Source organism: Mizuhopecten yessoensis, unplaced genomic scaffold (assembly GCF_002113885.1).
Source record: "Mizuhopecten yessoensis strain PY_sf001 unplaced genomic scaffold, ASM211388v2 scaffold11179, whole genome shotgun sequence".
Taxonomy (NCBI): Eukaryota; Metazoa; Mollusca; class Bivalvia; order Pectinida; family Pectinidae; genus Mizuhopecten; species Mizuhopecten yessoensis.
Window position 1 is genome coordinate 248,689 of NW_018408919.1, and position 64,845 is coordinate 313,533.

General features: G+C 34.2%; 2 protein-coding genes and 1 long non-coding RNA gene across 3 annotated transcripts; 1 reads left to right on the top strand and 2 right to left on the bottom strand.

Annotated features, from left to right (window-relative positions):
• The first annotated feature begins 954 nt into the window (after positions 1-954).
• On the top strand, positions 955-14,347 carry LOC110440311. Its single transcript, XM_021483296.1, has 9 exons — positions 955-1,135; positions 3,284-3,449; positions 4,619-4,719; positions 6,833-6,961; positions 7,291-7,467; positions 8,753-8,871; positions 10,108-10,231; positions 10,680-10,688; positions 11,011-14,347. The coding sequence occupies exons 1-9, from the start codon at positions 1,051-1,053 to the stop codon at positions 11,631-11,633; spliced, it is 1,533 nt and encodes a 510-aa protein (XP_021338971.1). The 5' UTR covers positions 955-1,050; the 3' UTR covers positions 11,634-14,347.
• Positions 14,348-15,461: 1,114 nt separating this feature from the next.
• On the bottom strand, positions 15,462-31,834 carry LOC110440310. Its single transcript, XR_002461733.1, has 3 exons — positions 31,738-31,834; positions 19,330-19,485; positions 15,462-17,669 (listed from the first exon to the last, which is right to left on the bottom strand). It is a non-coding gene; the product is annotated as an uncharacterized LOC110440310 (long non-coding RNA).
• A 19,006-nt stretch (positions 31,835-50,840) lies between these two features.
• LOC110440323 lies at positions 50,841-54,486 on the bottom strand. Its single transcript, XM_021483315.1, has 4 exons — positions 54,402-54,486; positions 52,835-53,447; positions 52,296-52,575; positions 50,841-50,875 (listed from the first exon to the last, which is right to left on the bottom strand). Exons 2-4 carry the CDS (start codon positions 53,423-53,425, stop codon positions 50,841-50,843), a joined length of 906 nt encoding a protein of 301 aa, XP_021338990.1. The 5' UTR covers positions 53,426-53,447; positions 54,402-54,486.
• Positions 54,487-64,845: the final 10,359 nt, after the last annotated feature.

Here is a 64,845-nt window from a genome sequence, read left to right on the forward strand (position 1 = left end):
AGTATGGATATCTTTATCGTAATAAAACAGTACTTTAAATTTGAATTTCAATCCGTTAAGTAAGTATTCCGGACCAGATATGTACTATATACCGGGGAACTTTTGCCCAGTAAAATGTTCGCCCTTTGCCATGAAAGCAATGTTCACCTAGAGTTAATTTCACCCTTCACATATATTTACTATGTTTATTATGATTTCCTTATATTCGCTGTAATGATAAATTCGCCCTCACTACGGAGGTCGAAAATTAATCTGCAGCGAAAATGTCCCGGTATACAGTATATATCTATCATTTGGTCCAAAACATTAGAAGACTTCTAAACATAAACTTAATTCAAAAAAAGAAAATCTCAGTTGAAAATCTATCAGCTGAAATTTATCGTTGGCGATAGTTTTGAACACTATATATTCTATTAATCTATTATCTATGAATACTTATTTGCGCGTTGATATCTTCGCGCTTATATACTCAACGTGGGAATACGCGAACATTTCCATCCCACGAAAAATCCATTTTTACAATAATCCTTAGTTAAAAGGCTAGTCATGTAATTGTAATGGTTAGAGAGCTTACATTAATAGCTGGGTGTATACATGTATACATGGTCGTTGGAATTGATAAAGAAATACATGTACCAGAAGATTAAGGTAAACGGATAAGCATCACCGTTCATTAATCTTGTAATGTTCTATAGCGAAACACATACCAAACTTTTTCCAAAATTACTGTATTAAGTCTATGTGATGTTTCTGGTGTTTTTTTTAATTGAAATCATTAATTATGTTTTTGATGTTTTATTCAACTGCGTGGGATAATAAATATAAAGAAAAGCAGGCATCATACTTATTTCGAAAAATAAGATAAACCCATCGGTGGCCCCTGTCTACCACGAGTTGGTCATAAGCTAATCCCAATCTCCATAGTCACAGCCAGAGCTGTGTCGTTCACTCGTTGCACCCATGTAAAGAGAGGAATCTCTGTACAATTTTGCATCTATTACAGCAAATTTCATGACGTAATCTGATGGGAGGCTGAGCTATGCTACATATATGGCGGTCCCTAGGGAGCTAAGCCGACTGGGTCGGTCAGTAGGGATCATTCTGTTATTGACCACTGTTTGTCTCCCTTTCACAGGTAAATCTTTATAATTACTTTTTTATTTCTTTTGTTATTTAAATTATTTGGTTCAATTTCAAGTGAAATGGATTATAAATTTACAATACGCTGACATTTGTTATTGTTTGAGATATAGTGATAAAGGTTTAGTAAAAATCATTTCTCCTTGGTTGTTACATCTTAATTATAATTATGTCTAACCGCGATCGGCGATGATCAATCATAGTATGCTTGTATCAATAAAATATTTACTTATTGTCCTAGGTAAATAACCTTGTATGCATTTTAAATATGAATCAAACTTCAAAGTTTTCTTTTCAGTACGAAATTCAAAAACGGTATTGCCTTTAATCGTTTTGTTGTAGTCTTACATTAAATAGAAACATACAAACCATATTTCATTAGTAAAACCATTCGAAAGAGTTTATATTTAATCAAAAAGCAATCATGTCAGAAAAAATGTCGGGAATGGACGAGACGATTATTGGTAGTTTCTTTTGTTCCAAAAAATGTAAGATGTCTTGATATGGACATGTGTCTTGTTTTAAACGATTTTTCGAAGTCGCGTTAACCACTTCATAAATGAGAGTATACTTAAATATTTTAGCTAGAGAGGTTAAACTTTTAAAACCATACAGATTCTAGACTACTCCTGACATATCACAAGTACATATAATGCATCTGGTACACCTCCGCCTTCAGTAAATAGTCCCTTCCATTATCATAAATATAATCATTAACTGGTCATGGTAACGCCACTAGGAAATAATTACTTGAAAACTATTGGTGTTTTGAACAATAACCTTTGTAATATGTGTAACACAGAAATTGAAACTATAGAACATATTTTTTGGGAATGTCCTCATTCTTTCAGACTTTGGCAAGATTTGAAAAACAAAATATACCTCAACTTAGATAAATTAATTGATTTTAGATTAGAAACAGTATTATTTGGAGAGACAGAGAATGTTGGTTTGATTGAGTTTCTAGCATTCCGATATAACATCGAAAAAAAATCAGCCTCAAAAAATATACACAATGAAAAATTTGATCAAATATGGTTTGAATGGAAAGATATTTTTTAACAGATTGAAAAAACAAGTTAACACAATCCATACATCTTTGTATCTTTGTTTATATATTTGATACTCTTTCTCTTGAAATGATTATTTAAATTTCATCTTGATTCTTTGGTGAAATATTGTAATCTGATGAAAATAGAACTGCAGATATCCGGTATGTTATGGTGTGAGTGGATGTGTGTGCTGTTTTTTTGTTTATTTTTGTGGACATAAAAACCTGTATAAAAACCGGTTATAAAATGTTATTTGAAAATTGATGCCAGTATATGTCCATATCAATGTGAATGACCACAAACATTTGTCATAGAAATATTCATACACATGTGTGTATATATATATGTACATCTGACACTGTTTGCACAGTGTATTTATTACTGTTTCTTAACTGCTCGAAATTATGCGTGCATTATGATACATCCGATTCAATGTATGCAAGTCTGTCTCAATGTATACATGTATGTATGTACTGTCTGTCTGTCTGTCTGCCTGTCTGCCTGTCGGGGTAGTCGTCAGTCTGTCTGTGTGTCTGTATCATGTATGTGTGTATGAGTATATATGTAGATGTATTTGTATGTGTATTATGTTTTTTGTGTATACTAGACGTGCTATGTTTATCCTTGCTTGTAATATTATGTTCTATATGGAATTTGTTAGGGTGTGAAAGAAGTATGTTTTGTGTTTTTGTCCTGTACTCTATTCGCAAATATTTTATTTTCCCATTGCCTTTCCTATTTATTTATTTATTGTTTTGACTGATGGATGTTGTTTCATATTGTTCAGGGGCCGACTCCAGGGCTCCCCAACCATGGCATCCCCTATCAAAATATGTATATATATATATATCTGCTTGGAAAAAACGCGACTAGGAAAATTGCACATCACTTTTGATTCTCTGATGTACTTTCCAGAATCATAATTCTTCATGCAAATGTAACTTGTAATGTATACAAGTCTGCTAATCAATACTCACCAAGCTTTCATGTTAGTTGTTCAAAAATCCTCATTGAATTTATTAATGTTTAAAATGATATTGCTCTTCTTCTATAGTTATGTTACATGAGGCTAACTTGATATGTGTTTATAGGTGCTACCTGTACCTATCCAAGCGTCTTCGATGGTGTATGGTATTCCAGTGATTTTGGAGAAGTCACCTTTAGCTCCAGTGCCTTTACCACAAAGTATGGTGTCTCAACGTTCGGCATCCAATCGTTTACGTGTACTGAGAGCACCGACAACCACTACCTCGGAGTGTTAGTATCAATATATTCATGTCTTTGGAAAATGTCTGAACAAGGGGTCGTGTGCATTTGATGTTTACCTTATATAGACTACTAAGGACATGATGGTTTCGTAATGTGGTTTAGGGATGCAAACGTACCGAAGCCAATGACAAAGATGCCATTTCAACCTTATCAACACTTTGAAACCATAACATGTGCAATATTAGGCAATCCTTCATTTTGTAAATTATGCGACTTAAACCTGTCTTAGGTTTCTTACAACTCTTAAAATGGCATAACTTTAATGTTTAAATGATAATATCAAGCGTTACTGCAAGTTGCAGATTGCCTATCAATTTGTAAAATTTCATTGAATCCATCAAAAATTAAGATAACAAAAAATAAAATTACAGAAAATATTTCTATATATTTTATATTATCATTTTTGTTTGAATTTTCTCAATATTGTATTATTTTTAGAAAATTAATAACTTTTAGTCACTAGTTCCCGAGGCTGTAATTGTATAAACAGAACCTTAATAAAAAGACCATGAAGTAGTTTGCATGTAGTATGCAAAACACATTTAATCATGTTCACTGATATATATATATGGAATCTAGATTCAATTAAAAGATTGATTTAAGAATATGAGTAACGCTCCTGAGATTCAGTTTGCTTTCCTTGTAATGTCTTATTGGTTGACCTTCTCTGTAATATGGTTTATAAAGTTGTTTGGTTTAAATATTTTTTCTCTAATCTAACATTGCTTTGTCTCCCGTTCAAACCATTTTTCTTCTTTTCTATCCTAAGGTATTACAAACTTGTTAATGAAATAATTCAGAATAAGACAGAATAGACACGATCATTTTGAAAACTTAAATAACAAATAAATTTTGGATGTAATTGAGAATTACGTGTTGGTGCGTATTGAGCTATTAATACATATATGAAAAGCGTCTGAGATAAGGACAATATTCATACGCCATCCGTGTGCTTTTGTTTGCGGACTGAAGGGGTGAAGAAAATAACATGTTTCTACATTGAGGGCTTGATTGAGAAATCTGAACCACTGGGTAAGATTCCATTATTTGCAAAAGCATATCACAAAGGAAAACAGTGCCTGGTAACGCAATTTCACTTCAGCTATTAAAACATATTTCCACTGCTGCCTTTTACAGCGATCTCATCTGTTTTCCAGCTCTAATAGCTTCACCTACCTCGGGGTATCCCTGCAGATCGCCCTGTGTCTGGACATGTTCTCACAGGACTCGGAAAAAGTCGTCTACTACACAGCTCTACGTATGTATTCGTGTTCTACTCCATCTTTTATTCAATCTCAAACTATTCATTATCTTATATGCCGATGATACTGTCCTGTTTTCAGAAACACCAGATGGTTTACAGTTAGCTTTAAATGAATTTGAACAATACTGTAATACTTGGAAGTTAACTATCAATTCAGGAAAAACTAAAATTGTCATCTTTTCAAAAAGAAAATGTGCAAGAACTCCCCATTTTACATTATGTAACGTAGAATTAGAAATACTGGAAGGGTATACCTATCTAGGATTATTCTTTAATTTTAGTTGTAGCTTCTTTAAAGCAAGGAAAAAAATTGTTGAACAAGCACAGAAATCAGTGTTTGCTGTCTATAAGAAATTGAGAAACATATCTTTACCAGTTGATCTACAATTGAAGATATTTGATTCATTAATTATGCCAGTTCTTCTGTATTCATCAGAAATATGGGGTTTTGAAAACACAAATATTATAGAAAAAATCCATCTTCAATTTTGTAAATATATACTAAATGTAAGAAAAAGTACACCAAATTTCATTGTTTATGGTGAGCTTGGAAGATACCCACTAGACATCGAAATTAAATGTAGAATAATAGTATTCTGGCATAAGTTGATTACCTCTAGTAAGTTATCAAGTACTATTTATAAGCTTATGTATACATTACATGAAAATGGAACTATGTTATTTAAATGGCTCGCATATGTTAAAGATATTTTTTCTCAAACTGGCCTGAACTATGTGTGGTACTATCAATCTACATGTTCTTTTTCAAAAGACGAAATTAAGAGGCTTGTGAAAAGTAGACTGAAGGATCAATTTATACAGAAATGGTTTGATAATATTCTTAACTCCTCTAGAGGACAAACATATTCAATATTAAAGACAAAGTTTGAACAAGAAAAATATTTAATTAAACTTAATACAAATGATAGGAAAATAATGTGTAAATTCCGTTCTTGCAATATGCATTTACCCATAGAAAAAGGAAGATGGTTAGGTATTCCTCGTCAAGAAAGAACCTGTACATTATGTAATTTGTACATTGGAGATGAATTTCATTACTTATTTATATGTGAAAGTGTTTTAGTTAAATGTCTAAGAGAGAAATATATACCAAAATATTATTTCACTTATCCAAGTCAATTAAAAATGCAAGGATTGTTTAATATATTTAATGTAAAAATTTACACAAAACTTTGTAAATTCATAGAAAAGCTTGAAAAAATATTAACTTAATTTCTGTACTATTTGTGTACTTCTATATGTATCTATGCTATGTACAATGTTGTAATTGTGTACATCACACGCCATGTATCATACTTACTATATGTATGTGACCTCTTGTTACACACGTAAGTGTGTCGGAGTGAATAAATAAAACTTAAACTTGAAATTGGAGTCTTCTAAACTTTAATTACCGATACAGATATCTTTAAAATTACGCAAAGAACCAATGTTGGGATATCGGGCGTTCAGGGTTTTTTTCATCAGCGATACCCCAATGACAAATTCAGAAGGCATAGAAGTGCGTGTTTTGTTTTTTTTTTAAACCGGAAAAAACACAACACCCCACAACAAGCAAATACACAAAGCAAAACAAATCTAAAAAGAATGGAAAATAGTATCACAGTTGTAAGCGTTGGACTCTTGTTATACTACCATCTTAAACAATGTTAAATTTGAAAAAAAACACTGTTCGTTGACTGAAATTGTTGACTAGGGTTAAAGGTATTACAAAGAAAACACTTTTCGTAGCTATGTCCTACTTAATATAAAGTGAATCAACATCAAACAACAACAGTGAACATATCTAAAAGCATGCTTTTCACCAAGGTGGTTAGGGTTCGATTCCCCAGTCGGACGTGAAAAGGTATGGGGTCACCTGCCCGATCACACGGGTTCTCTTCAGGTACTCCGGTTTCCTCCCACATTAAGACCACTTGCGCGCCAACATTTGGGGCAAAAAGATTTAATAATTGTCTGTTAAATAAATAAAAAATATGTATAACAAAACATTGGTTTTACTGGGATAGTTTTAGAAAATGACCAAAACCGAACATTTATCATACAATATCTTAAAACTATTGTAGCACCATGAATCTGTTTGTAGCTGTATTAGCCAATACAACCAACGACAGATTGGTACTGAAAGTCAGTGGGTATGCATTTTCTATCAGCAACGACTGTGACTTTTCGTCGACACGTAACGTCAGACAGCTTGGGGTGTTCGTCAAAAATGGTAAGTATGGGTTATAACAAGCTTGTTTTGTCAATTTTTCAAGTTTAAATTGATAAAAATAATGTTGCCAAAAACAGGAGTATCAAGGACATGACGTTTTTTGTATTGTGAATATGTTTCAGTAAGCGAATCTGCCAATCTGTATAAATGCAGGTTTTAGCGCCATCCGTATTAACTACATTTAACAACGCCATGGTGTTTATATCTTTACTTTTACAATTAATTGCCTATAAATAATTTAAAGATATAGATATATAAAGTATCATTAGATAAATATGATGAAAAATTCTTCGGATTCGCCCATTCACATCTTATTTATTTATTTATAGGAAGTTTATCCGTTGCAAAAATCAACTGTCCGAATTCTCTGCTCGGAAGGTTTAACTACACTTTCGACACAGGATCTGGAAACCTCTGCACCAGCTCAACAGAACTGGATGTTTGTGATGACGTCACGGAAATGACTTACAATTACAGTGCATGCTCAGTTGTACAAGGATATTCACGTGAGTGAAGTTATACGCACATACTATTGACGTACCTATTTTAGCGCACTCAAATTTTAGCGCATTATCGAATTTTAAAAGATTAGCGCATTTATGAATTGGCGCAACAAGAAAATATGCAATAAAGAACAATAGAAATGAACTGCAATTGGCGCGTTCATAATTAAGCGCAGTATTTCAAGCGCGGAAAGCGCTAAAATAAGGCTGCCGCTAAAATATGTACGTTTCGTTTATTTAGTTTCTAAAAGTATGACAGTAAAATGCCTTAAGCAGAGTTGAAGACTCATTCAGAAACCTTCTTTTCAGAATTGTCTTAGCCAATATGACAAGTCTAACAAGAACATATTGATATACTTAATTGGCGAGTGTCGCGTATAGAAGTAGTGCAGAGTATATGTTACTACTGAGAAGGAAAATATACGATAGTAATAGTGAAAAAGTCAGTAAGATACAAAAACGACGTATAAGGACAGGGGGATATCTTTAATTTTAAGGTCTGAGGTTTAAATGCGATCAAAATTATTCTCAAAATTCTTGTTTCTCAAGTTCAGATGTGTTTCTTCCAATCCATCCAAGATTCTCAATAACAGACGATCTTTAAACTTGCCTCATTTCTTTCATACCGCTTCTAACAATCGCAGTTTTACACAATGTTTGACTAATAAAAGTAAGGTGTTTAGGGGTTTCGGGAAAAGTTAAGCAAAATAAATAAATGATCCTACGGTAAACCAATGTTGTTAAGACCGACAACAGCAAAGAAAGCTGTTTATGAGCCATAGTAGATATTACCACAAACGTCTATAGTGTAAACCATTTTTTTCTTCATTTTCTAAGAATGCATAGTTGTCAACCCTCCCTCATTAGGAGGGGAAATCCCTCATTTTGACCGAAATTTACCAATTTCCCTCAAAACTCCCTCAATCAATTCCAAACTCACACAAACTCAAAATCTACATCCTGTGGTCAAATGATCCGCTAGTTACTGCAGGGTATGTGTAATGATCATAACAGGTGAGTCTGAATCAAAAGAATGTTTTTGGAGTTATTTTGACACAGAAAAGGGGGAAGAGAAATCGAGCGAAGCAGTATCAGTTGCATTTCAAGCACTTTCTCTCTCATTGGAAATGTGGAATGAGGAAGACCTCCCTCATTTGAGGTTTCAGAGGTTGATACTTATGATGAATATTATAGTATCTCTATATAAAGGGTGGTAAAATCCAGTGATACAAGAGAGGAAACCATGGTCGACCTGATTGATATAAAAACGCGTTTCATTGTATTTTAGAGGAGGGAAAACTCACGTGCGTTTACTACGAGGAGTCCGGTGATGAGGTATTTACTCTCGCCATCAACACAGATACCACCGACCCGGACGAGAGCACCTATTATAGATTCACCTGTTATGTAAGTAGGCAATGTTCGTCTTAATTACTTGATTTTCTTTCTGTTCAGATGTTGATTCAACCTATTTAAGCACAACCTATCATGAAGTTTAACACAAGAAATGCTTACGTAGTGTACGGGATATGCATCGTCTCATGGCATTCTAACCGTGAACTTTCCCTTTCCTGATAATGACATCCCGGCTTCCCCTACCCCAGGTGTTTACATGTCGCAGTTGATTTGGTACTCAAGAGCTTGCTTCGAATATTATGACTTCCGTAATGGCGTCGACTGCTGACTTACGATCTTACAACACAGGGTTTGCAAAGATGCAGGTCGATGGGGACTATGGACAAGTCGTATGGTCGCCATCAGGATCTCGCACGAAGATATGCTATGTTTTTGTGGGATATGATGGTCGATGTTTTTTTATTATGCTCATTCGATAGCTTTGTGGTTTGTTGTCACTATCCGAGTTCATGATGCGAGGACGTGACATCGATTGGATTTTACTTATTTGTATGACGGATGTCGTCGATGAAGCAGAAGACGTTTACACTTCCGGAACACCTGGTCTTATCATCCCTGTATCATCCATGTTTTGCCCTGGTTTGATCGAATGTTAGTTCGAATATTCGGTATTCTCTTGTTGTTTTTCATGAACAGGTTTTAATCAGCGAGCTGTTGAAGGCCGAAAGGTTGGCAAATGTGAGATGAAATATTTCTTATTTGAGAAATTTAGCCACTTTAGATATTTACGACACTTGACCTACATGTACACGTTATAATGTTTTCGTTCATTTGTGTACTCTTTATGAAATAGGTAATGTAATTTATTTATGTCTATTTTGAAACATCTTAAAAATTAATAATTTAGGGGGGGGGGGGGGGGGGGGGGGGAGAGAGTATTATTAAAAATCCAAGAACAAGACGAAAATTTACAAACAAACTGAGTTGCCTCCCTTCCGTCCACATATAAATGGTATGTTTTATTAACAAATGATATTAGACATTAACAAATGTTTCACAGTCACCATTACAAGTAATTTTCACTTTAGGAAAGTGTGACAAAAACTACTCAATCACTACTGTATGGTGCAAAAGGCGAATTCTCAATCTTCTGGATAACATTATATTGAAGTTTAGCGCTCGGCAAATCACGTGCATCAATTTAAAAATCTTACCCTTGGGCTAAGATTTCACTGTGTATTTCACATTGGGTGATATAAGTCCATGTTTTCTCTTTTTTATTGCTAGGCAGCATCATTATCAGCCAATGACTCCCGTGTCTACATGACACAGTATCCACGGGGCTGTCACTACTTACAAACTTCCACCAGTGTCGATTCAGCAGGAGCTACTCTTGAGCTCGTCTCCAGTGGTAAGTACACATAAATCTATGACGTAGGTACGCATAATCCTGTGACGTTAGCACGAAGTTAATTAATTAATCGACTTTCAACATTACCATTTGTGATATATCTTGTATCTTCGTAAGAATAGATGGTCCTACCGGAGAGGAGATTTTGTGAATTTGTGAATTTCTTCTTCTTTTAAAAAATACTGTTACTGATAATAATCAAGCAAGGGATAGCTAATAATTCTAGTTAACTGCGGTAAAAATTAGCGAAGAATTCACTGAACTGTTATACGTATTGTCAGCATTCTCATTTCTATATGTTGACGCAAAATAAGCAGTAATATAATATTTCCTTTTTAATATGTGAATTAATCTAATTCCTCAGTAATACATCAAATATATATATATATATATATATATATATATATATCTGTACATGCTTAACTTATATTCTATCTGTTTATTACAGAAACCTGTGGTAAGTTCTTTATTACTGTACATACCTTCCTCAAATATTGATTCAAATAAACTCACTAAAATGAGTGCTTTCGTTTTACTATCTAAAAGAAAATCAAGGTACCAGTAACTTGAACTTTCATAAAAAATTGCTGTTGTTTATGTTGAAACAAACTTAATCACAGTAAAATAATAAGACATTGTATAAAATAACAAATCCATTTTTCGAAACAAAAATGCAATTATTTTGAACATCATACATCGTACAATAAAACAGCTTCCCATTTTCTAATATATGTTACATTGTTGTTGTTTAAATTTTCGTTGATTTTTCCACCAATCAGTTCCGGTGACGTCATCAACTGAAGATGAGTCTATACAGAGCGCAGGGACTATTGTCGCCGTCGTTCTGGTGTCATTCATTATCCTCGCGTGTATCGCCTCTGCCATTGCTGTCGGATGCTACAAGAAATGGAAGGTTAAGTACGTGACACCAGGGGTGGAGCCAATCAAATCTCCACCAATGAACACGTTTGACAGAGTAAATTCTGCTTTTAGTAGAGACGGTATGTTTGCAACCAATTCGCCCTACCCTACGGTCAGTGAAATTGCGATTTGTCGTTTTGGCCCGTCTCCAATACAGGATGATGATGGGGGTATCACTTTGTGTGCCACGACCCCCGGGCTATTAGAAGCAGAGAGGATTACTATAGCCCCCGCCACCCCGGGGCTGAATGACGAGTACATGGACATCAATGAGGTGGATCAAAATGTCAAACAATTTGAACCTTATCCGGAAGTAAATGTCACAAACCAAGAACTGGAACCGGAACTAAAGAGTCTGCACGAGGCAGAGAAAGACCCGGATCAAGTTAGTCTGCCGGTGTATAGTGAAGTAGGGGGCGAAACTCCGGAGCCGACACGAATAGCGGAAGTGGACGGGGAAGGGACAGACGTTGCCCTATAAAAAAATACGTTCATGAAATTGACGATGAAAATTCAGATTGATTAATGGTATCTGCACGATTGACTTCACGAAAAATATGATATTCAAGCAGTTCAAACTTTACAATATCAAGACGTTTTCTGATACTAACGAAACCATGGGAATGAAATATGTTATGGGTAGAACGTTTATTATGTACATTATATTACAATATTAGATATGTTTTTATATCCCTATACCCGGTATTTCATTTCTGTTAAGTTTAGAAATGAAGATTTGGAGAACGCTGCGTTTTATCTGCCAATATCAATTATGAAAAAGAAGCATGCCAATGTAAACAAACACCAAATAACAATACGTACTGACAAAAAGTTACAATCAGTTTTTTAATACTCAACTGTGAACTTAATTATGAGGAGTAAATATAGCTTTTTGATGCTACACATGAAGATGTTTTAAACAATGTTAAACTTATTTACCAGATCATTTGAACATTTTTTATTATTTGTAATCATATTTTAAAAGTGCTTTACGTAGGTTTAACATATGTTTCTCATTGAATTTAAACCCTTAAATTTTCCATAGTATCTATTTCATATGTACTGAAATTGGCTTCATCCAGACAAATTCGGAAAACTCACTCTCCGAGGGCTTTCTTAAGGATCCCCTGCTAAAGCCAGAAACTGTAGCTACACATTGGAAACCGCTTTTACATGCAATATTATAGTATTATAAATCTTTCTGAAAAGAAACCCAAACACTGCAGGACTTTTATGAGAAATATTAAAGATGAAGTAAACATAATTAATGTCTGGGTGTTTAAGAATGCAGCAAGGCTACACCGGCATTCGAACCCTGGATTTCAGACTATTGCTCTAACCGATTGAGCTACGTGGTCAACAGAAGTTACCTGTCCCAACTCTGCTTACAGATATATCCTAGCGGAGGTTAAGGGGAGGTTACTGTATATAACAAAAAAACACAGTGGAGTGTAGTCTCGTTCAACCAGACGCTTGATCACTTCTCTTTCCGGCTTAGCGCTTGCACAGACAACAAGAATCAGGTTGAACGAGACTGAGCGCAGTGGGACAAGGATCCTACAGAAGCCTTATAAACGATAACTTTTGCTGAATCTCAAACTCAAATGTGTTTTAACCATTAACATTCCGCGGTATACAAATCTAAATGCTTTATATCTGTTTCAAATTGTCATTGTATTATTGGTTTATTGTTAATAAATTATATTCCTATATTTATATTATCTGACTTCATGAAGTTTGTATGATGGTATTTTTCAGCATTAATTAGTTTCACGGCCCATTGGCAATTTAAGTCATTGGAAGTACACACAAAATGGACATTGAAATATACAGAAACACACCAAACTATAACTTAAATGTTAAAAGATAAAAGACAAAAAAAAAAAAGAAGCAAAAGAATGAGTTATATTATATACTTTCAACGCACGATTCAAGAAATTTGTCCCTCAGTGGCGTCTCATTGTGACGATATAACCTTTTTTAAAGTTCATTATGAAAATTTTGCAGACCACAACCTATCAACATGAGAACGGCTGCTTCTTTTAAACTGAATTGGATCAACGATAATGCGAAACTTGTAGCTTTTTAAAAAAGTTCAAGTGGTATAAAAAACCAAAGCATGGAAATAAACTAATGTGAGTTTATCCGTAAGAATTAAAAGAAACCCTGTACCACTGCCAAAACTGTTCATATCAATTGGAACCTGCTTTTTCCGGCATGATGATGAATCATATTTGGAGTAAAAACTGCACCTTGCGGGATATTTATGAAAAACTAAAAAGATAAAATAAATATACAAAAAAAAAAAGTTTTATTAATAAATCAACAAATGCTTATTTAACCAGCTGGGCTACCTAGTCAACAGAAAATTCTTGGTCTAGTTGCGCTACAGTATATTCAAAACGAAATTAAGGGGAGGCTACTGTATGTACAAAAACTACAGTGGAAGTCTCCAGTGTTTTGTCTGCATTGGGACAGGTATCCTTAATGTGGTTTAGATGCTTACATGGCCTGATAAAATTTCGAACGCCATTTCTGCAAATTTTTCGCCGTTCTCTTTTATTTGATTACTTGTACGAAGCTCATTTATATGAAAATGATTCTCTAAAGACATTCGAACTAGTTAACTCTTATTAACTACAATGTCTCCCCTCTTAATGAATCACAAAACAAGGGGAAAAGAACGAAAGCGTCTATTTCTGTACAGAGTATGTGGTAACCTAATGAAAACATATCAAAATTTCTTTTGAGACACACGTTTGCTTTTATTGACGGACAATTTCTTTGGAAAATGAGGAAATACTTCACGTTTGAGTTAGTTATTATAACAAATTAGACCCCTTCATATATGGTGAATTGCTCGCTTATGATAACACATTTAATAATAGGACTGCAAGTAGTAGGAGACTGGGGTTGCAAATGCCCAATCCCCACCAGCCCACTTTGCAATTAACCAAGCCCAACCCCCAACCTCACAGACTCCATTTTTTTATTTAGATAATATCCAAATATAGATTGGCTTACAACGGCGGACAATGATATATACTGTTCGCGGGCCACGTTTATAAAGCAAATGGCACTGTTTACATATTTGTGTAACATTATAAATATAAATAGATGACCGTTCTAAAAATATGTAAATTAAGCATGACGACATAATAAAATTATTTACCTGATGAACCAATAAATGGACGAAAGCGCTAAGTACTCTGTCTTTTGCTTGTTTATTTCATTTTGACCGATCATAAAGACACTATCTTCGCCATTATCGATTGATGAGCTTGTCCCACTAAAGGCACCGTTTCCATCGCATTACGGCTATAGAATGTATTGAACTAATTGATTATCTTTGTCGTCTTCTCTCTGACCTTTCAGGTAGATCTTAATCAAAATCATTTGGTAAAAGCATTGTTAGTACACAAATATAATATAAAATCTTATACATTTCTTCATGAATTGTTTCTTATTTGAAAGCCAGCTTAATACATGTTTTGTCTGCATTTTGAATAATAGCCAGCAAGTTAAAGGTTTAATTTGTATAAAGACATTGCATGCCGGGAAATAATGAAAATAAGAAAACATATAAGATGACAAAAGTTGAAGAGTTCCCCAAAAATACCTCTGGGTCTTAATAAGCCTATGGACAGCCTGTTTGGTCTGCTGATAGAAGATACATTTTGCCATTTATTGTATTCAAATGCCGTATAAAGAAAAATACGAAGGATAAAGAGTAAATATTGATGAAAATCTAAATTGCGCCAACGAGCACGTGACCATAGGACTATGATAAGGCCCAACTACCTGAAGTTCTTTCATCGCCAAGCGGATATGTTCAAAAGCTCGAGACGGCAATAATAAGCTGAGTGTGGGATTCAGTGAAATTAATCAGGCGCGATAAGGCTATCTTTTTATAGAAAAACGCATGCTACCATCCTCTTAGAGATGCAAAATGATTAACATTGATATTTAACATCATTATAAGTTAAGACAGATATGGTTGTATAAGAGAAGTACTGAAGTAGTACACGTATAATGAGCCTTTTGTTTGTCTCTTAACAGATACTTTTATACAAATTACATTTCTAGGTTTATTAACCAAAAGTCATCTGCAGATTCGGGAAAGGAATAGACCAAAACATTAAGAAAGATAGAGTTACCGGTAACACAAAATATTTCTTGCGAATAATCTATACCTATTCGTCTTAATATATAATTGTCTGATGATTAATCAGTATGAATACGAAAATTATTAACACAATAATATTTAATAATAGTTTCAAAATATAACAAACCATACAATTATTGATCCTAATGACATTTAATGACAATTGCATAGAAATTTATTACAATAACACATGTTTTTTAAAACAAGACTACATATGTCATATTTTATCAACAAGATGTGCAATTCAATATATCTATATACATACTCATATCAGAACTACCAGGAAATGGTATGGTCATGTTTAGACCAACGTGGATGTGGTACAATTAAGAATTAATCTTTTAATACGAGCACTCTCCAATATTGTTTAATGGCTATTTAAATGGTGTGTTATTTAAAGTAACAACATTTAATGATTATTAAACGAATTTAAATGGCTAGTATATATTCAATTGACATACACATAAAGGAAGTCTGAAATAAAACACTTTTTAACCACAAACCCATGAAATATGCGCACTTCCGTTCATGTCGATCACTACTTTACACTTATGAAATACATCCAGGTGTAACGTACTATGAATCAAGACAAGAAATGTGTCACTGTTTCTCACGTGTCACGTCCTCGATATTCCAGGGGTTATGTTCACTTTCGACATCCGCACCCCTGAAATCGTCATAGCAAAATCGTGGATGAGACGAGAAGACTAGTTTGATCCTTTGATGTACATCAAAAGAATCTGTATGTCGCATAATAGTAAAAATAATTGCTTTAAGGTGAGTGTTGATCCTCTGCAATCTTCAAAGGACAGATATCATCCTTAGATATTGGTCAAATGTTTTAAGACCAATCAAATGGCTAGTCGCGTGCCCTTAAATTTGCTTTGACATATTCCAGGGGTGCAGAGAGCAAAAATGAGCAAAGCCCTTGGAGTATCGAGGATGCACGTGCCATTTCACAGTATAATTCCATTGCCCCCGACGGAACGACTGTTTCACGTTTCCCTCTATTAAATCCGCTGCAAAAAGCGTAGGAAATCTACAATATCACATATTTGTTATCGCATAACACAAATAAGTTCATGGACATTATATTTGCACGTGACACAATGGTTACTTTCTTATTTGAACTAGCTCAAAGTAACAATATGGCAGGGGTTTATTGCTTTAAGTATTCTCCATATTGTCTATATGTAGATTACGAATATAAGCTCCGGATATTTTGAACGTGTTAATTTCTCACATGTCACAAGTGCAGATCTTTGCATACCGAATATATCCAACTATTCCAAATTGTAAATTGAAACTTATAATAGCATTCCACAGTGTTGTGAAGATTGTTATCCAGGAAAAGTGAATACATTTTTAGATTATCCTATTACATTGACGTTTAAACCAATAAACTATTTTTAAACGGGAAGGTGATACACGGGGGATGTATCAACTCAAACATCCTTGATCAGCTAAAATTAGGCCACAGATACCAAATAACTCCTGTCTTTTGGAGGCATGTGAATTGTCGGTCCTGATGTTCCCGGATTAACAAATCAAGTAAAGTGTATAGTGTCTTTTCTTAACCAAATATCCGTTTTTGGGTACCAATCCGATCAAGCCCAAGAAGAATATATTCTGAAACACACTTCTATTGCATCACACAAACTATGACAATGATATCATTTCAACAAGCAACCAGAGATTATTTGGATAAAGGAAATCGAACACTGACAAATACTGGCATTTGTATATTTACTGAAATATTCAATGTCTAATATACAACTAACGTCTGGTTGCTATGGAAACGTGACTTGGATGACGCTTTCACAGTGTACCTAACTCATTTCAAACATTCGTGCTGAGGAAGTAATTCCAAACATCACTTTGTTTTGTATACGTCAAACCCGAGAGATATCACAAGTCTTTAAACCTATGTTCTCCCACATATATTGGATCCATTGAGTTTAAATAGCCTTCCATTGTTGCTCAATTATGCTAATCCTCTGACCAAAGCGCGTTGAATGTTTTGCTATGACGTCATGAACGGGTCACCCCTTGGTCAAACACTACCATCCGGACTCGGAGAGACGGTGAGATAAGATAAAGTCGTGTCCTTTTCACTGCTTGTGTCCTCCATTTCGAACTCGGTATTGACAGTACCGCTAGCTCCACTAATTCCCTGCCGTCTTACACGCAGTTTTTTCTTAAACGTCTGTTCCTTTTTCTGCATGTGTGTGGTGTACTCCCTGTAGAAGAGGTAGATGACTCCGACAAGGAGAGTGGTGCCTACCAAGATGCTGAACGAAATGAGGAAATAGTTGGCGGGTCCAAGACGTACTGGCCCCGGAACAGTCTGACCTGGATGGAAATAATAACGGAGGTAGAATTTAATAACAGGAAGTGTTATGTAACAAAAACCTTTCACTTGAAAAATGTAAATTGAAGTTGCATTTTGATGGCGTGTATTATATCGGCATCCGATAGAAAGGATATGAAAAAACCTGGAAGTTCTATTATAACGTAAATGTAAAGTCAAAGACTAAAATATGAATAAATAAACGGAAGTGATGTAACAGATATAACATTTGTGATAATGAGGTTGTTGTAAATGATATAATACTAGAACAATCAACATTTTTCATTTACTTCAGCGGTCATAGTACTACAAAAATGAACCTAGGATACACATTGGTTTCTATCTATTAATTTGGTCATTTATAGAGGTTGTCAAAAATGAACTTCACTCCACCATACAGCTGTTTCGTCCTTCTTTCACTCATCGTTGATGCTGAGGGCCAAAAAGTTGGAATTCAACTTGGTTTGAGCTAATGTTGCAACAAAAGGAGAGGTGCTAAAAGATTTTTCCATGTATCTTTCTTTTTATCAATTATGAACTTTTCTTGAGGTAAATTAGAGATATGGACCAGAGAAAGTGTTGCTGACAGAGACGAAGTCTCGGTAAGTATAACTTTTTCAGGTTCATATACTACCACATAATCACCGACATAAGAGTCGTGAATTATCATATTAGATGCTAAATAAAGTTTTACTTATTACACCAGATGAAACATATGAAAACTATCAGGAGAAAATACTGCATTTGGCAGAGAATATTGTGACGTTACAATTGAAATGACGTCATTGAAACTAGAAAATGTCTGTAAGACATAAATGCCCCCGCTCAAGGATTGGACGGGACGCGACAGGACGGGACGGGACGGGACGGGACACGACGCGACGGGACGGGACAGACATGGGCAACACTAGTACTATATCCCCCCATGTTATGGCGGGGGCACAAATTTAAATAAAATCAAAACAGTAACACCGAGTCAATTTCACAAATCACTGACCTCCACGTGATTATGAGGACCAATGAGGATGAAGGAAAGATTTGTTTTAGTGTCATCTAATATAATTATGTCAGTATGAACCAACAATAGCATGCATATTCAGCTTTGAGCCCTCTATCTAAAACATAAAACTGCATTGTTCTAACTGTTAACACATATCAGTTGATACTAGTGTTTACATAGAGTGTCCATAAATAGATTAGATCTACTTCAGCGCTAACTTCACTCGAGATTACAACAGATTGGAATGTTGTTGAGATAAAAAATCGAAACTTACAAACAGGGTTTGAGTTAGGGGTCTGTTTACGAAACACTACATGGCTACACGTGTATTAGGTAAACTTACCCAGTGGGTTTAAATTGAACTATGCTGGCGTGTCAGTTCAATAAAACAATGCAAGGTAATCATATACCCAGTCACATAAAATAATTTAACATTCAAAATATAATTCATTGAAACCTGTTGCTGTCGAATTTGATACCTGAATATTCCGACATTCTGTGTATTCTAGCATAATGCTCTGACCCTACTTCTACCAAAAAATATTAGTTAATTCATTCCTAAATCCTGTTCAATTAATTTGATCAACAGAGTGTCAGAAAAATCTAGGTTTCACAAAATATAAAAACTGCTATTAGGTAAACATGTTAATGTGTATACGTACTCATAGTAGACCAGAATTTCAGCATAAAGATAAGTCCTGTGACGTCATCGGAAGTTGTTGAGAGGCGGATGTAAACGGCACTGCTACTTGTCGTTATGACACCACGTGACAGATAGCCTTTACACCAAACACGTATAGTCTCATGATTCGTCAAACCTGGCAAGGACAAAAAATAACAATGTGAAGTGAGGTCACCACGTGACGGATAGCCTCTACACTAAACACAAATAGTCTCCTGACTATTCAAACCTGGCAAGGACAAAGGATAACAATGTTAAGTGAGGTCACCACGTGACAGATAGCCTCTAAACTAAACACATATAGTCTCCTGACTATTCAAACCTGGAAAGGACAAAAAATAACAATGTGAAGTGAGGTATCCACGTGACAGATACTGTAGCCTCTACACCAAACACATATAGTCTCCTGACTATTTAAACCTGGCATGGACAAAAAATAACAATGTGAAGTGAGGTCTCCACATGACAGATAGCCTCTACACCAAACACATATAGTCTCCTGACTATTCAAACCTGGCAAGGTCAAAAATAACAATATGAAGTGCATCACAATACTCTACTGTAAACAATACACTATCAGGCACGGTGCAGTGTGATTTACAGTAAACATGAATCAATATTAAACTGATTTGAACCATACAGCTTAGCATGTAAAGGATCGTATTCATTTTACTTAAATGGTTAAACGCGTAGATAATTGAATCAAATTGAATATGGAAACAAAGTTGTCAATACATGCGTATTTTTAGACACTAAGGATACTCAATGTGATGGTATGTCGTTGATAGGATTTTGAAGAGTGCGGTGATTCTTGTACACTTGTTTAGATTTTTCGAGAAATACCAAAAATCAATTTCTTTCTCTCTTACTTGGTAAAAAGTGTCTGTGTATAGTGTTGAAGAAAAACGAATATGACGTCTTGAAAATTATAAATAGGAGCTTGAATTTTGATATAGAAACGTAAGCGCAAAATTTATCAAGGTATATTCTGTTTAATAAGGTGTTAATCTTGGGGAAAATCAAATGAAAGATCCATTTTCATCAAATACATTCTCTTATTACACATATAAATTGGAGAATAATGTTTTTTCACATGTGATAAAAGTGGAATCGAATCAATAGAAACCTCTTATCAATTGGTATATACAAAAATTCTGAAGTCACGTGACAAGGAAACGAAAATCAAACTGGTGAATGATGTAGGGTCGAATAGCCCTAAAACATAAAACATAAAATAGCATTTCACTATCACTCGTAAAAACACTGTCAGATATCTGCCAAATTTGTTATATCATGTTTAGACATCATTTTTTATATTTTAACTAAAATGTGCTCATAGTCGTCATTTTCACTTTACGACATGAAGTATCTGGTTAATTTTAGATTATAAATGTTGTTTAATCAGAAAATATAGTTCTAACTGTAGCTATTGCGGCTTCCACATAATATCACAAGTATCATGAAACAACATATCATTTACTTTAATGATTTTCGTTTTACTTGTGTTAGCCAAGGGTTTGTTTGGTTTGCTTGTGTTTTACGTTCTATTAACATATATGGGCATTTAAGGACGTGCCAGGTTTTGTTGGTATAATAAAGCCGGAGTACCCGGGAAAAACCACTGACTATACGGACAGTACCTGGGAACTGCTCCACGTATAGTAGGTCTCGAACCCTTGACCAAGTGGTGGAGGGCTAGTGATAGCAGAATGTCAGACGCCTTAACCACTTTGCCACCGCGGCCCCTCGGAGAGTTGTAAAATGGTGACGTCATAAAACGTTCTTATAGGCACCTTTTCTTTTTGCTGTGTTCTACATAATAATGCTGATCATGTTAGATAACCATTTTTAATCTTTTGATCTGTTTGGTTTGGTTTTATTTTGTTTTGTTTAACGTCCTATTAACAGCTAAGGCTTTTTAAGGACGTGCCTCCATGTGTGTTGTGTTTGCATGCGTGCGTGAGTGAGTGTGCTGGAGACAAGGTTATAGCGCTATCTCACTGAAATATCATGCCGAAGGCGCCAAGCACAGCATTCCGCCCGGTCCAATTATACTGACAACGAGTGAACCAGTTGTTGTCATTCCCCTTTATGCTGAACGTTAAGCAGGGAATACCAACTACCATTTTAAGGCCTTGATTAGCAGCACCACTGATGGGTCCTTCATAGCCAAAATGGCCATGTGTTACGGTAAAATATTAACTGTACTTTACTTTCACTATCTACTGTCAAATATGTTCTCCCTTTTTCGATATTCTAGTGATTATTTACATATCACGCATTTAGGAGAAATATCTAGCATCATGCATAACTGATAGATATTTTGCAATCAATTGTTGTTTGCAATTATACATTCTAAAGAAATGATTAATTTACAATACTCATCGATCTTTCACGTAATGGTAATTGTGCTATAGCCCTGTGGCTGATGAGTCTTTTTAACGTTACTGATATGGGTTCGATAGCGGCCGAGTAAAGTAAAGGAAATATATACTTAGATTTGTTCTTGTTTGATGTTGTTACCTGAAATATCTACATAGCTTTGCTTTTGTTTGATGTCGTTACCTGTAGCCATTGTGCATTGTGAACATATTCACTCTTTGCCAATATGAATTGATTATAATTGTGTAAGCCTACACGTAGATTTTTATCATGTATTATTAGCCATGTCGGTACAACGTCTCATACAATACACGTATTTAACATGTACCTATTCACTGTGTCTAATGAAAAGGCAACTCTGATTTCTGTTCAGGTTACACTGCTTTAACTATTATTTCGTGCGTATTTAATCAATGTAAAATAAGTTGACATGCCTTTATTGTGAAAATATTAACACCTTTTCCATTATCACATCTGAAAGGTGTTTGATGTCCCCGTGTGGAGTTGAATACAATCAGTCGAGACATTTGATATGACTTTGTTAGTCTATGTACCTTGTCGGTATCTGGAGAAACGACCCTAAGCATTGCAAAATAAAACGATTATGTCATTCATGAGTATAGTTATTGGTATGTTTCACAATGCAGACATAAGCAAAAGACGCAACAAGGCCAGTGCGGAAAATGTTAATCCTCATATCCGCGATACATTGTTTCACCTCTAGATAAACTCAATTTGGACAAAGTTTCTTCCGTTGAACCGCTAGCTCAGTTGGTAAGCGGGGTAGCATTACATTCTAAGGTCCAGAGTTCGAATCCAGGGACCAGTTGTTCATAAAGTGATTATCTTAATCAGTGATTAGTGCATTTTTGTGTGTGTATTTTTAGAACACAACCATTAATTGAATTAAAATCTTTCCAGATAGCAAAGATTTAAGCACAGTTAACTTACATGCAAAATGACGAGTTTTTACCTTGTATATTGACCGAATTAATAGATGTTGAAAATTGGTCGTTAAACAGTGATTAAGCTTACCACCCTTTGAACCACTGAACCCTGATCCTTACATTCGGAACACTGTTGTTGGTCCTTACATTCGGAACACTGTTGTTGGTCCTTACATTCGGAACACTGTTGTTGGTTCTCTTCGTTTATTTTATCTTATCATTTTCTTTAAAGTCCCGCAAGGAATGGTTTTATTCAAAAAATATATAAATAAAAGTGTATCAAAACAAAAATCATGCCGAAAAAACCCAGTTTCCATTGCAAAGTTACATTTTTGTCATTGGTACATGGACCCTTACGAAAAACGATAGCTTTACAAGTTGTATATTGTTTGAGTTATAATATCGTCCCTTCAGTTGCGTAGTGTTGTAATATATATTCACCGGTACGTTTGAGTATAGATCTGCTGTGTCCGTGAAATGCATCTTTGTCCAATATTACTGAGGTAGCCGTCTGCTATAGATGCCGTATCCTACGCTTGATTTGAAGTTTACAGTGGTGTCGTTTACCTTACTTGATAAACAACAGGATGTGCATTAAGAACTAGAGACTTAAAGATGGCCACGGGCCCTGTAGGGTCAGTGGCGTATCCATTTGACCAATCTTCAACTTAGAATGACAACCGAGTAAAACGTTTAATGGGAGAATTAATCAATGTATCTCATAAAGTGATGGCATTATCAATAACGAGTCTATTGGTGGATGGTATTGTTAGCTTTTCTGAGAGCTCATCTGAATTTGAGAATGAAGCTGTTATGAAATAATGTTTGAGTATATAATGTTAAAAATGCACAAATACCGCCGATTTGATAAGATTTATCAAAATTTCAATGAAATTCAACCCATGGAAACATCTTCATTTGTATACACACGACAAAGAGGCGGGCTTTAGAAGCTGACAGTTCTTTAGATAAATGGACACTTAAATGGTTGTAATCAAAAGTGCATTTAGAAAGTGCATAGCATACTGCAATATATATATTGGGGAATGTTGTGAATTACACATTGCATTTCACACAGTATGAATACATTCTGTTTTGTGAGATATACATACAGGGGTTATTAGGTTATTAGGTATCGAAGCATGTAAAGACTCAAAGGTAAGGGTAATATACCGTTTTTAAATTTTAACTTGTTATCATTATTGAGCAGGACAGCATAGGCATACTAGATAACGACAGGATGTTGGCTGGTAACACAGTGCTACTTACATGGAGTTATACTTTGTACATAAAAGTAGTAATAGATTGTGTATAAATGTAGTTTTTAATCTACCTATATATCAATGTATTTATGCTTTGCACTTATTAGTTATACTTTGTAAATAAAAGTAGTTATACTTTGTATATAGGAGTATTTATACTTTGTATATAGGAGTAGTTACACTTTGTATATAGGAGTAGTTATACTTTGTATATTGGACTAGTAACACTTTATATATAGGAGTAGTTATACATTGTACATATGAGTCGTTCTACTTTGTATATAGGAGTAGTTATACTTTGTACATATGAGTAGTTATACTTTGTATATAGGAGTAGTTATACTTTGTACATATGAGTCGTTATACTTTGTATATTGGAGTAGTTATACTTTGTACATAGGAGTAGTTATACTTTGTATATAGGAGTAGTTATACTTTGTACATATGAGTAGTTATACTTTCTATATATGAGTCATTATACTTTGTACATATGAGACGTTATACTTTGTATATAAGAGTAGTAATACTTTGTACATATGAGTCGTTATACTTTGTATATAGGAGTAGTTATACTATGTACATATGAGTAGTTATACTTTGTACATTGGACTAGTAACACTTTATATATAGGAGTAGTAAAACTTTGTACATATTAGTCGTTATACTTTGTATATAGGAGTAGTTATACTTTGTACATATGAGTCGTTATACTTTGTATATAAGAGTAGTAATACTTTGTATATAGGAGTAGTTATACTTTGTACATATGAGTAGTTATATTTTGTATATAGGAGTAGTTATACTTTGTATATAGGAGTAGTTATACTTTGTACATAGGAGTAGTTATACTTTGTACATTGGACTAGTAACACTTTATATATAGGAGTAGTTATACTTTGTACATATTAGTCGTTATACTTTGTATATAGAAGTAGTTATACTTTGTATATAGCAGTAGTTATACTTTGTACATATGAGTAGTTATAATTTGTACATATGAGTCGTTATTCTTTGTATATATGAGTAGTTATACTTTGTATATAAGAGAAGTAATACTTTGTACATATCAGTAGTAATACTTTATATATAGGAGTAGTTATACTCTGTACATATGAGTCGTTAAACTTTGTATATAGGAGTAGTTATACTTTGAATATAGGAGTAGTTATACTTTGAATATAGGAGTAGTTATACTTTGAATATAGGAGTAGTTATACTTTGTACATATGAGTCGTTATACTTTGTACATAGGAGTATTTATACTTTGTATATAGGAGTAGTTATACTTTATATATAGCAGTAGTTATACTTTGTATATATGAGTAGTTATACTTTGTACATATGAGTCGTTATACTTTTTATATAGGAGTAGGTATACTTTGTATATAGCAGTAGTGATACTTTGTACATATGAGTAGTTATACTTTGTGTATAGGAGTAGTTATACTTTGAATATAGGAGTAGTTATACTTTGTACATATGAGTCGTTATACTTTGCATATAGGAGTAGTTATACTTTGTATATAGGAGTAGTGATACTTTGGACATATCAGTAGTAATACTTTGTATATAGGAGTAGTTATACTTTGTCCATATGAGTCGTTATACTTTGTACATAGGAGTCGTTATACTTTGTATATAGGAGTAGTTATACTTTATATATAGCAGTAGTTATACTTTGTATATATGAGTAGTTATACAAAGAATAACTACTCCTATATACTTTGTATATAGGAGTAGTTATACTTTATATATAGCAGTAGTTATACTTTGTATATATGAGTAGTTATACTTTGTCCATATGAGTCGTTATACTTTGTACATAGGAGTCGTTATACTTTGTATATAGGAGTAGTTATACTTTATATATAGCAGTAGTTATACTTTGTATATAGGAGTAGTTATACTTTGAATATAGGAGTAGTTATACTTTGTACATATGAGTAGTTATACTTTGAATATAGGAGTAGTTATACTTTGTACATATCAGTCGTTATACTTTGTATATAGGAGTAGTTATACTTTATATATAGCAGTAGTTATACTTTGTATATATGAGTAGTTATACAAAGAATAACTACTCCTATATACTTTGTATATAGGAGTAGTTATACTTTGAATATAGGAGTAGTTATACTTTGAATATAGGAGTAGTTATACTTTGAATATAGGAGTAGTTATACTTTGTACATATGAGTCGTTATACTTTTTATATAGGAGTAGGTATACTTTGTATATAGCAGTAGTGATACTTTGTACATATGAGTAGTTATACTTTGTATATAGGAGCAGTTATACTTTGTATATAGCAGTAGTTATACTAGTAGTTATACTTTGTACATATGAGTAGTTATATTTTGTATATAGGAGTAGTTATACTTTGTACATTGGACTAGTAAGACTTTATATATAGGAGTAGTTATACTTTGTACATAAGAGTAGTTATACTTTGTACATTGGACTAGTAATACTTTATATATAGGAGTAGTTATACTCTGTACATATGAGTCGTTAAACTTTGTATATAGGAGTAGTTATACTTTGTACATAAGAGTAGTTATACTTTGTATATATGAGTAGTTATACTTTGTATATAGAAGTAGTTATTCTTTGTATATAGGAGAAGTTATACTTTGTACATAGGACTAGTAACACTTTATATATAGGAGTAGTTATACTTTGTACATAGGAGTAGTTATACTTTGTTTATATGAGTAGTTATACTTTGTATATAGGAGCAGTTATACTTTGTATATAGCAGTAGTTATACTTTGTTTATAAGAGTAGTTATACTTTGTACATATCAGTAGTAATACTTTATATATAGGAGTAGTTATACTCTGTACATATGAGTCGTTAAACTTTGTATATAGGAGTAGTTATACTTTGTATATAGGAGTAGTTATACTTTGTATATATGAGTAGTTATACTTTGTATATAAGAGTAGTAATACTTTGTACATATCAGTAGTAATACTTTGTACATAGGAGTAGTAATACTTTGTATATAGGAGTAGTTCTACTTTGTACATAGGAGTAGTTATCCTTTGTATATATGAGTAGTTATACTTTGTCCATATGAGTCGTTATACTTTGTACATAGGAGTAGTTATCCTTTGTATATATGAGTAGTTATACTTTGTAATTATGAGTAGTTATACTTTGTATATTGCAGGAGTTATACTTTGTATATAGGAGTAGTTATACCTTGTACATATGAGTAGTTATACTTTGTATATATGAGTAGTTATACAAAGAATAACTACTCCTATATATAAAGTTTAACGACTCATATGTACAAAGAATAACTACTCCTATATACTTTGTATATAGGAGTAGTTATACTTTGTACATAGGAGTAGTTAAATTTTGTATATAGGAGTAGTTATACTTTGTACATATGAGTAGTTATACTTTGTACATATGAGTAGTTATAATTTGTACATATGAGTCGTTATTCTTTGTATATATGAGTAGTTATACTTTGTACATATGAGTAGTTATACTTTGTACATAGGAGTAGTTATACTTTGTATATAGGGATAGTAATACTTTAGATAATACTGTATTTATACTTTGCATATATAAGTTATACTTTGTACATAAAAGAATTTAAACTTCGTACATAAAAGTAGTTATACTTTGTTCATAGATGTAGTTTTACTTTGCACTTTCTAATCAAACTTACATAAAGGTAGTTATACATTGTACATAGAAGTAGTTATTCTTTGTGTACTTAAGTATTATACGTTGTTCATAGAAGTAGTTATGCTTGTACTGTTACTCTGGTCACACTATCATAGATTTTTATGACATTTAAGCATAGCTATATGTTTTACAAAAGCTTCACACTAGCTATAAATTGTTGGAAGATAGAAGACTGATTTTTACATTTTTATTCAACGTCATAAATAGTTCTAACATTGGTCATTGTATTTAATCTAAACGTTGACATAAAAATATCAGCGTTCCCAATAAAGGTATTATCATATTAGTGTCAGAAGATAAAAAGCTTACACTGGAAGCGAACGAAAAGTTTTGCTGTATACATTTCATCAATCTAAATATTTACACCTCCGCCTAATCTTAGAGTTCAATATGAGCTATTGACATAGGCATTCACAAACAAGCTGATGGGTCGGGTTACCTTGCTTAATTACTGGAGGTTATTTGCCAGAGGACAGCCTTCGCTGTATTCCATATTGTCGAATTGAATTGGCAATGAATTTATCACATTTAATTATCAAGTTTTTTTATTAATTGGCTCAGATCTTTGAAAGGAATCTAAAGAATACTCCATAGAATATTTTCCATTCAAATTAATGATTTCATTAAATATTGACAATAGCCAAGAAGTCGTCCGCAAAGTCTGAATAGACTTTAGTAATATAGAGGTTCCCTATGGGAATGAAACGTAGGATGAAGTCACCCTGACAGAAAAAAGTGAATTTGTCTTAAAGGATTGCAATAAGAAAATATTAAGTATCCCGAAATGTTCTTACACGATCAATGTTTTGTTTGCTTGTTCAGGGTTTTGAGTACTCATACAATCTTTCAATGCATATCAAAGTAGGAACAGAAGCTGCAGGTATATTTTATACAACAAAAAATGAAATAATATTTTCTAAACAAGGCCTTTTATCATGTTTTCGTTGTAAATTGTAATTTATATATAAATACAGTATAGATTATACAAAAATATTTAACTGTTTGGGAAGTTTTTGTGTGATGTCTATAACATTACTATGTGCATTATAACAGTAAAATCTCGTTATACTGCCACCGTTTGTCCAGATAAATTTTGGCGTTATAAAGGGGTTTGGCAATAAATTGAGGAAAATGCATAAAGGGATTCTTGAGAAAACAAGAAAAATGGAAATTGAACTATATTAACGTTAAACGAGTTGTCAAAAGGACGAAGGGCATTATATCGAGGTTTTCATGTTCATGCAATACAATAACTTTGCATATGATTGACATATATTACCTACAGATTTATTGTGTAACATCTATGGATAAGAATGTAGTTAAAGCAAATAAAAATGTTTACACTAGGGAATAGCGTAAACAAATCATTCTCCTTGAATTCTGACGGCTCATGAAGGAGTGAAAAATTGTCAGACATATCTGGATCCCTGTCTAAGGTATCTTTAGACTCTGTATGATTAGATGAGGAAGATAACTGACCTACTTAAGCTGACTAACAAGTGCCATCAGGGTCAGGTGGTCATGAAGAGAAAGATTATCATATTGAAGTTAAAGCATGTTGTTGATTACATTTCAATGACATGGCAAGATATTCAGATGTAGTCACAAACATATTATATATTACATGCAGGAAAACGACTTATGGTGAAGCGCCATGCTATTTATGTTTGGAATACAGATTTATTGGCCGATGTGTCGCGTCATCATTTCATCCTCTCGTAATTAATCGTTATTGGATTCGCCCTTAACCGTGAAGCCGCGGGTATCTAGCTTGGGATTGAAGATATACGAACAAGTTAATCAGCTGTGAAATATTGGTATTGTACACTTTCACAGCAGCGACACGTCCGCTTTACAGAAAATAAATTTATTCCAGTCTTGAGGGATATCGTGAATGTAATAAAAGAGTAAAATGTTAAACGGACGTTGTTGGAATGCTAATAAATGAAGACGAAGTGTTGACATTGTACAGCAAAGGCGTGGTTTTTAAACTCCCGTTACTGCATTAGTTATTGACATATATAGGACAGGTTCTGTGTAATGGCACATACGCAAAATATGTTTACATTGTATGATTAATATAGGGTAAGATTGGTCTTGCTAGCTATCACATGATGTATTGTGTTTTATTTTATATCCCTTTAAAAAACAACTGGTGTAATGTTGGCTTTTTCTTTCTGAAATAAACTAGTTATAATAGTTAACTTTTTTTTTTAAATCGATATAACAATTTTGAACTATTCTTACGACGAACAAAGCTATTAAATATATTTAAGACAATTTGAAAACGTGAAATTGACAAGCATCAATCATATTTATAGCAATTCATAATGAATTTGAGTTAGGAAATGAATGTCACAGAAAAATACTTATCTAGCGAAATTAAGGTGAGTCACGGGTACCGAATCATAACATAATGAACATAATGAAAAACAACGATTTGAAATTTCCCCTTTATAGTCACGTTGACAACTTTTCATTACATAATTCAAATATTGATAATATAATGTGCATGCTTATAAGAATTTGAATTGTCCAAACGTAGTAAGTTGATACTAATATTAGTGACAGTAAGGAAAAACAAATTTCTTCCTTTACGACATGACCAAATCTCAGACCCCTGACCCCGATACCTTAATACAAACATGATTTTGACAATTTTGAAAGAAACCAAGAAACCAGTGACAAAATAACCCTTTCACCCCTAGGCAACTTTAGTAAACTCTACCATACAGTTATCTGAGTCCATTATGGTCTACAGTGGTGAAAGGGTAAAACTTATCATACTTATGATACTTATCATAAGTATTAAGTCTCATAAGTATTTATAAATAAACGTTCAGACATGCATTGGTGTTTACTTTCTAATCATTTTTATATTACGACACTCAACAATCAAACACTTATGGTTTTGTTTACTCTCTCAAACAATTGTAAACAGAAATCGGCGAGCAGTATGATTTATAGATACCGTAACTGAAACAGCTGACATGCCGATTTGGCATGAACGGTACACAATATGTATAAAAAGTTAAAAGTTAAAAAGTGGGTTTGTTTTTAATAAACATATTAACTTCAATTAGATTCATCAGTTTGGAAATATGTGATATCAAAGTTTTACTTTTTACACAAACACATCGCTCACTCAGTCATAGCTTGACAAAGGGACTAGTCGGTCTAGAAATGTTGTGACAGGTTTAATACATGTACGTACATTGTTTGTGTAAAAAGTAAAACTTTGATATCAAATATATTAACTTATCTATCTAGTAAATAATAATACTAGATAGGTATGTGTACACATATGCGTTAAAATGAGTTTTAATTGTAAAATCTCATTTCACTGTCACCATTATAAAGGAGTTAAGCGCAATATTTGCTGTAATATATTATCGATATATTTGGGGTTTTGTATCACTATTAATGATAGAAAAGCAGGTACTTATACTAATACTATGATTGGATTAAAGGAAAGAGTGACACATTACCGAGACCAATCATGGACCCCATACTGTGCAGTCCGACACTTTTACCTTAAGCCAAACTAATCCTTTCCCATACAGAGCTAGTGAGCAAAAATTGTACGTGGTAATCGTTCACAATATCCTCCCCTTTTACCAAATTACTCAACCCAGCAGACGACATAATTTACAATCCAGATTCGAATAAATCCCATAGTTAAGAAAATAAGGGTTGGTCATTGTACCAGTTTATAACAGACAGTAGTAACAAAAGAAACGGGCGCCTGCAATTAGGAAAGCAACGGGAACCCCATATTTCGTACGACGGTATCACTGAGCTGAAGAGACACCCTACCCCTCCCCCTGTTTTCCCCTCCAAGTGGTAACTTTGACATATAGTTCAATACTCCCCTCTGATGACATGTACGATGTTGTTATCAATATTATTAATAATAACAAATGATAAAAAAAAAAATCCCCAAATTTTACAACGACGTCGGTAAAGGATGTTTGAAAAATGTATTAAGTATCAAAGCAGTCCTGTTCTATGTCAGTTAAGTCCTAATATTCATATAATGATTACCTGAATAAAATAATACAATAATATGTGTAAAAGTATTATACTTACATTACCACGAAATAAGACTGGCATCACCGATATATTAAACCGTAGTGCTAGCTTCATGTCTGCCGAGTAATGAAAGTATACAGCCCCATTCACTCGCTATTTACTTTATATATAGAGTATGTAAATTATAATGTACACCTTAGGAAGGTTGTATCACCCGTTACACCTGAGCAGTCTCACCTGAGAATCTGACGCGGTGTACCTGTATGCACCTTTGCGGGGTAGCAATAGCCATTCCTTCTCACTTGTACTACGTCACGAATTCGGGGAGGTTTCGATGATGTAAGAAATTCTATTGTTTTAGTGCTAGTACAACTTACCTGGCACCCCACAACATTCACGTTGTTACCAAGGACAGATTCTTAACAACAGATATTGAGGCAGTACATAATACTATGATGTAGATAGAACAACTTTTTTTTGTCGTAGAAGTGATGATCGGTGTTAAAAACCAAGAGTATGTTAACACCTACCTTCCGTCGAGACGATCGAATATCCATCGCTTAGTGTGATTAATTATGGCAATGTAACGGGATGGCATTGGTATTCCATTTTAACCTTGGCCTCAATGATTACACATTTACACGCGTATCACCGGGTGAACAGGTTTGATGACGTAATTAACTTAATGTGACATGCCATGTTTTCTAATATTGAAATTAAGCACCTAAAACAACATACCAGCCTACGTACAGTGGTTACATCCCGAGAGAATGGTTTCAGATTTCCAATTATAACGAATAGTTCTAATAATTAAATAACACAATAACAGGAAACGCCCATATAAAATGTTGACATTGGTATGTAGCTGAGTCCTCAGACGCAAGGAGACAATACTATTTGTTTACTTTTAGTAAAATTAGCCCCTTCTTGAAAGACAGGGTTAAACTGTGATAACAACAAAGAGTCATAAGTGCTCGACTATGATAGTACGTACATGCCCTCGATTGTTTATCGAACAGTAAAGCATACAGAGTCTGCGATTTATTGGGATATAAACGACCCAGGCAGTGTAGTGTAAAGTTTTGTTAGCTTGATGATATGTCATGTATTCATATTTTTATGAAAGTTTCTATTTATATTAAAATGTACCTCTATATATTTAACTTTTTAAAGTTGCTTATATACAGAGAGACCTTGTTTTTTATTCACACACTTAATAACTAAAAAAAAATGTTAAGAACATGTGGAGGTTAAAAATTAAAACATAGATTCTACTGTTAAAGCTAACAATGCTATACAAAATTTGTTTATGCTTGATTCTATGTAAACTGGTACGATGTTAGTATAGGAATAATTTTCGTATCAAATTGCATGAAGATCAATCAGGGTAATATTTTTCTCCCGGGTTCAAAAATCTTACAGAATAAACATCAATATTGTCCATCGGTCATGCTTTTTATGTCAACTTTCCGATCTATTTTAATACAACAAAAACCTATGAAAGGCTTAGCATCAACATGTTTCCTAATACAACATTAACGCATACAGTCAAACCTGTATTGAGCAACTTAAGATGTCTACTGAGAGGTATCGTACAACAGTTTATCCAAATCTGTTCACTTAACACAGTTGTTCTATTTAGGATAGAAACAGTATGTTTTCATCCGGTACGATCTCATCCTACCATTAGTGACCATCGAAAGACATAATGTTTGCGAAAATGGTAATCAATATGACAATGTGAGTATATATAGATATGATTTATGTCTGCATTTCCACTGCCATTGATTATATATTATACAAACAGTATCCTTTATTGACTGGAAGTTTTTACATTGGTCACACATGATTTACCCATTACAGAATTTTAAGGGAATAGAATGAAATCTTTTGTGATAAAACAGTATCTTTGATTGGCTTGAAGTATTAAAAAACCAGTAACAAATATGATTGATTAATTATTGAATGTATGGTAATGGGGTGAATCAATTTGTACTGGAGTAGGAATAAAACAATTGTATAATATGCAAGGACCCAATTTGAAATCAAAGTCAATACATGGGACACAATAAGAACTGAGGAAACTCTAAAAAAAAACAAAAGGAGAGGCAGCAACAGGAACTTAGGAGACTCCAAAACAAAGGGGAGACAATAACAGGAACTGAAGAGACGCCAAAACAAAAGGAGAGACAATAACAGGAACTGAGGAGCGCCAAAACAAAAGGAGAGGCAACAACAGGAACCGAGGAGACGCCAAAACAAAATGAGAGGCAGCAACAGGAACTGAAAAGACGCCAAAACAAAATGAGAGGCAACAACAGGAACTTGGAAGACGCAAAACAAAAGGAGAGGCAGCAACAGGAACTGAGGAGACATCAAAACAAAAGGATATATAACAACAGGAACTGAGAAGATATCAAAACAAAAGAAAATGCAAAAACAGGAACTGAGGAGACACTAAATCAAATGGAAAGAAAACAACCAGAGCTGACGAGACAATAGAACAAAAGAAAAGACAACAAAAGGAATTGAGAACACAATAAAACAAAGGGAGAGACAACAGTAGAAACTGAGGAGACATAAAAAAAAGGAAAGACAACTACAAAAACTGAGGAGACACCAAAACAAACGGAAAGAAAACATCAAGAAAAATAGGTCAGACTTTACAACATCTTATTTTGAGATAGAAAATTATTGAATACCGTACATCGGACATGAATAAATATGACACGCGCCACTTAAGCTTTATATCACTTGACTAGGTATAATTATTATTGAAATACGTTTTACCCTGGACAATACCTAACTATTTAATAGTTTGAATCATCCCATTTTCTTTGTGAACACTATTCATTTGAGGTCAACTCTGTCAAAATTGATCACCGGTCTATTTATCACTTCTGGTTTAATTATACTTGTTTATTATTAATATTTTAATGTCCAATGGTTTTTTCTCTCATGCGCTTTTTTCTTTAGATAATGATGGCATTTAAAAATTAGAATAACACAAAAATTCGAGGATATGGAATAAAAAAAAATGCATTCCAAAGTTAAGATACGAAAAAACATATAATTAAAATAAAACAGATAAAGAAATGATATCAATGTAACTATAGGCCTAGAATAACTGTTATGATATGATTAATAAAATATAAAAGCTCTCAAATCTTCAATATGATTTGTTGACATAAATGATAAGGTATATGTTGCTGAATTTACGTCTCGGGTTGATGCTGTATCACTTAAATACATAACTATTAATTCAATCTGTGACTGAATCAGCTCCAATGACATAAAAACGGTTGTTAAACTTAACTCGAAGAAAAGTTTCTAAAATGTCAACTTATCTCAAGAAAGTTCACCTGTTTTATAATCCATTTTTAATATCTAACAAGAGATACATGTGTTATTACATAAATCATTAAAAGGCGATGTCTATGAAAGCGCTTTCCTTTCATTTATTACACACATAATATTCTAGTAATATAAGAAAACCTGGTACCAATGAAGAATCCAAATTTGCCGGAAAAGCAGTATGGTTAAGTTAAAATGTACTTTTATATAAGCATTCATGTACCACTGCTAAATTAAAAAAAAAAACACACAGGTAACGGCATATTGCTGGGATTCGATGTTTCCTTGCAGCGAGACATTGATGCTTTAGTTCTTTGATTCGTATTTCTAGTGATTATTTATTTCATAACCCTCAGTCAATGGTTTTTTTTGTGGGAAGTGACGTCACATCGTCTGAATTTACGTTTCGTGTTATGGGAGACACGATTTATCTTATTGGCAGTTGATGATTACAATGCTAGTAGGAAGGTAATTATCAAGTTAATTCTACTTTCCAAAGCGTATTGCCTATTAATACCATTATGTTCCTTATAATTGAATTTAAAATGACACATAATACTGTTTAGTTCATAGAAAAATGAATGCAATGGATATCATTTGCTATCAATCAATTAAACGGTTGAAAGAGTTACCGTAATGTTGCTTACCTGTGGAGAGGATGACGTTATCCATTTCGCAAGACGATGATGGCGACAAATAGACGTTCAGCATCTGTAGTTCAATCAGGTGACTTGTGTTGGACGCTCTTATCATCCAGGAGCACCTAAATGGTCTACAGCCGAAACAGATTGAGTCTTAAATTTGAAAAAGGTATTGTAAAAAACATCAATATCCCATTTTAATCAGTCAGCAAAAGGAAATTCCTAACAGCTTGTATTTTAAGATGTATCTGTAATGTTTAAGCAATCTTTCAACCACCTTTATATTCGTTCTACAACTGCCAAAAGTTACGAAGTTAAAACAGCAAACGATATACTACAACTATACTACACAATAGTACAACATACAAAACGTTATCGGATTCCAAATTCGACACAAATGCACAACACATAAACACCATTGTGCACATACTAAGCTGTATTTGAAATTTGTTTTAATCAGAAAAAAACCAATATGACAAATAGATTCCTAGCGTCATTATCAATAAACAGCTTTCAAGAACCTTTCATATAAAAGTGTACACAGTGAAATTGACGTTGCTATGCTAATAACATTGGGATAGTATGGCACTGTACTAGGAAGTTGGCCGTTTAGACTGCGATCAATACGGCAAACCAAGAAGTATCATTGTATTTTTAAAGACTCAATGATGCGAGACTCACCCTGTGTTATCCCGAGTCGTATCAAGTGACACCAGTGTTTGGGGCCGATGTTCTGCCTGTAACGTTATGGTGGAAGCACAACCCGAAAACCCTTGAAAAGTAAATTTACCTTGTAATTATCAAAAGTTTCCAGGCGATCCTGGTTACTAAAGCAAAACAATCGTTACATTCATGCGTTATTGCTTATGGTTACCGTTGCTTTGGAGTGAAAAATGCATTTTTAGGAACTATTTTAAACATATTACAATAAAAAATGCTCAACATTTTGCCTAATGAACCAGTAAAAAGCACTACACAAAATATGTTATATATATTAACTTTATTTATTTTACACCAATTATGAAACAAGTTATTTCAACTTATACTAATCACTCACATTAGCCCGGATGTTAGCGCGCGGGGTCTTAATGTGGGAGGAAACCGGAGTACCCGGAGAATCGCGGTCGGGTTCTTGACCCCATACCTTTTCACGTCCGACCGGGGAATGGAACCAAGTTCGCATTGGTGAAAGGCAAGTGCGCTATCCACTGCGCCACTCGATCACCCAAAATCTGTTTCGGTTATGAAAAGTCATATTTTAAAGAATGCGAACATAATCTACAAAATTCATTACACAGAACCTGCTAAATGAAGTTGAATAATATCTGAATTCATAATTGTACAGACGTTTCGTTTATTTTTTAAATGACGCAAGGTGTCTACTTTTAAATATCAAATATCAGGCTACAACGGTTGTCTTACCTCGAACAGTAGTTGCATACATGGTCAGTATGAAAATACACCTATACAGTGATGTCATTCCTACATGGTGTCAATATCTGTGTTGGTCATCGTTATTACCTCATACTGGTCAGTACAAAGTGATGTACCTCACAGGTCTGTATTTTGGTAGCTTAGACGATATCTGTAGAATAATATAACAAATCAATTGCAATAATGTACCATACAGAAACAAATATTTTTGGAAAATCGAACACAAATCTAGAATGCAATTCATCATGACAAGCATGTCCTCGTTTCATGAATACGTCAAAGGAACAGGCGAAATTTTCAGAAACTCGAAGAACAAAGAAAGGTATCACAGAAAAAGACAAATGAGAAATTACAGGAAGGAGATTCAATGAGATCGTCAAATAAACTGAAATGAATGACTCATCAATACAAATTACATTAAGGATCACAACCCTACTGCCGAAACCCCCAATCATATTTTTACGAACCTTTAACTAACTAAGCTACATGTACCCATAATATTACAAATCCGATTACAGGTATAGTCGCAACAAAATTAAGGTGAGGTAACTGTATATACATAAGGACTGACCTCTCATTGTTTACAGCGTATACGGTGGTACGAACGCAGTTGGTAACGAACGTATTTTGTGGTGGGTATTACTACCGAATACTCTGTCAAAATGAAGGTTAATCCTTATATTTTCATCCCAAAAAAATGTTTAAATACTTAACAAACAAAAAACCCAGTCGAAGCTGGTTGCTTTCATGGCAACTACAGTGGTCATGGTTGCTAAGAAAATATAATTCCATTGAATCTAGATCGATATATGAGTACATTTTGAAGAAAAGAACACAGTGAAAAACATTGTTTGTCTTCTTTTCATAGCTTTTAAATTTCAAATTAACTTGAGAAGCCCTTCATACATTTTCATTCAACATTACTTAATTTTCTTTTGAAGTGACGCGGTCGAATGTTCCGAAACGAAACATTTGTCTACTTTACCGTGAAAGAAATTTGATGTGGATCCATGGAATAAGAAGCATGATTATGATTTGTTTGCTTGCAAAAGTGTCATTCAAATATATTATAAATGCTATACAAAAACAGTTCAATGCTTTTACTTTAGTTTTCTCGGCATTTCACGTGTTTTTAACTTACAAATTATATTTAAAATCTAAAATTCCCGCATTATCGACAGTCTAAACAAATTTGTTCAATACCTTGAACAGCGTATTGTGACTTGTTGATTGGCTAAGAATTGTGTCTAGTGGTGCATGTCATTTAAAGTCCCGTCAACGACACAGCTTTCAAGTAGGTTATCTATTGACAATGCCATGCAAATGTAAATATTTAGATATAATTGATCCAAAATAAGTTCAATATTTCAAAATGTTGAAAATTTATAAACTGCTTATTTATACGCAGTCAAAATTTACTAAGCTGAAGAAGGGAGGGGTGAATATAAAAGCATACCGTTGATTATCTAGTGTTTGCCTTAACAGGAATAAATGTGGTAGGAATCTTCAAACATAACGATAATCGACGACAAAAATATGCTTATGATCCGACAACGAAAACAATAGAACATAACATCAACTTCCAACAAACGATGTTCTTTAGTTCCTTGCACCCTCATTATTATTTTCGCATATTCCTTGGACTGTTAAGTAATGAGATCTACAAAACAAGGATAAGTGTTGCTTGGCACAATGTCAATGTCATTTCTGTCCCCGCTATGGTTGTTACGCTCATCTCTGACAACTCCCGGAACAAGCTTGCTATTAGTTGAACAAAAATGTTCAATATAACCAAATCTAGAATGATTAAGTCTTGTCAGTTTGAAAGCGCATTTATGAATTTAAATCAAAACAAAATATTAAAAACACTGGGGAACTGAAAATGAAATTTCTGTGAATATCGTCATTTTAAGTCCAAAAACACTCGTATGATATTGAACTAGCCATGCTACTTTTAACGCATAATCATGATCAATAATCATAGTATTCAAATATTTAAACTACAATTGCTTTAGTATTTCAGTGAGATAGCACTATAAAGTCGGCATCAGATCCGCGCTATCACATGGAGGCAATCACCCCAACATACCATGTCTCCTGAATACACTACACACATGGAGGCAGGTCATCAAATTACCTTAGCTGTTAATAGGACGTTAAACAAAATCAAACTAAACCAAACCAAATATCCATCCAACAAAACAGAGTATTAATGAGTTTGGGGATCTTTACAGACATCTTCGGGAAACAGATGTTTCAAAATACAGAAATTTGCAATGTGCTATATTTTAACCAAATTTCTTTAATGGATATAAACATTCGAATTACTTGTTATTCGTTCAGCAGATTTTATAAATACATAGGTTACAGAAACATACTATACTGCCGATAACACTTCAAAAGGTATGGACAAAATGAGGTTCCCCAGCGAGTAACTGTTTGTAATCATGTTTTTCTAACTCGCAATTGTTAATTTTCAAATTGTATTAATACGCCAGATAAACACGATGATTAACCACCACGAGTTTGAGGACCCTTTCTCCAACAACGTTCAGATATTATATCTAGAAAACCATAAGTTTCTCTCTTGAGAATACAGCATTCCTGTGTTTCTCTTGAGAATACAGTATTCCTGTGTTTCTCTTGAGAATACAGTATTCCTGTGTTTCTCTTGAGAATACATTATTCCTGTTTCCTCGGAAACAATAGCCATGAACAATGACGTGACAATGGAAGATGATATTGGAAATCAATGTTACTTGACGTCATGATTAGAATATTGACCAACGAAATCACGTCCAGGGTGTTGCCCACAAGTGGGTAACCAAACATGTTTATCAACTCCTAGCAGGTTTATCCAATGAGTTGAGTGGTTGTTGGAGACATTAAGAGCTTTTGTATTGCTTTTCATCCATGTCATAATGCTAGCCTATTTCTTTTAAAAATGGCAAGGTTTCCCGAGCAAGAATGAAGACGTTGTCGGGACCAATAAAGACAGATTCAATAGTATATCAATAAGCACGTCATATCACAAAAATATCAGGTCATCACAATGATAGTTTAACTATGAGTCACAAAATATGATATGTAACGGTTGCCTATAGAATACCATATTCCGATTGTGAAATATGTATGGCACTTACGGGCAGAGAATAATAGATTAAATAATATATCATTGCCAGATGCGGCATCGGAACACATTGATGACAGACAGGAAAAATCATTGCATTTCGTTGTGTTAGATCCAATTCAATTGTTTAACACCCAGACTGCCAGACGTCAACGTTGAACATCAGATTAGATATTGGAAATTAGAATGCATGGCAAACATACAATAACGGTACGATTAATCCTTTGCATTCAATATTCGTGTTTTCGAAAGCTTGAATCAAAGTGTTAGCTGTATTCTTGTGTTATAAACAAAATATTCTATTCCGAAAAAAATCCAGTAAGAATTGAGTTAATCAATAAACGGATTGACTAGGTCAGAACTAGGTCAGAACGATGCCTGTTTTTATTTCTACATGAATGTGTCATATACAATTGGTTATTTTCTTCTGGACAATAACGCTATCACAAGTTCTATTTGATTAGTCAGTATTTACGTAATACAGACGATCAATGAGGGTAGCATATTGTGTAAAGATACCCATATGTCGCTAAGTTCACGTGCAATAAAACATGACGTCATTACTCCACTTCAAACTCGTGAACAACAACAATTCAGAAAGCTAACAAATTAATGTCAGTTACAAATTTATCCATTGGTCCCCTAAAGTTACATTTGGAATCATTCAAGACCATGAACTGGATAGTTCATTGTCAAAATACAGGGGTGAAAGAGTTTATCGACGTTATAGCTGATATAAAATTAATGCGGGAAATGAAGCAGTAAACATTCTAATTGAAATCTTGGTCAAATGAAGGAAGACGTAAAAAAGGTTTTTACAATCAGAATATTTTATTCATAGTCAATACTTGCCTATTAAGGGCATAATGAGTATTGAATCAGTTGGTTTGTGGACAACTTCCGTTGGCGGCCATGCCAGTGAAGGATTGAACAATTTATAGATAGCAGGGTAAAATCGTTATTCGACAATATAAAACTTCTATATATGGAAAATAAGTCTATACATTCTGTATAGCTAATTGTTAATCATGAGATGATAAAATATTTCAGACGCAATGGGCTGTTTAGCTATATAAACAGACAATACTACCTTTTCCGGTACATTCATTCTCCACCTAACGTCAATATATTTCCATATAACTCATCCCTCCCCCACAATTAATACAGACACTAACACAACCACATATTGTTATGTTCTCTTCATGGAAACAAATGTCAGTATTAAGAACAACCCATAGACTAAATAGAAAATCTTGATAAATACATCAGATACAAAATATACTCGAAATCTGTTTGTACATTGCAAAGGACCATTCATCCATGAATATGAAAATTATGCAGAACGTAAACTATTGTATTTCCAACATTGTGTACTATACTCAGAAACTAGAAAATAATATCAGAATGTTTTTTCCCCAGTTCGTGTTGAAGAGAACGTTTGACGTTTACCTGTCATCTGTATTTATGTCAAATTATGTGTTTGAACACTTTTGTATTTTAATACATTTGACAAAAACAACTTAACAAAAAGCACTTCTATCAAGCGCTTTTGCATTTAATGCAGTAGGTTTATTATTAGGAAATATGAATACAGCTGTTTAAGATTAATTATCGTAATGATCGATTAAGTTTACTTACGATTTTTTTTTTTATCTTAAGATTATTACCCGAGGTTGTTCGTTTTGAGGCCTAGGATATATATTTTATAACAATTTTAATAATCATAAAAATGTCACTGATTTGAATATTTTATAAGAATCTACTTTTAAATACATTTCTAAATACACGAATGATGACTGGGTCCGGATTTTAGACCAGCATTATGCAACGGCAAGACTATTCATATTTCAACGTAATGAGTCGTTAAGCTAAACACAGCAAAGACGGATGACATAACGCTACCACTAAACAATAATAAATATTATTATAGGGCGAGAAGTCAAATAAGCGTGGACTGCTATTCAATTAATTATTGAATATATTTAGTGGTTAAAACTTGTGAGAACTAGACAATAATTTTCACGAGTAGCCAAATGTTTCTTAAACTCACATGAAAACATAACAATTCCAAAAACTACGCCACATAAAAGATCTTGACAGCGACATTTTCTCTTACAGGCTTAACATATTTTTTCAACGAGAGAAAGATATCTTTTTAGCCTCACACCATCTTTTAAATATTTGTTCAAGAGGCATGGCAAGAATTCAGCTGGGTAAAATGTTATACGCAAATACGCAAGAAATTAATGATGAATGAACCATCCACAAAATAGGAGATTTTGACATCTTGTTGCAATAATAAAGCCATCTTACCTTTAGTAAAGCTGCTAGGTCCGTGCTACCTGGATGACCGCCATATCTCTTTGTCACACCTGCCATGACTACCAGGTAGAGTGGCTGTTGACTGGACCAGTAACCATGGTACCCTGTCCTCAGCCGCTGAAGTCCCGCCGTTATCACACTGATGATGAAAGCCTTAATAAGCGGGCACGCGCAGCGTCGAAATGTCCGTGAAATCGTCTATTCTCCAAAAGGATCCCATGTCACAATATAATCCAATAATCAATACGAACCTAAATCCCTTCAAATTGACAAAACAGCGTTATTAGTTGGATGGATTTTCAATTGATGATAACTATATTTTTTATCTCGTTTGACCAGTGTTGTGTATGTTTAACTAAGTGAATAATTATATGAAAATAACAGCTCAACGTTGCTAGGATTACATCGTTTCATTCAAATGCACTTGTTTCAACCGAACAAGATGACAAAATACTCGGACATTGCTTAACTAATATTTGACGAAAATTATTGAACTAAAGACGATAGCATATCACGTTCCCACGAAATTGAACGAGTGCCTGTTTATCTAAAACACGACACTAGATAAATTGAGCCTTCCTATTGGTATTTCGAAAATACTCGCTTACACCCGTTTCCTTTAACGGGTGTGGTTTCCAGAGATTGCAAGAAAAGAAATACTTCTTCATTAAATTCTAACAAAAAAAATATTACATTGAAATTAGTATTATTGAATAGTACAGAAATATTTCAGTGCTGTCACTGGATAATGCATATTTGTTCTCTTAAAACTTATTTTATCCGGGCAGAGTAACAATAAGAAGAAATATAAGTTAATATTTGGTATTTTTTCACTTTTAGTCGAACTCTTTCGGAAAGGTGACGCGTTATGTGTAGCATACACCCTTAAGCTAATTAAAAATATAACTATATTACAGGCATGCAGTTGCTGATACAAGGTGTGGAAATAATATCAACGACTATGATAATCGGGATGGTTCTAACAGGAAGTACATTTGAACCAAATGGCCGAATATACCCCAGAGCTACAAAAACAGTAATCCTAACATTCCCATCACCGAGGTTTATGGTCAAATATCAATTATTTAGTCCCCGAAATAACACGTTCAGACGATATATTTGCTTCCAATAAACAACATTCCAATTATTACTGAAAGGTGATAATCCTTTCATACCAAAATCATTCCTTTCACTAGTACGTAGATCGATTGGTCTTCTCCGAAAAAAATCTCGGACCTAATAGGGCTACTGTTCAACATCCCTGTTTTACAGCTGGTATTATGGGTAGTGGAATTCTAGAAAGGGTTATTTGACATTGACCAAAACAGGAAATATAGTGGCTACTAATCTACTGATGTATGTGACGAAATGTGTTTTGTTATTTGACATCTGACACAGTAGAAATAAAATATAAAATCATTGTGATCAGAGCATTAAAAGATATTCGATAATTACAACCCTTATCAGCGGAGAGTCGCGATATTAGCCAAAGGGGCCGAAGGTATCGTTTCTCACTAGCTGATAGAGACAAAACCACATAATCTGGATGAAAATAAGTTTGAAGAAGCGGTACAAGCATGTCTGCTGAATAGAAAATTAAAATTGTAACCGAAAGAGCTTCAGTTAGATATACTGAAAGACATCACTGTGTAAAACAAAGACGTCCTAGCTGTATTGCCGACATGATACAAGAAGAACGTTATTTCATTGGAGTCGTTATTTAATTAAGCACCCTGTACTGGACACAATCAATTAAAAGTAGGAGCCCGGCCAGGCTATCGCATGGTAAGTCTCGGGAGAGAGTCTGGGGAAAGCGAGGATATGGATGCAGTATGAAAAAAATGTCGCATCGTTGAGGCATTAGATGACACTTATCACATGGGTGACAGGAAGTTGTATCAAAGAGGTTATGATGTTATCACATAAGCAAAAATCCTCATTAAGATGAGTGGGATAATATCAGTCATTTGACCTATGTTACTTTTTATTGAATGAAAACGACAACCTATTCGAATTGCACTCTTTTTCTTTTTGCCCACACGAACCAAAAATCATGGATTCATATGTTACTTATTTCCCCGTCCCCTCTGGTCTATGGAACTCCACACTGATCAGTCACAATTTCAGAGTTTATGTATTGCAGATAATATATCATCACATAATTTACATAATAATAATAATATACAGCATTTGATATAGCGCCCTATCTAGCTAACATAAGCCACTCTAAAGCGCTTTACAGTACATAGATATACAATTTTATGCAGTCAATACAATTAGCATATATATTAATCAATTCAATATTGAGGAGTTCGCAGGAGCTGCCTTATCAGGCGCTAACTACTAGTCCTATGCCACCTGGCTAATATCTTCCTATGTGTGTATGCCTGTGTGTGTGCTGGAGATGTATTGTGTTCTGTTTGTAGTGGGACCGTGCTTCCAACGGTATAGTGCCACCTCATTTGAATGCTACAGCACAGATACCGCAACACCCACCCCAGACCATGTTATACTCCATCTGGGTTGTTGGAGTTGTGTGGGCAGGAGAAAACACTTTCTCTAATATTCCATGCGTACGGCGACTTCGGGGATCGAACCCCGGCCGCCTGCTTGGAGGTCCGGAGTGTTAACCACTCAACCAGTCTGCCCATACATATTTGTTTCAGGTGTAGAAACGAAAAGTGGTGCCAGACAACAAATTCCGGAAGGTATTTTAGGACGTCAGACGAACAATTTAAAAACATACTTTCAAGATAATTACATTATACTTAATTATAATTAAAATGTGTAAAAGTTAGTATTCACAAACTCTTTTTATTATTTAAATCACTTAGTATTTTTGCGTATGACACTTAAAAGATTGATACTATTCTGTAGACAGCTACCAAGCCAACCTCAGTAAAAGAGGAAATAAAATATTTTTGGACTTTTAAACAACTTGAGTTCAGTTATGGATATAAGCCGAAGACTGTCTAATAAGTGAGAGAAAGGACAGGTGTCGAGGCCCTTTAGGGCCGAGAACTGTTCTTTCTCTCACTTATTGGACAGTTTGAGGGTTATATTTAACTTAAAACATAGTCCCCTCTGGGTGCCTCTAATGCTGATTCTCTATTGGTGTTCACTGACCCATTTAACTTATTGGACAGTAAAAGGTGAACCTATTGTCACTCTCATGTAAAGCTCGTGCATGATTTTGGAGTCTTTAACGTGAACATGTGTTTATATATCACAATGTTTTCTGACACTAAGGAAGTTATTATCATAACTCTTTCAAAACTTATGGACGCTTGAGAAACAAGTTTTATTTGACGGTACTTGAGTGACATTTTGGAAAAAGGAGAGGAAAATAAGGGGCCACCTTTTACGATTAAAGCAACATTTTTCAGTCCTGTCTGTAAAAGGAGAAAATTACACAAGAAGTAGGCAGTATAGCTGTTGAATTTTGATTGTTTTGAATTCCACGGATATATATTTACATTTGCATGGCATTGTACTATATACACTCTTTGGAAGCGGTGTCGTTGATGGGACTTTAATTACCATGCAGCACGAGACACAGTTCTTAGCGTATTAATACAACACTGACCGGAACTACAATATCCAATTAAATAAACATGACGGCTGCTGAAATATCTCTTGGCATTGTGAGACTTGACAATGTTATTGTAAATTTATGTGCAAAAGAAAAAAGAAAATATAAAATAAATACTTTTATTACAACAAAACCAAGTCTGCAATATCGTACAAAATGCACATCGGTTGAAATCACCAATGCCAGCAATGGAAACAATTTAAACACTCATGCAATTTATCAGAAATATCGTCTGTTACACTGCACTAATCAACAGGAGTTCGTTACAAATTTCTGAAATACACATAATCTATAGACCTATTGACACATATGTNGGTCCGGAGTGTTAACCACTCAACCAGTCTGCCCATACATATTTGTTTCAGGTGTAGAAACGAAAAGTGGTGCCAGACAACAAATTCCGGAAGGTATTTTAGGACGTCAGACGAACAATTTAAAAACATACTTTCAAGATAATTACATTATACTTAATTATAATTAAAATGTGTAAAAGTTAGTATTCACAAACTCTTTTTATTATTTAAATCACTTAGTATTTTTGCGTATGACACTTAAAAGATTGATACTATTCTGTAGACAGCTACCAAGCCAACCTCAGTAAAAGAGGAAATAAAATATTTTTGGACTTTTAAACAACTTGAGTTCAGTTATGGATATAAGCCGAAGACTGTCTAATAAGTGAGAGAAAGGACAGGTGTCGAGGCCCTTTAGGGCCGAGAACTGTTCTTTCTCTCACTTATTGGACAGTTTGAGGGTTATATTTAACTTAAAACATAGTCCCCTCTGGGTGCCTCTAATGCTGATTCTCTATTGGTGTTCACTGACCCATTTAACTTATTGGACAGTAAAAGGTGAACCTATTGTCACTCTCATGTAAAGCTCGTGCATGATTTTGGAGTCTTTAACGTGAACATGTGTTTATATATCACAATGTTTTCTGACACTAAGGAAGTTATTATCATAACTCTTTCAAAACTTATGGACGCTTGAGAAACAAGTTTTATTTGACGGTACTTGAGTGACATTTTGGAAAAAGGAGAGGAAAATAAGGGGCCACCTTTTACGATTAAAGCAACATTTTTCAGTCCTGTCTGTAAAAGGAGAAAATTACACAAGAAGTAGGCAGTATAGCTGTTGAATTTTGATTGTTTTGAATTCCACGGATATATATTTACATTTGCATGGCATTGTACTATATACACTCTTTGGAAGCGGTGTCGTTGATGGGACTTTAATTACCATGCAGCACGAGACACAGTTCTTAGCGTATTAATACAACACTGACCGGAACTACAATATCCAATTAAATAAACATGACGGCTGCTGAAATATCTCTTGGCATTGTGAGACTTGACAATGTTATTGTAAATTTATGTGCAAAAGAAAAAAGAAAATATAAAATAAATACTTTTATTACAACAAAACCAAGTCTGCAATATCGTACAAAATGCACATCGGTTGAAATCACCAATGCCAGCAATGGAAACAATTTAAACACTCATGCAATTTATCAGAAATATCGTCTGTTACACTGCACTAATCAACAGGAGTTCGTTACAAATTTCTGAAATACACATAATCTATAGACCTATTGACACATATGTTACAGACCTACTGATATGAGTCGCAGTACACATAAACATTTCAACATTTGACAGTGATCATGATTTGTAACGAACCCATGTGCTCCGTCGCAAGATCACTCACTTCAAACGCTATCAATTTCACGCGTCTCGCAGCCACGGTTTCCTCAGTTTCTGACGACATGTCAAATAACGAGGCTGTTATAGAATCTACCGACTGTAGTCAGATTCCAATACAATCAACAAATAAATTCACGTCAGGATTCTTCACAAATTCGAACTTTTCTCTTTGCTCATTTAACTTCCAAAACTAACTCCCTCGTGGAGGGCAAGGTAGGATTTACGGTGTTCACTGTATTTATCCATGCGCGAAATTTGTTCCGGGCGAAAATCGGAACAATTTCAAATCATACTTTCAGCTCAGAGTTCTATTGATTAACTTAAATTACCCTATAGACATAGCATACGCAATTGTATTGATACTAAAATGTGGAATGAAATTGAAGCGTTTGTTAAAATTTCAAAGTACTACTTTGTTTGCCAATCAGCACGCGACAACACGCTGTTCCAACTATTGAACGAATTTGTGTGGACTGTCGAAAAGATAATTAAAAAAGAACATAAGAGACAGAGAAAACGTAAATATAAGTATTGAACCGTTTTTGTATGGTATTTATGATCTATTTGAATGACACAGCTTTGCAAGCAAACAACATAATGCGGGCTAGCGCATTATGATTTGTGTGCTTGCAAAGCTGTGTCATTCAAATAGATCATACATACAATACAAAAACAGTTCAATGCTTAAATACACTTCAGGTACAGTACCGTAGCTGTTAAAATGTGAATGTGTTGAATTCCACGGTTATATGCACTGCTGGCACAAACACACAGTACTCTAGCTGTTGAACTCCACGGTTATATACACTGCTGGTACAAACACATAGTACTCTAGCTGTTGAATTTCACGGTTATATGCACTGCTGGTACAAACACACAGTGCTCTTGCTGTTGAATTCCACGGGTATATACATTGCTGGTACAAACACACAGTACTCTAGCTGTTGAACTCCACGGTTATATACCCTGCTGGTACAAACACACAGTGCTCTAGTTGTTGAATTCCACGGTTATATACACTGCAGGTACAAACACACAGTGCTCTAGCTGTTGAGTTCCACGGTTATATACGCTGCTGGTACAAACACACAGTTCTCTAGCTGTTGAACTCCACGGTTATATACCCTGCTGGTACAAACACACAGTGCTCTATCTGTTGAATTCCACGGTTATATACACTGCGGGGACAAACACACAGTGCTCTAGCTGTTGAGTTCCACGGTTATATACGCTGCTGGTACAAACACACAGTTCTCTAGCTGTTGAACTCCACGGTTATATACCCTGCTGGTACAAACACACAGTGCTCTATCTGTTGAATTCCACGGTTATATACACTCATAGTACTCTAGCTGTTGAATTTCACGATTATATGCACTGCTGGTACAAACACACAGTGCTCTAGTTGTTAAATTCCACGGTTATATACACTGCTGGTAAAAACACACAGTGCTCTAGCTGTTGAATTTCACGGTTATATACTCTGCTGGTACAAACACACAGGGCTCTAGCTGTTGAATTCCACGGTTATATTCACTGCTGGTACAAACACACATTGCTCTAGCTGTTGAATTCCACGGTTATATTCACTGCTGGTACAAACACACATTGCTCTAGCTGTTGAATTCCACGGTTATATTCACTGCTGGTACAAACACACATTGCTCTAGCTGTTGAATTCCACGGTTATATACCCTGCTGGTACAAACACACAGTGCTCTATCTGTTGAATTCCACGGTTATATACACTGCGGGGACAAACACACAGTGCTCTAGCTGTTGAAATCCACGGTTATATACACTGCTGGTACAAAAACACAGTTCTCTAGCTGTTGAATTCCACGGTTATATTCACTGCTGGTACAAACACACATTGCTCTAGCTGTTGAATTCCACGGTTATATTCACTGCTGGTACAAACACACATTGCTCTAGCTGTTGAATTCCACGGTTATATATACTGCTGGAACAAACACACAGTCCTCTAGCTGTTGAATTTCACGGTTATATACACTGCTGGTACAAACACGCAGTGCTCTAGCTGTTGAATTCCACGGATATATACACTGCTGGTACAAACAAACAGTGCTCTAGCTGTTGAATTCCACGGTTATATTCACTGCTGGTACAAACACACATTGCTCTAGCTGTTGAATTCCACGGTTATATACCCTGCTGGTACAAACACACAGTGCGCTAGCTGTTGAATTCCACGGTTATATATACTGCTGGAACAAACACACAGTCCTCTAGCTGTTGAATTTCACGGTTATATACTCTGCTGGTACAAACACACAGGGCTCTAGCTGTTGAATTCCACGGTTATATACGCTGCTGGTACAAACACACAGTTCTCTAGCTGTTGAACTCCACGGTTATATACATTGCTGGTACAAAAACACAGTGCTCTAGCTGTTGAATTCCATGGGTATATACACTGCTGGTACAAACACACAGCGCTCTAGCTGTTGAATTCCACGGTTATATTCACTGCTGGTACAAACACACATTGCTCTAGCTGTTGAATTCCACGGTTATATATACTGCTGGAACAAACACACAGTCCTCTAGCTGTTGAATTTCACGGTTATATACTCTGCTGGTACAAACACATAGTACTCTAGCTGTTGAATTTCACGGATATATGCACTGCTGGTACAAACACACAGTGCTCTATCTGTTGAATTCCACGGTTATATACACTGATGGTACAAACACACAGTACTCTAGCTGTTGAATTCCTCGGTTATATACACTGCTGGTACAAACACACTGTACTCTAGCTGTTGAATTCCACGGTTACATACACTGCTGGTACAAACACACAGTGCTCTAGCTGTTGAATTATGAATGTGTTATGTGTTGTATTCTAAGGATAGTACACCACTTGTATTCCATATATTGGTTTAATATTATACTAAAAAAATCCATGTGTTTGTTATTTTTGTTTAAATTACTCCAATTAAGCTTCGCCCAACTCTTCTCTAGAATGTGATGTCACAACTGTCCACTATATAACCTGTTCAAGTTCAAGTTCTTTATTAGCTGAAGTTTTATGGCAATTACAGATAAGACAAAGACACTCACAAGGTGTGTAATAAGTTGTCGATTATAAGACGGTCATGTCAACTGATTACACAGCTACAGGTAACTTATTGTACAGCCATAGGTGATACCTCAACACTTCACTGGATATACTACAAAAACACAATGGATGACATCACAACTGTGTTTTAATAAAATTGATATAATATATATAGCTTATTAAGCGATAACGTTTTACACTTACTGCACGTCACCTAAATAGCCTTATTATATATGACGCAATGTTACCTTGATATATAATTGTTTACCTAAGCTGTGTAAATTAGAACAAGAGATACACACTCTTAGCGTCAGCAATAAAATTCAATGGCATGTTGCCAATATCCCGTAATTAAGGATGACTAACAAGGTCGAAGTTAAAATACATTTTATGCAAGACTTAAACATAATAAGCGGTTATGAGCTTTTCCATTTCATTGTACTTTGAAGGATCATACCATTCATACTATACAACAGTGGAACAAAGAACATGCTTTCATGAATTTAACAGACAGAAGCAACGAAATACATTTACAATATATGATATCGTACTTGTATAATTTATAGATATCAGGTTCTTCATTTAAATCTGATACATATGCAATACAAAGTCTGTACACAGTACAGCCCATCTGCTTAACATATACTAAGCGTCAGGTAAAAAACTAAAAATATACACAACAAACATAAATTTCCAAGACCTGTGATTGCTAAGAGCCAGACTAACATGCATGACTGCACAACAGGTATATTCCAAATTGATTTTAAAGGGAACCAATTTGAATTTTTATTAATTTCAACTGGTACAGCCGAAAGATAAGTCATCAAGTGTTGAACGAACGTTCAGAGTGGCAACAGGTCGTTTGTTTTGCCCTTTCATATCTCAATTCGAAACATCACTGCATGTCGTTTTTCGTTGAAGACAATTGGTATAAATGTACCAATTCACCTCAGGTCTATAATTGCATAATTCAAGTTATGCAGATGTATGACGTCAAACTCATTTTGGCAGGAAATTCTTAGACTTGAATCAATTTGAAAAAAAAAGATCAACCATTCAATTAGTGTTCGTACATAAAGCAGTAAATAGCAATATAGAAATTTCAACGTCTGAAAATAATATCTGTATTCTGGATTTTAACAATTAAAATTATTAAAATAACTTAATAATATTTTAAAACATTCATCTTTTTTTATAATTATCTCTCCAGAACTCTTGAATTAGTATCTGGATATGAATAGTCCAGAATCGTTTTAAAGCAGCATAAACTGGGCTTGATGAAATATTAAAAATACCATAATCAAACAGATATTGTCATTTTTGCTATTTGATTGTTCAATGCTATCAAGCCTACTCAGAATTTTAACTTGAGTATCCTTCAGATCCCTCAGAACGTTTGAACGGCCCCACACTATACATCTGCAGTCTTCGCCGTCCTGACACGGGCTTTCAGAGTCCACCAAGCTGTTCAGACTGCAGTATTTGGAATCCTGTTTTGTGTCATCAGACACTGGCGAACCAGGACTGTTCAGGATTGTCTTTAAACCTTCTGCAAGTTTCTGCAGCTCAGCACGTTGTTCAGTTGAACCGGCTTGTATTTCTTCAACTTTTTCAAGAATTGTCACTACTGTCCCCTTGAAAAGAAATTCCTTCTTATAAATATTTGAAATTATAATTTGTATCTCTGCAAAAACTTCAATATCATTTACAAATATTTCTCTGATTAATTTTTTCAGACAATACATTTGACGTTTTAATTGACGTTCTATTGCACGTGCTGGAAGTAAAGCGGTTGAACTGTATGTACTCTGTTGTATTTTTCATTTAAAAAAACCATAATGTATTCATTAGAAAATGCTTCGACCGAATAACAAAACATCTTTGTTTATTTGCCTTTAATTTGTCATAATTCTCACACAGACCATCCAACATGTTACGAATTTGTCCCGTGTAATCATCTATGTCGCCTCCTCCGTGTGACAATGCTATGTTTTCACATCGTGATAATTTAATGTATGTTGGATTAAGCGCAATGTTTTCCACAGCCTTTCTTAAACGTTCGATTTCGTTGCCTTGTTCATCAATCTTATTCAGCAGTGCCTGATCCTGTGTTGTTGTCAAACTGCTTTCGCATTGGCAACAGTTGGATATTATTGGTTCAGGTTCAATAACAGTCGCTGTGGATGATTCGGAAATATCACTTTCGTGAGATTCCATATCACTTTCGGGGAATTCCATATCTCGCATTTCATAATTTCCATCTCTACCTTCCACATTAATCTTTGCTTTGTCACATACTTCTTTATTTGTGTCAAACTGCGAGAAGGAAGAATGGTCTGTATCACATTGTGGCTCAACAGTTGTTCCTGGTGTACTATCGTTGTCATCTCCTGTGTCCTCAGGACAGTCATCATGACAAGTAAAGCAATTCAATGTACATTTTCCTTTCCTTCTTTCGACATCATATCGTTTTGAACGGGGCATTTTGCTTGAATTCTGATCTTATCTGTAAAGGATAAAATACATTATTAATGTATCAACAAATTTACTCAAAAGGGTCTAGTAATGAAAGTCGAAAAATATCACGTTTAAAACTTATTTAAGGCATTTTCTGCAGATGCATTCCAAAGAAAACACAAGTAGAAATATATGTTTACAAGTTACAGTTATTCTCAATTTTCACATTTAGAAACGATGAAGGAAGAAGAAATGTCCAGGGTCGGAATCAATACCATTCTTCTGCCGATCCCAGACTCTGCAGATGCTGTTTATCATTAATTGTATAGGTAAAGGGGACGCAACTCTAACCTAGCAAAAATATATTCTTTAAAATGCTCCTAAAAGGATAAGTTCGTTTGTGTTTAACGTCCTATCAAGAGTTTTGTTCATTTAAGGACATGCCAGGGGTTTTTTGGTGGAGGAAAGCCGGGGTTTCCGGAGAAAAACCACCGACCTGCGACCTATACCTGGCGACTGCCCACGTATAAAGCCTCGAACCATCCAGACGGTGAGACGCCTTAACCCGGCCCTGCTTCCAAGAAAAGGGAGAAATAGTAAAAAAAAACCAGCCCTGAAGCAGAATTTTTTTATAATTGTATCTATGTAATAATACCATTTACCTTAATTGTAAACATCAGCAACATATCTCACGAAAAGGTTTTAACCGAACAAAGAAACGTTCGTGAAGGATTGTCAACGGGTGGCGGTTCGTTAGAGTATTTACGTTACATGTATTAATGTTGGTTATTTCTTTAAATTTATAAAATACACGATATTTCAGGACAGATCGACATACTAATTAACAGCGAACACTTTTAAACGCTAACATTGGTTTGTTTTATCTTGTTAAAAATGAAACCATAAACAGCATGAGGTCGTTTCAGACATTGCCTCAATCTAATGACTGATATAAGTATATAGCAACATAGCCGTCTTAATCACGGACGGGTAATTCTCTTACCTGCGATAACTTTGTAGGATTCCTACGGATGTTATGCATGTGTTATATCGGCTAAGTGGCAGAGCTTCTCTCACCGTTGTGGTCGACGTACTTAATTCGTTTATGACTCACCTTGATACAAATAACGTCGTATCAATGTATTATATATAGTGATGGCAGTATGCAAATATTGATTTTTATATATACATATATATTATCTCATTTAGAGATAACAGTCTTGGTTATCAGTACACACAAGGAATCAAATGGAAATGAAATCTATCAATAGTGTTGATATGTGTTGATTCGCTTAACGAAATTTTAAAAAACAAAAACAAAGATGTACTAGTCTACCCTAATTTGTCTTTATATTACACACATGTTTAAAAGTGGTTCATGGTTATTCATCACAGTCGCTAGATCTGAGAACACAGAGCTTGGTTTCTGTTGAAGTTGGTACATTGTTCTTAATCCAAGCTTACTTCTGTGTACAGTGCAGTTCAGTTCTTTACTACCTTGAACCTTACGGCTCCTCTGTTCAAAATAAACATATATACAAGGATAAAAAAATACAATCACACACACCCATATTGACATACACCCACAAATACACACACACATATGCATTAGTATAGTGTAGAGAAACATTCCTCGTTATATTGGTACATAGTCTTTTCTTTTCTGAATACTCAGCTTAATATATTTGGCTTACTCTTTTTTTTGTTTAGTTTCCATAAGTTGGATAACTTTATACATGCTAGGTTTTTCATAGTAATATTTCTTAATAAAACGCTTTCTGAAATCTACAAAACATTCACATTTTAATATAAAATGAAATTCATCTTCGATATCCCCACTGTTGCAGTATGCAGATGATCTCTCAATCCTATCTAAATTGTTATACCTACCAATTTCAATATTTAATGTGTGAGATGATAGCCTAATATTTGTATTTTGTAATTTCTTCCAGATTTGTATTTCCTATTGGTTTTGTTAGATATGGTTGTAAACAGAAATTTTCGCCAATAAACTTGTACAGTGAACACTTAGAAGATGAATCTATTTTACCATATTCATATTAATATTCATATTCATAATATAATCGGATGTATAGGTATTTCATACTGCCATATGTACCCTACTCCCATTCTAAATAGTTCATGTCTTACTCCATTCATCCATTCACTATCATTTTCTAACATTTCTTTATAACATGCATGTAAAACACAATTGTCAGTTTGTTTTAATTTTAACCAGTATTTAAAAACTCTAAATTTCCTAATTATTTCCAAAGGTAATTCTTCTTAATTCTTGGTAAACTATAAAATTTGCCGTATATTTCTTAACCTCTAATAATCTTTTACAAAAACTTAAAAAAATGTATTTTCTCTGTATCTGGTGCTTAATGAAAGCCCCAAACTCCATAACTAAAAAATATATGTATCGAAAACATGAAGCTGAATTTCAACGTTAAAATATTTTTTCTTAGAGACGTTTGATACTGAAAACAATGCTTTTTTCCCTTGTTCAGTGATTTTTCGTTGAGATTTAATTTACCATTAAAATTCATTAATATTCCCAGGTAATCAAATTCATCTACAACATCTCATACACATCCATCAAAGTACCACCCATCTTCTTCTCTTAATTTACCTCCGTTACGGAAAACCATTACCTTGGTTTTAGAAGTATTAACCGTAAAATTCCATTTATTTGTATAAAGTAATAATGTATCTAACATTTTCTGCAATCCCTCAGAAGTTTCGGCCAATAACACCATATCGTCTGCATACATCTTTAAAAATAAATTAATAGTTGTAGCTCTATAGAAGGACACCCTTCTGTAAATAAAAAAAAAAAATCGCAATCATTGACATGCATAGAAAACAATAGAGGAGACATTATTTCTCCTCGAAATAATCCATTTTTACATTAAAAAAAATCTGACATGTTTTTGTTATACTGTACACAACATTTTACATCTCTTTACAAAGAACGTATGATATTCAGCATCTTTCCTTCTATACCTTCTTTGATAAGTTTGTACCACAGATTATGTCTATTAACGAAGTCAAAAGCATTTTTGTAATCAATAAAGCAGCAATACAATCTTCTTAAAGCCAATCTGAGCATCACTTAATTTAGAATAGTCACTATCGAAATTAGTAACACGCTCATTGAGAATTGATGTAAAAAAAATCCCTAAACAACTTACTAAAGTAATTCCTCTGTAATTATTGCTATCGTTATTGTCTCCTTTCTTAAAAAAAGGAATTAAGTTCATAATTATTTAAAAGTCATTAACCATTTCATTCTCAACAGGTTCCGTTGAAGACAATTCGCTACAATACAATCTTGTTCACTAAGATTCCCCTTATTGTTACTCTTTCTTTTCTCGAATCTACTGTAGAAAGCCTTAGGGTTACTTTCCCCCCAAGTAATCCATCATATTACCTTGTTGAGCTATATATTCACGCTTTAATCTAGCTTCCAGTTTTTCATAGTTACGCTTTTTAAAGATAAAAATGTTCTTATTTTCCTCTGACTTAAGTGAATTAAAAGTAAATAATGCATTTTTGTATTCAATATATCTGTTTTTATAAACTTCGTTAAACCATGGTTTATCCTCCACTCGAACAATTTTAACTTTTCTAGATGTGTATGTAGTAACATTTAAAGACATTAACAATTCATTTAACATATTAGTAAACTTATTCACACTCTCATCTATACATTTTTGATTATCCTCAATATTATTACAAGCATTTAATAACTCTCTACGGTTTTCCCATCTCTGCATTTTCCTTATTCCATTTAACATGTGTATATTTGGTATCTGTATGATCATAATCAGGTACAATTACGCTTTGTGCAAATAAATTCACAGTAATACAAATTGGATAATGGTCTGAAAAAACATGAAATATTCCACTCTCAAAGTGAGTAATATTCTTTAAAAAATCATCAACAGTCAATACATAATCTATTAGACTAGATCCCCTACTATTCAAAAGGTTATACTACCATTAGGATCATCTTTATGTCGTCCATTTACAATTCTAAAGGAAGTAGTTTTACACAGTCAAAGAAGATGTCTTCCAAATTGTTTAATATGCAAGTCAGAATTGGAACGTTTGGATGGAACAGAATCATAAACATAATTTACAATATTTGAAATAACATGCGCAGGCCCTTGATTAACAATATCATTACTTATATAATCATCGTAAATACCCGTTCTACTATTGAAATATCCTAGTACAATCACTTTACTTAATCCGTTGTATTCACACACCATTTCCTCAAGTCTGGCAAAAATATCAATTTCACTTTTGTGATAAACAAGCAAAATGTATATATATCACTGACATTATTTCTAATGTTATTGGATATTTTTAACAATACAATGTTGTCATTAATGTTACCTTTTATAGTACAATAATCGCAAATAGTCTATTTAATAAAAATTACAATTTCACCGCCTTTACTATGCATTATAGGAAACACACAGCTGGCATAACATTCCAATTCCACTTCATCCTCTTTCTCAACCCACGTTTCATACAAACACACAACATCATATTCAGTAATAATATTTACAAACTCTTCTGTATTTAATTTGTCCGTGATCGATCTACGTATATTCAATGAGATAATGGAAAGTCCTTACACACAACTCTAACAAGAGATTCCCTCTGGGTGGCTCGCGAACGAAGCGCGCACTGTGGTCCTGTCGCGAAGATGAACCCCACCACTTCTGGCCAGTAGTCGTATGTTGTCCTCGAGAGGGTCGCGGTTGTATTTGCCACCTCGCTAACCGCCAACAAATTTCAAAGCCACTGTTTCTTTTTTTCTTAAAAAATGATGTTTGTAAATGTCCCTAATAGAAATGCCAAACCTCTTTGTAGTGCGAATATAACGATGTGTTACTGTATTTTGACTATATTTGTAAATATCTGTTGTAGATTTACTTGTAAATTCCTATCTAAGTAATGTTAATCGTTCCTTTTTCACCTAACTCGCTTAATTTGAAGCGAGATTTACCGATGAAAATTTCCAGTTAATTTAAAAAAAGAATTCAACCTATCTATCACAAATTTCCGTGATCCGTACGAGGACAAAATTCACTGAAGACGCAAGGTACAAAAAAGTCGTTAATTTTTAAATACCATACAACATCAGAGAGAGGATTTAGAAAAAGCATCGTGCCTTACTTTGTTAAATGTTAAAATTGCATTGCTTTCCTCTAAATTTATCTGAACTGCTCTGTAGAAATTGAAATTTAATGAAGTTGCGTACGATATATTAAAAGAATATCTGTATGTTTTGCTGATCAATCTGTACGACTGTTTTATGTATGTGTGTATATGTCTGAAAGTTTGTTGTATATCTGCCTGTTAGTCTGTTGTGTTTCTCTCTGAATATCTGTTACATGTTTGTACGTCTGTTGTCTTTCTGTCTGTATGTCTGTTACACATTTGTACGTCTGTTGTGTTTCTGCCTGTATGTCTGTTACATGTTTGTATGTCTGTTGTGTTTCTACATCTGTTGTGTTTCTGCCTATATGTCTGTTACATGATTGTATGTCTGTTGTGTGTCTGTCTGTATGTCTGTTACATGTTTGTATGTCTGTGGTGTTTCTACATCTGTTGTGTTTCTGCCTGTATGTCTGTTACATGTTTGTATGTCTGTTGTGTGTCTGTCTGTAGATCTGTTACATGTTTGTACGTCTGTTAAATGTATGTATGTCTGTTACATGTTTGTATGTCTGTTACATGTTTGTATGTCTGTTACATGCTTGTATGTCTGTGACATGTTTTTATGTCTGTTACATGTGTGTCTGTTACATGTTTGTATGTCTGTTACATGTTTGTACATCTGTTACATGTTTGTACGTCTGTGACATGTTTGTATGTCTGATATATGTTTGTACGTCTGTTACATGTTGGTATGTCTGTTACATGTTTGTACATCTGTTACATGTTTGTACGTCTGTGACATGTTTGTATGTTACATGTTTGTACGTCTGTGACATGTTTGTATGTTACATGTTTGTATGTATGTTACATATTTGTATGTCTGTTACATGTTTGGATGTTTAATGTATGTACGTATGTGACATGTTTGTATGTCTGATATATGTTTGTACGTCTGTTACATGTTGGTATGTCTGTTACATGTTTGTATGTATGTTACATATTTGTATGTCTGTTACATGTTTGGATGTTTAATGTATGTACGTATGTGACATGTTTGTATGTCTGTTTCATTTACATGTTTGTATGTCTGTTAAATGTGTGTATGTTACATGTTTGTATGTCTGGTACATGTTTGTATGTCTGTGACAGGTTTGTAGGTCGGTTACATGTTTGTATGTCTGTCTGTTACATGTTTGTATGGCTGTTACATGTGTGTATGTTACATTTTTGTATGTGTTACATGTTTGTATGTTACATGTTTGTACGTCTGTGACATGTTTGTACGTCTGTTACATTTTTGTACGGCTGTTACATGTTTGTATGTCTGTGACAGGTTTGTAGGTCGGTTACATGTTTGTATGTCTGTCTGTTACATGTTTGTATGGCTGTTACATGTGTGTATGTTACATTTTTGTATGTGTTACATGTTTGTATATTACATGTTTGTATGTCTGTCTGTTACATGTTTGTATGCCTGTTACATGTGTGTATGTTACATGTTTGTATGTTACATGTTTGTATGTATGTTACATATTTGTATGTCTGTTACATGTTTTTACGTACGTTACATGTTTGTACGTCTGTTGTCTTTCTGTCTGTATGTCTGTTACATGTTTGGATGTTTAATGTATGTACGTATGTGACATGTTTGTATGTCTGTTATATGTTTGTACGTCTGTTACATTTTTGTACGTCTGCTTCATTTTTGTATGTCTGCTACATGTATGTATGTATGTTACATGTATGTATGTTACATGCTTGTATGTCTGTTACATGTTTGGATGTTTAATGTATGTACGTATGTGACATGTTTGTATGTCTGTTTCATTTACATGTTTGTATGTCTGTGACAGGTTTGTACGCCTGTTACATGTTTGTATGTCTGGTACATGTTTGTATGTTACTTGTTTGTATGTCGGTTACATGTTTGTACGTCTGTGACATGTTTGTACGTCTGTTACATGTATGTATGTTTCTCTCTGAATATCTGTTACATGTTTGTACGTCTGTTGTCTTTCTGTCTGTATGTCTGTTACATGTTTGTATTTCTGTTACATGTTTGTATGTTTGTTACATGTTTTTACGTCCGTTACATGTTTGTATGTTACATGTTTGTATGTTACTTGTTTGTATGTCTGTTACATGCTTGTATGTCTGTTACATGTTTTTACGTACGTTACATGTTTGTACGTCTGTTAAATGTATGTATGTCTGTTACATGTTTGTATGTCTGTTACATGTTTGTATGTTAAATGTATGTACGTATGTGACATGTTTGTATGTCTGTTACTTGTTAGTTTGTCAGTTACTAGTTTGTATGTCTTTTACATGTTTGTACGTGTGCTACATGTGTGTAAGCCTGTTACATGTTTGTATGTCTGTTACATGTTTGTATGTCTGTTACATGTATGTACGTTGCATGTTTGTACGTTTCATGTTTGTATGTCTGTTACATGTTTGTATGTCTGTTACATGTTTGTATGTCTGTGACATGTTTGTATGTCTGTTACATGTTGGTATGTCTGTTACATGTTTGTATGTCTGCTACATGTTTGTATATCTTTTACATGTTTGTCCATCTGTTACATGTTTGTACGGCTGTTTTGTTTCTCTGTGTATGTTTTACATTTGTTTACGTATGTTGTGTATCTTTATATTTTTAATACCGAGTGGAAGGGCTTAGTATAATTCGCACAATTTCTGCGCGTTCAGGGAAAGGGGTTGTCTTTTTTTAACAAAAAATACACGTAGTCGAGCACAAATGAACGCGGATAATTATACCTGCTTTGTGATCTTGAGCGGTATGCATTGCATTAAAGCAACAAGGCCGAATGAAAAAAAATAAGAACGGAAGGAATAGCAGTTTACACGAGTGATCTCCCCTTTGCTCATGTGCTCGATTATATTGTGTACATTTCGCAGAGGTCCATTGCCATTATGTAAAGTTTCTTAAAAAAACACCATGAAGCTGTTAAAAACACATTGCACGATCTCATAAAATTATGTCGAATCTTTGGAGATACCTTCCGTTGAATAAAAATATACGGCAAGTTTTATCATGCTGTATATTAAAGGCTAAGTTTGTTTTGAACACAAACAGGAATTATTTTGCGAGTTTTCGGAAACGCCTTTTTCCTTTATCAAGCAAAGAGTGCAAATGACCGATGTCTCGACTCGAAACCAATGAAAGAATTAGTAAAGTCAGCTGTCAAAAATCAAACAGACATTTCGCCCAATTGCTCTTTAATAATGCTTTCAATCAGGGGGACGGGTAGCCTTCGTCTTTGTTCATCGAATCCAAGTCTCTCCTTACCCAGATGGATTTTTTTTATATATTTTCCTGACTTTCCAGTTGTCCTCCCTTTCAAGCACTTTCGAGTTGTTCCAGTATGATCTGTAATGGCTGATTCCTTGTAATGTAAACTTGCTGTTTAATGGCTTCAACGTCTTTCCTATGTTCTTTAAGGCATGTCCCAAATTCCCGGCCAGTTTCCCTGATGTATGTAAGGAATTTGGTAAATCATCCCTGTTTTGTCTTCCTTCGGCAATTTGTCTTTCTTATGAAGTAACAGTAGCTTGATGGTGTGTGGTCGCATGGGCGTGCTGATGTGATGTTTTACGCAAAACTCTTGAAAGTGCTTCAGACACACCAATTATGTATGGGATAGTGACCATGCCGTTGAGCTTAGAAGATAAAGTTTTTTTCCAATTTCGTTATACATAATGCATACAGAATTCTGAAACAAATAATCACAATAGTGAGTAAGGGTTGTTTCTGGCATACTTTCATTCTAAGTTAACAGGTAAAGATAAGCACGACAACGTCGTGCTGGTTATACCGGCTTTGATATAAAAAAAAACCACGCTAACCAGTTTCAACACATTAAATGTGTCGTCACCAGAACCATTGGATTTAATTCTAACATTAAATTCAATTCAATTCAATTATTAAAATAGAAAAAAAATATATGCTAAAACATAAAAAATTAAACCCAAATTATTATTATTTACTTTCATTTAATTAATTAACTATTCAACGTTAGAACTAATTGAACTTGCAAGGCAGTAATATTCCAATACTTAATGTACCTTGATTATGACTGGAAAATAAATATTGTCACACACATGTACACATAATACTTATGTGATGAACCTTCAAAATCAATTATGTTTACATCAGTTTCCTGAGTATATAGCTACTACATGTATATGAACTGAAATCAAAATGATCCTGAATGACTCCAAAAAAAATGTATAAATGTTTAACAAAACCAAGATGATGTATGTCTAAATGTATTGTAAATGACTTCGCTTTTGTTCAGGTGTATTAATTGCATAAGGGTCGATATGACTATAAGCCCAATGCAATTTAAGCCTGTCCATTTGGTTCCAGGACTGGTATTAAGAGAATAACCAGCCTTTATTTTCAGATTTACTATGATCAGATACTGATAAGTACATCGGGACAAGCTATGACCCTCTCTTGTCCGATGTTTTTGTTTCATATGAGGTTAAATCAATCAAAGAACTTATTAAAACAAGTAACCAAACTTTACCAAATACCTCTATTACACTTTCATACAAGAGGACCATGGGCCTTAACGGTCATCCGAGTCCTACAGTATTGTGTTGTTGTTGTTGTTGTTGTTTGAATAATAATGTCAAAGGAGAATGGTACATTATTTGTCATACAAAAAAAAATGTATTTCACCAGTTCGAGACGGATCAAGACGGATAGCAGTAGGTCACTTGAGCTTAAGCTTAGGTGACTTAAAGAGTCGATAATGCATTATTTTAAATAGTTTATTTATTGACAAAGTTGATTGCGTATGGCCCGCTGAACTTATAATTATCGTAAACCTCAATTGTTACTTACAATATAACCAAAAGAGACGGCTTACTACTAAGCTGTAAAAGAAGCTCAGCGATTTCTGTTTTCCTATCTTGAATATTCCCTTTATAGATAGTAACATTCATGTTTCCCCCTCCTACGATGTTTAAATATTAATTAGATTCTCAACAATTGCGAAACAGATTTTTACAATTCATTCTTATCACTCTTATTGGCCTGGATGTTTGTGCGCCGGGGTCTTGCGGTTGGGGAACACCGGGGTACCCAGAGAAAACCCACCTAGTCGGGCAGGTGACCCCATACCTTTTCACGTCCGATCGAGGAATCGAACTCCAGCAGCCTTGGTGAAGGCAAAGTGCGCTATCTACTGCGCCACCCGAGGATTCAATTCTATTATCTGGATCTGAAGATGATTGTTGAAATTTCAGCAAAATTGTCCTCTTTGGCCCCTCCCCTCAGGCCCTTGGAAACGGAAAGGTTCTTAATTGTCATACCATCAATGTGCAATCACACGTTAAATCATTATCACATTTAACATAAATGTAATAGGCCTACTCACTGCCTACCAATATGTTAGAATGAGAACAAATTAACAAGGATACATATATGTATATAAAATGCACCAAATAAAAGGAAATTTATGTATTGAGCAGTTATATGTAATTAGTTGTTTCTGTTTATTTATATTTGTAGTGTGTATGTCAAGCTGTTGTGCTATTATTTTCCACCAGGATTTGAACCTGGGTCTCCCACCACAGAGTGGCGAGTGTGATGACCACTTCACTATAGAAATGCATATAGCACACAACTATCTAAAGTAATAAAGGTTCTCCCCAGTCGAATTTCTATCTAGGTTGGCGCTATATGCAGTTGACTGGAGAAAACCTTTAACTACACGCACGCAATTGAAGTAAAAGAAGGATGTAATCACATTTTCTCATTTATGTTGATTGCTTTAGGTTTTTGAGCATAAACTACATACCTCTTGTGATTGCCTTTTGGCTATCATGGGCACCACATCTTGCTAAAACCACCCAGGCAATTTCAATCTAACGTTGCAGGAAGGTTCCATGGTCAAATGCAAGCCAAAGATAATAAAAGTTAGAAGGTACCCAAATTGATACCCCATTTTTAAAAAGTGGTCTAAAATCCTCGTTTGTGAAATCTGCGATATTTCACGTTGATGATGTCACAATGTCAACATTTACTGTTGATTCAACATTGTTTTCCTATATGTAGCAGCTTATTTTGTCTGCAAGAAGAATTATAAAACGGCCAAGTCTCTCCCAGAAGCATGCACCCCGAACCATACGGTCGTGCGAAAGCTATTATTCTCAACCCTTTTAGCATTTTTAAACCTTATTAAGTAATTTTTTAGTCAAAGTTTATGCTCAAAAACCTAAACCAATCAACA

What these genes read in the sequence shown, in the direction of transcription:
- LOC110440323 (XM_021483315.1), bottom strand. Translation starts at nt 53,425, where the DNA reads ATGCCCCGTTCAAAACGATATGATGTCGAAAGAAGGAAAGGAAAATGT. An exon ending in AGAATTATGACAAATTAAAG is followed by an intron (nt 52,576 to 52,834) that starts GCAAATAAACAA and finishes TTTCTTTTCAAG; the next exon opens with GGGACAGTAGTGACAATTCT. An exon ending in TACTCAAGTTAAAATTCTGA is followed by an intron (nt 50,876 to 52,295) that starts GTAGGCTTGATA and finishes GAACTTGAACAG; the next exon opens with GTTATATAGTGGACAGTTGT.
- LOC110440311 (XM_021483296.1), top strand. Translation starts at nt 1,051, where the DNA reads ATGGCGGTCCCTAGGGAGCTAAGCCGACTGGGTCGGTCAGTAGGGATC. An exon ending in GACAACCACTACCTCGGAGT is followed by an intron (nt 3,450 to 4,618) that starts GTTAGTATCAAT and finishes TCTGTTTTCCAG; the next exon opens with CTCTAATAGCTTCACCTACC. An exon ending in AGTTGTACAAGGATATTCAC is followed by an intron (nt 7,468 to 8,752) that starts GTGAGTGAAGTT and finishes ATTGTATTTTAG; the next exon opens with AGGAGGGAAAACTCACGTGC.